The 72,089-nt window shown below is 46.4% G+C and overlaps 2 protein-coding genes across 2 annotated transcripts; both read right to left on the bottom strand.

Moving 5' to 3' along the window:
* Positions 1-15,554: 15,554 nt before the first annotated feature.
* Positions 15,555-20,665, bottom strand: LOC116967744 (potassium channel subfamily K member 13-like). Its single transcript, XM_033014351.1, has 2 exons — positions 20,299-20,665; positions 15,555-16,494 (listed from the first exon to the last, which is right to left on the bottom strand). The coding sequence occupies exons 1-2, from the start codon at positions 20,663-20,665 to the stop codon at positions 15,599-15,601; spliced, it is 1,263 nt and encodes a 420-aa protein (XP_032870242.1). The 3' UTR covers positions 15,555-15,598.
* A 17,023-nt stretch (positions 20,666-37,688) lies between these two features.
* clptm1 (CLPTM1 regulator of GABA type A receptor forward trafficking) lies at positions 37,689-66,592 on the bottom strand. The gene is made up of 14 exons (XM_033014465.1): positions 66,464-66,592; positions 60,730-60,860; positions 58,781-58,904; positions 54,298-54,456; positions 53,258-53,375; positions 52,359-52,444; positions 52,133-52,253; positions 50,366-50,610; positions 49,591-49,684; positions 44,089-44,279; positions 42,797-42,892; positions 40,782-40,917; positions 38,348-38,515; positions 37,689-38,248 (listed from the first exon to the last, which is right to left on the bottom strand). The coding sequence occupies exons 1-14, from the start codon at positions 66,521-66,523 to the stop codon at positions 38,082-38,084; spliced, it is 1,896 nt and encodes a 631-aa protein (XP_032870356.1). The 5' UTR covers positions 66,524-66,592; the 3' UTR covers positions 37,689-38,081.
* Between the last annotated feature and the right edge of the window lie 5,497 nt (positions 66,593-72,089).

Genomic DNA, 72,089 nt, shown 5'->3' with positions numbered 1-72,089 from the left:
ACACAAATACAGACTGTTACTGAAGTAAAGCAAGGGACAAAATGTGCATGCGGGCGCTGGGTCGAAACGGCAGCCTGTGTACAAAACGCATCGAGGTTTGGACTGGAAGCTAACAAAGTAGATATTAGTTGCAACCAGCAAAGCTACACTTGAAACCATGAGTGTTTAAGAAGGAACTGCGGATGCTGGAAAATCGAAGGTACCTTGAAACCATGATACGGTTGTAGTGTCAATTCGTGGCAAACAGCACCATCTATTGATCTACAGAGAGAATGTTTAAGAAGGAACTGCAGATGCTGGAAAATCGAAGGTAGACAAAAACGCTGGAGAAACTCAGCGGGTGAGGCAGCATCTATGGAGCGAAGGAAATAGGCAACGTTTCGGGTTGAGACCCTTCTTCAGACTGATGTGGGGGGGGGGGGGGGTGGGAAGAAGAAAGGAAGAGGCGGAGACAGTGGGCTGAGGGAGAGCTGGGAAGGGGAGGAGAAAGCAGGGACTACCTGAAATTAGAGAAGTCAATGTTCATACCGCTGGGGTGCAGACTGCCCAAGCGAAATATGAGGTGCTGCTCCTCCAATTTACAGTGGTCCTCACTCTGGCCATGGAGGAGGCCCAGGACATGCACCTCCTGAGGACCACCGTAAATTGGAGGAACAGCACCTCCTATTTCATTTGGGCAGTTTGCACCCCAGCAGTAGTCCCTGCTTTCTCCTCTCCTCCGCCTGAAACGTTGCCTATTTCCTTTGCTCCATAGATCTATGGAGAGAAGATCATTTGTGACTGAAGACTAAAGAAGGGTCTCGACATGAAACATCACCTATTCCATCTCGCCATAGATGCTGCCTCACCCGCTGAGTTTCTCCAGCATTTTTGTCTCCCTTCAAAACTATGCATGTTATATTGTACCATAATAGTGATTCATAAATTGGTTAAAAAGTGAATTAACAATTGTTTTGCTTTGTTCTGCATCCCATTACCTGAGTCCCAGTGTAACAGCCAATCAACGCATGTGTCTGAACCAGCACTGCCTCTCACATGAAGCATCTATTCCTTCGCTCCATAGATGCTGCCTGTCCCGCTGAGTTTCTCCAGCATTTTTGTCTACCTTCGATTTTCCAGCATCTGCAGTTCCTTCTTAAACATAAATAGCAAGAATGTCCTTCCTCAAATCAGAGTTCTACTGTTCCGTTCCATGTGGAGCCCATGAAGGAGCTCGGACATGGGGGAAATAGACACAAAATGGTGGAGCAACTCTGCGGGTCAAGCAGCAAATCCAGAGAACATGGATAGGTGATGCCACATATCGGGACCCTTCCCCACACTGCGAGTCCCGACCCAAAACATCACCTATCCATGTTCTCTAGAGATGCTGTCTGATCTCAGTTCAGTTCAGCTTAGTTCAGTTTAGTTTATTGCCACGTGTACCGAGGTACAGTGAAAAGCTTTCGTTGCGTGCTAACCAGCCAGCAGAAAGACAATACATGATTACAATCGAGCCATTCACAGTGTACAGATACATGGTAAGGGAATAACGTTTAGTGTCAGGTAAAGCCAGCAAAGTCCGATCAAGGATAGTAGTTCAGCACTGCTCTCTGGTTGTGGTAGGATGGTTCAGTTGCCTGATAACAGCTGGGAAGAAACTGTCTCTGAATCTGGAGGTGTGCGTTTTCACACTTCTGTACCTTTTCGCCCGATGGGAGAGAGGAGAAGAGGGAGTGGCCAGGGTGCGACTGGTCCTTGATGATGCTGCTGGCCTTGCCGAGGCAGCGTGCGGTGTAGATGGAGTCAATGGAAGGGAGGTTGGTTTTATTTTTGTTTGGTGTGGTCTATGAGGGCCCACGACCTGAAACGCCACCTTACCCATTTTCTCCAGATGCTGCCACCTGACCCGTTGAGTTACTCCAGCACTTTGTGTCTCCCTTTGGTATGAACCAGCATCTGCAGTTCCTTTTTCATTACATTCGGATCTTGTACCAAACAGGGTCTTCTGCCTCAGAGCTGAAATGCAATCAGAGATGCGAAAAGTCCAATTAGGGAATGCATGACTTTCAAGCAACAGTTAGCACAAGAGGCTCCTGACTCTAATAGAGGCAGGAAATGTAGCCCTAATGTAGCTGGATCTGATCAAAGACAATTATCAGACCTGGGCTGATGACTCTTGGAGGTCCTTGTACAGGTTCATACAACTGGTTTAATTCAGTCGGTGAGGATTCAGCTTTGATTTGGACGAGAAAGGATATAATTTATATAATCAGGCAAGATTAACCAATTGTGGATTCACAGGAATAAGACTTCCCAATCATCTCCGCATTCGACTTGATTAGAGGCCTGTTTTCCACAATAGTTCAAGGGTGCTGTGATTGCTTGTTTCCAGCTTACTGGCTTGGTCCTCAGACTTGGGTCCAAGGTTTCCAATCCAGCCTCAGGTGCAGGACTTGCCCAGAGACCAGTGTAGAGTCAACAGAAATGCAGACCTCTCAAACTGTCAGATAGGGTTGCCGACGTTCTCACTCCCAAATAAGGGACAAAAGGTCAAAATACGGGACAAGTTCCCGACGGCAATTCGTTGACTGACTGGGCCGTGGCTGGGTGAATGATGAGTTGGCCCGGGTGCTGGACTGCACACAAAGCCCAGCCGCCGGGCCAGCTGAGGAGTTTCTTTCAGAGTTTGTTTGAAGTTGTGTTTAATAGTCTGATGGCTGTGGGGAAGTAGCTGTTCCTGAACCTGGATGTTGCAGATTTCAGGCTCCTGTACCTTCTACCTGAATGTACAAACTCCATACAGACAGCAGCCGTAGTCGGGATCGAACCCGGGTCTCCGTGGCTGCAAGCGTTGTAAGGCAGCAACTCTACCGCTGTGCCACCGTGGCCGCCCTTGTTGTTCAACGTGAAATCTGTGACTAAGAGTTTGTGGGAAATAGCTATTGAGAAAATACAGGACTGGTCCCCGGCATTGAAATCCTAAATTAGCAAAAGGCTACTTTTGATGACATTGCACTTCTTGTGGAAGAGGCTGTTTTCAGATTACAAAAAAGATGTGTAGCAAGTGGGAGGCTTTTAAAAGTGAGATAGAGAGATTTCAGGCCCAGCGTGTTCCTGGTAGTGCGAAGGGCCAAGGTCAGTAGAGAAAGGAGACTCGGTTGATTTGAAATATTGAGAGTCTCATAGAGTCATAGAGTGATACAGCATGGAAGCAGGTAGAGCTGCTGCCTCCTAGTCCCCGGTTCAAACCCTGACCTGGGGTGCTGTCTCTGTGGAGTTTGCATGTTCACCCTGTGACCGCATGGGCTTAACTACACTTAGAGTCATCGAGTGATACAGTGTAGAAACAGGCCCTTCAGCCCAACTTGCCCATTCCGGCCCAGGTCGGGTAGACGCACAGAGTCTCTTGCCCAGAGTAGATGAATTAAGGACCAGACATAGGTTCAAGGTGAAGGGGAAAAGATTTAATAGGAATTTGAGGGGTAACTTTTTCACACAAAGGGTGGAGGGTGTATGGAACGAGCTGCCAGAGGAGGTAGTTGAGGTTGGGACTATCCCAACGTTTAAGAAACAGTTAGACAGGTACATGGATAGGATGGGTTTGGTGGGATATGGACCAAACGCATGCAGGTGGGACTAGTGTAGCTGGGACATGTTGGCCGGTATTGGCAAGTTGGGCTGAAGGGCCTGTTTCCACGCTGTATCACTCTATGACGCTAAGTGTAGTTAAACCTATGCTGCCCCAGGGAGAACAGGCAAACTCCACACAGACAGCACCCCAGGTCAGGTTTGAACCTGGGACTCTGGCACTATGAGGCAGTAGCTCTACCAGCTGCGCCACTGGGCCACCCATTAAATATTTCCAGCTTTGCCTTTTATTTCGGATTTTCAGCAACTGCGGGGTTTTGTGTCGCACTGTCCCAGAGTTATTTCTAATATTATTTCTCCTCTGTTCCTCTTCTCCCTCTGTTGCCATCTCCGACCTAACCTTCTCCTAACAGTAGCATCTCCAGAATAACTGCAGAATATTTCCACCAATCTCAGTTTCGCGTAGGCTTTCTCAGCTTTTCGCTAGTTCAGACATGTTCATAAGTTCTAGGGGCAGAATTAGGCCATTCGGCCCATCAAGTCTACTGCGTCATTCAAGTCAAGAATCAAGAGTCAAGGGGTAGGATGGGGACCCACAGTGGAAAGGGTCAAGAGCTTCAAATTCCTGGGCGTGCATATTTCCGAAGATCTCTCCTGGTCCCAGAACACTGATGCAATCATCAAGAAAGCTCGTCAGCGCCTCTACTTCCTGAGAAGATTACGGAGAGTCGGTTTGTCAAGGAGGACTCTCTCGAACTTCTACAGGTGCACAGTAGAGAGCATGCTGACCGGTTGCACCGTGGCTTGGTTCGGCAACTTGAGCGCCCAGGAGCAGAAAAGATTACAAAAAGTAGTAAACACTGCCCAGTCCATCATCGGCTCTGACCTCCTTACCATCGAGGGGATCTATCGCAGTCGCTGCCTCAAAAAGGCTGGCAGCATCATCAAGGACCCACACCATCCTGGCCACACACTCATCTCCCTGCTACCTTCAGGTAGAAGGTACAGGAGCCTGAAGACTGCAACGTCCAGGTTCAGGAATAGCTACTTCCCCACAGCCATCAGGCTATTAAACTCAACTCAAACAAAACTCTGAACATTCATAGCCCATTATCTGTTTATTTGCACTTTATCTGTTTATTTATTCATGTGTGTATATATTTATATAACGGTATATGGACACACTGATCTGTTCTGTATTCATGCCTACTATGTTCTGTTGTGCTGAATTTCATTGTCGTATCTGGGACACATGACAATAAACTCTCTTGAATCTCTTGAATCTTGAAGAGTCAAGAGATGTTATGGTCATGTGTCCCAGACAGGACAATGAGATTCTGACTTGCTGCAGCACAACAGAATTTGTAAACATAATGCAGAATGGAAGATAAACGTTTTGTGTCTGAACTAAAATCATGGCTGATCTATCTTTCTCTCACAACCCCATTTTCCTGCCTTCCCCCATACCCCCTGACACCCCGTACTAATCAAGAGTTTACATTTCCATTGACTTCCAAAATATCAACTGACTTGGCCTCCACAGATGTCTGTGGCAATGAATTCCACAGATTCACCACCACCGAACTAAATAAATTCCTCCTCATCTCATTTCTTAAGGGCCTGTCCCACTGTATGAGGTAATTCAAGAGCTCTCCCGAGTTTAAAGAAAATCAAACTCGTGGTAAGTACGTAGAATGTACGTCGCGGGTACGTCGGAGCTCGGGACGTCCCGTATTGAATTGAATTGAATTGAATTGAATCCTTTATTTGTCATTCAGACCTTTCGGTCTGAACGAAATGTCGTTGCCTGCAGCCATACATGTAATAATAACAAAACACAATAAACACAAATTAACATCCACCACAGTGAGTTCACCAAACACCTCCTCACTGTGATGGAGGCAAAAGTCTTAGAGTTACTGTCTCTTCCCTCCTCTTCTCCCTCTGCGCCGAGGCGATACCCCACCGGGGTAGTGGCTGGTAACGCTAACGGCAGGTACTCGGGAAATGCGGTAACTCGTGAAGTTTTTTCAGCACTGTGAAAAATGTCCACGTGAGCCCGGAGTACCTACGAGCGGCTATTTCCGTAATTCTCCGAGTTCGAATCAGGGGAAACTCGGGAGAATTACCTCGTACAGTGGGACAGCCCCTTAAGGGTACGTCCTTTTATTCTGAGGCTGTGGCCTCTGGTCCCAGTCCCAGACTCTCCCACTAGTGGAAACATCCTCTCCACATCCGCTCCACAATTGTCCCACACAATTGAACTGTGAAATGGCAGTGAAATGAATCCAGAGATTGGGAAAAGTTTCATCAGTGGGATACATGGAGGATGAGAAGTGTCGGAATGTCATTTCTGGTTAATTTCTGTATAATGGCCAGCATTTGGAGTGCCATGAATGATATAAATATTTATTCAACACCCTCTGCTGATGAGGTCGCGTGGGTTTTAGATTGCACGCTGATTTCACATTGGATCAGTGACTTTAAGTGTTTCCGAGCAATGGGTTTGTTAGTCTCAAATAGATTTTTTTTTTTTACCATTGCAGGTTTGAGAGTGGGAACAATAAGAGCCACTTATACTGATGACAAACTAACTGGACCGGCCCTCAACAGCCCGGCGCTCATCTGAATATAGTCTATAATCACAACAAGAAGCAAGGCTGGCCGGGCATTTTCATTCAGTGCCGCCAGTAAATTGGTTTCCTGATGAGATCTCTGTTTAAATAACCTCCGTGTATAATCTCCGCTGGGTAAGAATTAACCCCCACTCCCAAAGTATTTAATAGCCTGGAAACATAGTCCAATCACTTCATCCTTCAGCAACTTCTGCACTCTCGGTGGCATCAGCATGTAGTCAGTTTAAGGATAAGGGCCGAGATGAGAATTGTTTTTTTCACACAGAGTGGAATTCTCTGCCACAGAAAGTAGTTGAGGCCAGTTCATTGGCTATATTTAAGAGGGAGTTAGATGTGGCCCTTGTGGCTAAAGGGATCAGGGGGTATGGAGAGAAGGCAGGTACAGGATACTGAGTTGGATGATCAGCCATGATCGTATTGAATGGCGGTGCAGGCTCGAAGGGCCGAATGGCCTACTCCTGCACCTATTTTATATGTTTCTATGTTTCTATCCCAAGTCAGGTGTGGGTTACAAGATACAAGACACTAAAATGTAGTTTAGTTTAGGAAGGAACTACAGATGCTGGTTTAAACCCTGACCTCTCCCCTCACTCAGTCTGAAGAAGGGTCTTCTTCTTGTGTATGGCGTGCACAGCCTAAAGTTGGAGGACAACTTGTTCTATTTGATCTTATTTGATTGTGCACGCCGGGTTGACTGCATTCGTCGAAACAGGGCGGACCACGTGAAGGTTGCAATCTCCCACCTCTGACGAAGGGTCTCGATCCAAAACGTCACCTATTCCTTTTCTCCGGAGATGCTGTCTGGCCCACCGAGTCACTCCAGCTCTTTGTGTCTATCTTTAGTTCAGTTTAGGTTAGTTTAGTTTAGTTGAGATTAGTTTAGAGATACAACTTTGGAAACAGGCACTTCAGCCCACCGACCCCACACCAACTAACAATCACTCCGTACTCTAGTTGTAACCTACTCACAGGGAACAATTTACAGAAGCCAATTAACGCACAGACACACACGTCTCTAGAGTGAGCATGGGGCACCCGGAGAAAACCCATGCGGTCACAGGGAGAACATGCAAACTCCGTACAGACAGCACCCGTAGTCTCTGGCGCTGTAATGCCCCTGTCCCACTTAGGAAACCTGAACGGAAACCTCTGGAGACTTTGCGCCCCCTACCCAAGGTTTCCGTGCGGTTCCCGGAGGTTTTTGTCAGTCTCCCTACCTGCTTCCACTACCTGCAACCTCCGGCAACCACCTGCAACCTCCGGAAACCGCACGGAAACCTTGGGTGGGGCGCAAAGTCTCCAGAGGTTTCCGTTCAGGTTTCCTAGGTGGGACAGGGGCATAAGGCAGCAACCGCTGTGCCACCATGCTGCCCCATGCAGAGATCAATGCAGAGTTTACTTGTAATTCAGTTTTTATTAACGCTACATATTTTTTATTTTGATTGGCAGAGGTGTCTCGAGGTGGAATAAATAGAAATACCAAAGCAGCTGTTTAAATATTAATACAGTCCGCATCTGATAAAAAATAAGGATGCTTTTTAACAGCATCATTCAAAATCAACAGTGAATCTAAATGGCGATAATGTACCTAGTGAAACGTTGATTGCTGTTTGTGGAAACCAGACTACGAGAGTAACTCATCGGGTCAGGCAGCACCTGTGGAGGGAAATGGACAGATGACGTTTTGGATTGGGAGAAAATAGACACCAAATGCTGGAGTAACTCCACAGGCCAGTCAGCATCTCTGGAGAACATGGACAGGTGACGTTTCGGTTTGGGACCACTTCTTCAGCCTGCCATGATGTAGAACTGAAGAAGGGTCTCGACCCGAAACATCACCCAATCCTTCTCTCCAGAGATGCTGCCTGTCCCGTTGAGTTACTCCAGCATTTTGAGTCTATCTTTGGTGTAAACCAGCATCTGCAGTTCCTATCTAGGCCCTCTTCTGTCAACTCTGTCTCCGAGCTTATTTCTATGGTAAGGAGTCCTCACCATCCAGCGAGAACCCCATTCTACTATCTCCAACATTCCTTCTTAATTCCTTGCTTCTACATTTAAGGATCGGGACCCTTCTTCAGACTCTGCTTAGTTTAGTTTAAAGAGTTAGAGATACAGCGCAGAAACCAGACCTTCGGGCCCACCGAGTCCGAGCCCATCAGCGATCCCCCTGTACACTAGCACCATCCTACACACTAGAGACGATTTATAATCCTCACTGAAGCCAATTAACCTGCAAACCTGCACGTCTTTGGAATGTGGGACAAGGAGAAAACTCACGCAGGTCACGGGGAGAACGTGCAAACTCCGTACAGGCAGCACCCGTAGTTAGGATCGAACGCGGGTGTCAGGTGCTGTAAGGCAGCAACACTACCGCTGTGCCACTGATGTTATCTGACCTGATTTGATAGCGTGCAAGACTTAAGGGCCGGTCCCACCAGCAAGCGACTGCATGCGGCAAGCGCGACCTAACGTGGTCGCTTGAGCCGTACGGCCTCGCGGGGCCGGTCCCACTTCGATCGCCAGAGCCGTATGGTGTTGTGCGGAGCTGGTCCCGACACCGCGTGGGGCTCCGAAAAACTGACTGTTCGAAAATTCCACGCGGCAACAGCCTGCCGGCCCACAGCCGCATTGAGGCCGTACGCAGCGTCTTGACGGTGTACGCTTAGCGCATGGCGTTGCGCGATGATGTCACCGCCCGGCGTGCCGTTGCGTGATGACATAACCGCCCGACGCCGTGCGACGTCCAAATTCAGTCGGCCCGCCTCCTGCCCAGCTGATTGGTGAGTATGATGTCGGGACCAGCCCCGCACAACTCCAGACGCCTCCTGAGTTGGAAGTGGGACCGCCTCAAGCCTCAAGCCACCAAGTTTGGTCGCGCTAGACGCATGCAATCGCATGCAGGTGGGACAGGCCCTTAAGTTCTTCACTGCACCTCGGTACATGTGATAGTAATAAACCTCAAAATAACTGCGCCAACAATGGCATAAAACACTTCACCCTTCTAAGCATCTATTAATTTAATTTTCCTTCCTACCCCTCCTCTATCACAGCTCTTTAGACAATAGACAATAGACAATAGGTGCAGGAGTAGGCCATTCGGCCCTTCGAGCCAGCACCGCCATTCATTGTGATCATGGCTGATCATCCCCAATCAGTACCCCGTTCCTGCCTTCTCCTCATATCCCCTGACTCCGCTATCTTTAAGAGCCCTATCTAGCTCACCCGCCCTCTTTAGTGAGTGATGTATGTTGACCTCACCAGTGATACCTGTATCCAGAGAATTAACAAATGGGTCATGCAAGGAGCATCATACAAGGCTGAGGTTTATGCTGCTGGCCTTGCCGAGGCAGCGTGAAGTGTAGATGGAGTCAATGGAAGGGAGGTAGGATGATGTGAAAACAAGAAAACTCGGCAACCTATTTGAACAAGGAAGCTCTCATGAAAAGCAATGTGATAAATATCAAATATACCTCCTTTGTTCTGATTATGGTTGAGGGTTAGCAGTCAGGCACGACCTTGTCAGGAACAAGACGTTGCCATGGGATCTTTTATCTCCACAAGAACATTTAATGTCTGATCTGAAAGACATAAATGTCGAGTTGTCAACTTGTACTAATCTCCTTGTCCTTAAACAGTTGTATCTCTCAGGTACAGTCTATTCCAGCTGGTCTGTTATTGTCAAAGAAGTGTGGTCAATACTGCATCTATTCACTTCTATTTATCATAGGGTCGTAGAGAGTGGAGTCAGGCCCTTCAACTCAACTTGCCCCCACCGGCCAACATGCCACATCTACAGACAGACACAAAATGCTGGGGTAACTCAGCGGGACAGGCAGCATCTCTGGAGGGAAGGAATGGGTGACGTTTCGGGTCGAGACCCTTCTTCTGACAAGAAAACATCCTGACTCTTGACATTTTGTGTCACAGCTTCAGGCTGATTGTAGCTGAGGTTGGAGAGCTGGTAACGAGGTGGGAGGGTTGGACAAAGCCCTTATCTGACAGCATTTTGTCTCTTTGCTGCCTCTTTGTCTCCTTTGCATCTCGAACCTTTGTCCAGCCATCCAAAAACTATACCCCCCCTCCCGCTCATCTATCGATCACTTGGCATTATTTGTCCCACCCCACATCTCTTTTGTAGCTTTCTTCCCTCTAATGATCGGTCTGGTCCCAATCAGAAACATAGCCTATCTATATCCTCCAGAGGTGCTGCCTGACCTGCTGAGTTAAGGGCCTGTCCCACGAGCATGTGACTGCGTGCGGCAAGCGCGACCAAACCGGAGGTGGGGGCCGCGCGGAGGTCGAGTGATCCCGTACGAGTTTAATCATCTTCGAGCGAAGTCCGCGGGAAGTTTGCGCGGGGCGTACGCCATCAAGACGCTGTGTACGGTATTAAGACGCTGCGCACGCCCGTCGAAGCGCTGCGTACGGCCTCAATGCGGATGGGGGCCGGCAGGCCGTTGCCGCGCGGAATTTTAGCACACGGTCCGTTTTCCGGAGCCCCGCGCGATGTCGGGACCAGCTCCGCACAACTCCATACGGTTCTGGCGATCGAAGTGGGACCATACGAGGCCGTACGGCTCAAGCGACCACGTTAGGTCGCGCTTGCCACATGCAGTCGCATGCTCGTGGGACAGGTCCTTTACTCCAGCATTTTTTGATCACCCTAGACATATAGCACATCAAACCTCAGCATCACCTGTATGACACACGGTGGCTCAGCGGTAGAGTTGTTACCTCACAGTGCCAGCGACCCGGGTTCGATCCACTGTTTGCACAGAGTTTGTTCGTTCTCCCTGTGACCGTGTGGGTTTTCTCCGGATGCTCTGGTTTCCCCCCCACACTCCCAAGACATGCAGGTTTTTTAGGCAGAATAAAAGCACGTACCTTCACAAAGGAGATGAGGAGGAATTTCTTTACACCAGTGTGTGGCAAATCTGTGGAATTCCTTGCCACAGACTGCTGTGCAGGCCGGCATTGAGTATTTTTAAGGTGAAGATTGACAAAGTCTTGATTAGTCAATAGACAATAGACAATAGGTGCAGGAGTAGGCCATTCGGCCCTTCGAGCCAGCACCGCCATTCATTGTGATCATGGCTGATCATCCCCAATCAGTATTTAAGAAGGAACTGCAGATGCTGGAAAATTTGAAGGTACACAAAAAAGCTGGAGAAACTCAGCGGGTGCAGCACCATCTATTAAGCGAAGGAAATAGGCAACATTTCGGGCCGAAGATGGGTTTCGGCCCGAAACGTTGCCTATTTCCGTCGCTCCATAGATGCTGAGACGCTGAGTTTCTCCAGCGTTTTTGTGTACCATCCACAATCAGTACCCCGTTCCTGCCTTCTGCCCATATCCCTTGACTCTGCTATCTTTAAGAGCTCTATCTAACTCTCTCTTGAAAGAATCCAGAGAATTGGCTTCGTTAAAATTGTTAAAAAGTTGTCCCTAGCGAGTAGGATAATGCTGGTCTGCGCGGACTTGGTGGGCTGAAGGACCTGTTTCCGTGCTGTGTTCCAGAGTGTATCAGATTATTTCCTTCATATTGTGGGTGTTTGTTGCAGTGTGCTGTGCAATAATCTGCTGCCGTGTTTCCAAGTACCACAGCTGACTACACTTCAAAAGGACCTCACTGGTTGAAACATTCTTAGATAATAGAAAAACAGAAAATAATATATTCTTTCTTTTCGCTTCCAGTCACATCCGCAGAACGACAACTCTATGATTCTAAAATGCCCGGCAGATTTCACAAGAAGGTTCTCTGATATTAAAACATGATCACTCGTACAGCCCGGTGGCCCAGTGGTAGAGTTGCTGCCTTACAGCGCCAGAGACCCGGGTTCGATCCTGACTACGGGTGCTGTCTGTAAGGAGTTTGTACGTTCTCCCTGTGACCTGTGTGGGTTTTCTCCGGGTGCTCCAGTTTCCTCCCACACTCCAAAGACATACAGGTTTGGAGGCTATTTGGCTTGGTAAAACTTTAAATTGTCCCAAGTGTGTGTAGGAGAGTCGGGGATCGCTGGTTGGTGTAGACTCGGTGGGCCGAAGGGCCTGTTTCCACACTGTATCTCTAAACTAAACTATGCTAAACTAATGTGTAGGAAGGAACTGCAGATGCTGGTTTATAGACAATAGACAATAGGTAAATGAGTAGGCCATTCGGCCCTTCAAGCCAGCACTGCCATTCAATGTGATCATGGCTGATCATCCACAATCAGTATCCCGTTCCTGCCTTCTCCCCATATCCCCTGACTCCGCTATCTTTAAGAGTCCTATCTAGCTCGCTCTTGAAAGTATCTAGAGAACCGGCCTCCACTGCCTTCTGAGGCAGAGAATTCCACAGACTCACAACTCTCGTTGTGAAAAAGTGTTTCCTCATCTCCGTTCTCAATGGCTTACCGCTTATTCTTTAAATTGAAGATAGACACACAATGCTGGAGTAACTCAGCGGGACAGGCAGCATCTCTGGAGAGAAGGAATGGGCGACGTTTCGAGTCTAAGGAAGGGTCTCGACCCATTCCTTCTCTCCAGAGATGCTGCCTGTCCCGCTGAGTTACTCCAGCATTTTGTGTCTATCTAAACTAAGCAAAACTGAGCTAAAGGGACCTCACTGTGAAATCCTGAGATGATGGAAAAATAGAAAATAAGATTTTCCTTCTAATCATTTTGAAACATGATCCATATTGGCAGAACGAAAACTCTACGATTCTTAAATTCCCAGTTGATTTCACCAGAAAATGCCCTGATAATAAAAAAATGATATCACTAGAGTTGACGTGGATAAGCTTTTCCCATTGAGAGTAGGGAAGATTCAAACAAGAGGACATGACTTGAGAATGAAGGGACAGAAGTTTAGGGGTAACATGAGGGAGAACTTCTTTACTCAGAGAGTGGTAGCGGTGTGGAATGAGCTTCCAGTGGAAGTGGTGGAGGCAGGTTCGATTTTATCATTTAAAAATAAATTGGATAGTTATATGGACGGGAAAGGAATGGAGGGTTATGGTCTGAGTGCAGGTAGATGGGACTAGGTGAGAGTAATGCCCCTGTCCCACTTAGGAAACCTGAACGGAAACCTCTGGAGACTTTGCGCCCCACCCAAGGTTTCCGTGCGGTTCCCGGAGGTTTTTTGTCAGTCTCCCTACCTGCTTCCACTACCTGCAACCTCCTGCAACCTCCGGGAACCGCACGGAAACCTTGGGTGGGGCGCAGAGTCTCCAGAGGTTTCCGTTCAGGTTTCCTAAGTGGGACAGGGGCATCAGTGTTTGGCACGGACTAGAAGGGTGGAGAAGGCCTGTTTCCGTGCTGTAATTGTTATATGGTTATATGGTTATATAGAACCTTATTAATGCAATATTCTTAAAGAGATGTAATTTATTTACAGTATTACAAATATTTACAGGCACTTTCTACAACTCTGTAACAGATTTTCCAAGCCATCTTTGATGCAAGTCGTCTTCCCATTTAATTAACTGGTGTTCACAGTATATTGCAAGATCTAGAGCATTTGGCGTGACTGAGTCAGTTCACCTCAAGTTCAGTCTTCACTCTTCCAAATCCATCCTCATGATCATTCCCTCTGTCAATTTCTCCATTCTCCAGCTGCTGAGCCCAAAACGCTGGCATTCTCTCCCTCGTCCATACTCCTCCGTGTTAGTCTTTAAGGCCCCTCCCCCTGCACTTTGCTCATTGGGTCATAAGGGATAGGAGCAGGCCAGTCGGCCCATCAAGTCCCCCAATCAATTAGGAGCAGACGAGGGCATTCGATCCAATTTGTGATCCCAGCTACAAAGACAGATGTGTACAGCGATTCGTTCTTCCCCCGCACAATTAAAGCATGGAATAATCTCCACCCAACTATAGTTACCCAACCAGATGCAACTAAATTTAAAGTAGCTCTTTCTTCCCAATAACCCTTTCTGGCTTAAGCCCTCCCTTCACCCCCTCCACAGTTTAAATTCCATTTGGAATATTTTGGAGGACCAAGAAACCAAGAACCAAGAAGAATCTATCTCTCCCTCTTCACCGCATTCTCCTGCCTTCTCCCCAAACCTCCGACACTTTGACCAAGCTTTGGATCGCTTGTGCTTTGGTATCAGGTTCTCCGAGTCATGTTCTTGGTGAAGAGCCTCGGGTCATCTTACCACGTTGAAGTCCTCGCACAAGTGAACGTCAACATGAAGAGCGAACCCATTCACGGTAGCCCGAAACGTTACCCGTTCCTTCTCTCCAGAGATGCTGCCTTGTCCCGCTGAGTTACTCCGGCATTTTGTGTCCAACTCAGTGACCTCCCTTCCTCTCCTGAAGGTGGCAGCATCCTCTGCCGCTCCAACCAAGGCTTGACATCGAGCAAGGAGGGACTGAAGATGTTGCCTTTCATCGTCAGATGAAGGACTTGGACCTGTGGCTGAGCCTGGTCTAGACAATCCAACACTGAGGCCAACCAGATGAAGTTGGACCTGTTGCTGAGACATCACTAATGCCAACCATCTCAGATCCAAGTAGAAGATCACCATCCTGATAGGCATCCTCTTTTTGGTGAAAGAGTCTTTAACCTCCTTCATAAGTGATAGGAACAGAATGAGGCCATTCAGCCCATCAAGTCTACTCTGCCATTCAATCATGACTGATATATCTCTCCCTCCTAACCCCATTCTCCTGCCTTCTCCCCATAACCCCTGACACCCGCACTAATCACAAATCTATCTATATCCATCTTAAAAACATCCATTGCCTTGACCTCCACAGCCTTCTATGGCAACGAATTCCACAGATTCACCACCCTCTGACTAAAGAAATTCCTCCTCATCTCCTTCCTAAAGGAACGTCCTTTAATTCTGAGGCTGTGGCCTCTGGTCCTAGACTCTCCCACTGGTGGAAACATCCTCTCCACATCCAGGCCTAATGAGTTGAAGGATTCGGACCAGTTGCTGAGACTAGTCCAGACAGCCAAAGACTGATGCCAACCATCTCAGATCCTAGTAGGAGACCAACATCCTGATGGCCTTCTTCTTGTTGGTGAAAGAGTCTTGAAACTCCTTCCTCCCCGCTCTGGATTCGATCTGATGATGAGTCTCTTTCTACTGCAGGAGCTCCACCTGTGTTTCAATGGGCTGACAAGGCTTCTAGCCCTGGAGACTCGGGACAGGTAGATGAGTTGAGCGTTTGTTGAGGACGTGGATCTGGTGTTGAATGAAGTACAGTTGAGGTCCATTGCGGATGTGGGTGAGTGAGGCTCGGAGCTATGGGAGGAAGGGTCTCGACCCTGAAACATCACCCATTTCCTTCGCCCCAGAGATGCTGCGTAAACCTTCTCAACCCGTTTCCTTCGCCCCAGAGATGCTGCATGTCCCGCTGAGTTACTCCAGCATTAGTGTGTCCATTTCCAGCCCCGGAGGTTACCTGTCCACGCTGGTCTCCACCAGCCGGTTGTTCATGATGGCCAGGGCGCCAACCCCTCCGGGGAACCCGTTGCACCGGGCGTGGCTCTGCCTGGGGCCGCCGTTGGCCGTCTCGGAGAGCTGTTTCTGCATGATGGCCAGGGACACCTTGTTGGAGGCCAGGAAGTCCTTGACGGAGATCATCTCCCCCGACAGGCGCCGTTCCTCCGTCTCACTGTCACACACCGTCTCCACCGAGACGCGGCCCCCGCGCGACTTGCCGGCCAGCGGGTGCACGGCATTGCAGTGCGCCCTCGGCCTCCTCCTCCTCCTCCGCCCATGCCGGCACCCCCGGCACTCCATCCTCCTCAACATCCAGTTGAGGAACTGCTTGATGATGATGGAGGAGACGTTGAAGAGCGAGTAGAGGCAGCACACGCCCATGAGAATGAGGAGGAAATTGCCGGCCCGGTAGAGCGCCGGGTTGGAGTAGGCTTGCCGCTGGCTGCTCACCAGGTCGCCGAAGCCGATGGTGCTGAAGGCCACGAAGCAGAAGTAGAGAGACTCGCCGTAGGACCAGCCTTCCATGGGTGAGTAAATAGCCGAGGCACAGCAGGAGATCACCATGGAAGCCAAACCCAGGATCAACATCACATAGTAGACCGAAGGCTTCCAGTTGTCCAAGCTGTCCACCTCCCCCGACAGGTTGGACGGCCTGTGGGAGGAGGGTCCCCCCGCCCCCCCGCCCCGCTCCAGCCCCCGCTGGTGGAACCAGCGCAGCACGTAGGCCAGCAGGGTGATGGTCCTCTCCAGGAACAGGTTGAAGAAGAGGATGGTGGCAGCGCATCCCACCAGGCCGTAGAAGATCAGGAAGACTCTCCCGCCGAGGGTCACTGGCGTGGTCATCCCGAAACCTGCGAGGAAGATCAAGAGACACCCACGTCAGGGCCAGGTCGCCCCCTATCCGGTCACTCACCCCCCCCCCCCCCCCCACCACCACCACCCCCCACTCGAATGAATAAGTTTATTGGCCAATATTCACATACAAGGAATTTGCCTTGGTGCTCCGCCCGCAAGTGACAACATGACAAGTAACACTCTTGAGGCAGAGAAGGGCGGTGCAGGCCGGTTCTCTGGATGCTTTCAAGAGCGAGCTAGATAGGGCTCTCTCTTGGAAGCATCTTGTACACTCTCTTGTACACTCGGGAGTTTAGAAGGATGAGAGGGTGTCTCATTGAAACATATAAGATTGTTAAGGGCTTGAGGCAGGAAATATGGTCCCGATGTTGGGGGCGGCCAGAACCAGGGACCACACAGTTTAAGAATAAGGAGTAAGCCATTTAGAACGGAGACGAGGAAATCACCACAGAGTGGTGAATCTGTGGAATTCTCTGCCTCAGCGGGCGGTGGAGGTCGGTTCTCTGGATGCTTTCAAGAGAGAGCTAGATAGGGCTCTGAAAAATAGCAGAGTCAGGGGATATGGGGAGAAGGCAGGAACGGGGCACTGATTGGGGATGATCAGCCATGATCACATTGAATGGCGGTGCTGGCTCGAAGGGCCGAATGGCCTACTCCTGCACCTATTGCCTATTGTCTATTGACATACACGGATGTTGGCCGACCAGCTGAGTTTAGTTTAGTTTAGTTTACGTTTACGTTCAGGTGCATCTTCATTGTGGTTTAGGAGAGGAACACACATGGACATTGGAAATAGACCATCTACAAAGAGATTGTCTTGGGAGTGAGAATGAACCAACTTCCATTGATGTCGCATCTTGAGCCAAACACAAAGTGTTTAGTCTAAGGTAGACAAAATTGCTGGAGGAACTCAGCGGGTGAGGCAGCATCTATGGAGCGAAGGAAATAGGCAACGTTTCGGGTCGAGACCCTTCTTCAGACTGCATAAATGGGAGTTGATTCATTCTCACAGCCAATAATAATAATAATAATAAATTTTATTTATGGGCGCCTTTCAAGAGTCTCAAGGACACCTTACAAAAATTGAGCATGTAGAGGAAAAACATGTAAGGGGAATGAAATAAATAGTAGAGACATGACTAGTACACAAAGTAAAGACAGAATTCAATACAAAACACAGTATGAGGCAATTAATGCACAGATGAAAAGGGAGGGGGACATGGGGCTAAGGATAGGCAGAGGTGAAGAGATGGGTCTTGAGGCGGGACTGGAAGATGGTGAGGGACACGGAATTGCGGATCAGTTGGGGGAGGGAGTTCCAGAGCCTGGGAGCTGCCCTGGAGAAGGCTCTGTCAAGACAATCTCCTTGTAGACAAAAGTGTTGGAGAAACTCAGCGGGTGAGGCAGCATCTATGGAGCGAAGGAAATAGGCAACGTTTCGGGTCGAGACCCTTCTTCAGACTGCATAAATGGGAGTTGATTCATTCTCACAGCCAAGACAATCTCTTTGTAGACAAAAGTGCTGGAGAAACTCAGCGGGTGAGGCAGCATCTATGGAGCGAAGGAAATAGGCAACGTTTCGGGACGAAACGTTGCCTATTTCCTTCGCTGCATAGATGCTGCCTCACCCGCTGAGTTTCTCCAGCACTTTTGTCTACCTTCCATTTTCTAGCATCTGCAGTTCCTACTTAAACAATCCCTTTGTGGATGGTTTACTTCCAATGTTCAGCACGGGTCCTTGGCGCTGTGAGGCAGCAACCCTACCCGCCGCGCCACCCAGGAGATGAGCAGGAGGAATTCAGAAGGGGGTGAGCAGAGAGATCAGCACTCCAAGACATAGCTGGACGGTCATTGTCTGTACTCCTCAACCCCAGGCAAGAGCCGCCACATTCCTTAGACTGGATCCCCATCGACGACAACTGTAGCGTGGAAACAACTAATTAATTATGTTCATTCGGACCTTTAGGTTTATGGCACCAGCTGTTAGTATGTTTGAATTACTGGCATGGATATCGCTAATCTTTCATTCTTTAATCTTCACCTGCTGCGAAAGTATCATTTGATGATATCATGGAATATTGGTGCATTAAAGTTAATTATTCCCTTTTATAGACACAGTATTCCAATCGGAGGCAAATATAGATATTAATTAGTGTATTTCCCGCGTCCAGTATTGCAATACGTGTTTATCTTGGAGCAGTGGTGATAGGCTGCCCCTGTCCCACTTAGGAAACCTGAACGGAAACCTCTGGAGACTTTGCGCCCCACCCAAGGTTTCCGTGCGGTTCCCGGAGGTTTTTGTCAGTCTCCCTACCTGCTTCCACTACCTGCAACCTCCGGCAACCACCTGCAACCTCCGGGAACCGCACGGAAACCTTGGGTGGGGCGCAAAGTCTCCAGAGGTTTCCGTTCAGGTTTCCTAAGTGGGACAGGGGCATTAAGACTGTAAAATAGTTCATGAACTTGTTTAACAAAGATATTCCATTGTATATATTGGATAGATTTGTTTAACTTGGCATCATGCCCAGCACAGACATTGTGGGCCGAAGGGCCTGCTCCTGTGCTATATTGCTCTATGTGTAGGGAGGAACTGCAGATGCTGATTTACACCGAAGATAGACACAAAATGCGGGAGTAACTCAGCGGGTCAGGCAGCATCTCTGGAGAGAAGGAATGGGTGACGTTTCAAGTCGAGACCCTTCTTCAGACTTATGGAGTAGATAGAAAGAAGGAGAAGGCCAGAAATAAATACAGGGCCAGCCACCACGGTGGCTCAGCGGGTAGAGCCACTGCCTTATAGCGCAGGAGACCCGGGTTTGATCCTGACCTCGGGTGCTGTCTATGTGGAGTTTGCACCGTCTCCCTGTTTCCCATGGGTGCTCCGGTTTCTTCCCACGTCCCAAAGACGTGCGGGTTTACAAGTGAATTGCCCCCTCTGTAAATTGCCCCTAGTGTGTAGGGAGCGAGCGGGTCAGGCAGCATCACCGGAGAAAGGGGGATGGGTGACATTTCGGCTCGAGAACAATCTTAAATGTTGTAAATTGGACTGAGCAGAGATTGAGGAGCAGGGAACACAGATGTGTTCTTGCATCTGGTCTCTCCCTCTCACATGGACACACACACATAATAGTCACACAGGCACATACATAATAGACACATACATGGTTACACACATAGACACACGCACATAGACACACATACATAGATACACGCACACACACGCACACACACACAAATGGACACACACACACATGGACACACACACACATAATAGACACAGACACATACATAATCGACACAAACACGGATACACACATAGACACAAACACATAGACACAGATACATACAGACACACACACATAGATATATAGATACACACAGACACACACACATTGACACACACACATAGACACAAACACATAGATACACACATTCACACACACATATACATGCACACACATGATACACACACATGGGCACACACATAGACATGCACACACATAGACACACACACATACATGGACACATACATATAGACACATACATGGACACACACACACACATAGACACACACACACATAGGCACACACATACATATAGACACACACATGGACTCACACACACACATAGACACACACACACATAGGCACACACATACATATAGACACACACATGGACTCACACACACACAGAGACCTACAGACACACACATGGACACACACACACACACACAGACACACAGAGACCTACAGACACACACACTGACATACACCCACACACAGACACAGTGACCCACTGACCTATAGTGGACACCACGGTCCCGACAAAGTAGAAGGCTCCAGGGAAGTCCCAGCGGGGCCGGACGGGCTCCACCCTGACGCCGGCTCCATGGGCTTTCTCGTAGTCCCGGAGGAAGGCGGCGAGCAGCGGGCGGCTGATGTTGTGGCTGCGGCTGAAGTTGTCCAGACGGCGGCCCCACGCCCGCTCAGCCAGCACCTCCAGCGGCCGCTCCATGGCCGAGAAGACGGCGGCTCCCAGCGCCAGGTAGCCCAGGATGAAGAGGGCGAGCAGGGCGAAGCGGGCGTTGTCCTCGTTTAGCCTGGAAGCCGGACAGCAGCAGCTCAGGGTGCCCCCACCTCTCCCCACGCCCTCTCCCCTGCACCCCATGCCTCCCCCTCCCCTCACTCCTCTTGCCCACCCATATAATGGAGCAGGGGGGCTACCCTTGACGCCGGGAGCAGTTCCTGCACCGGACCGTGCGCTCTCCAGAGATCTACACCACTCACTCAGCGCCGCGCTGAGACAGACTCCAAACCTTCAGAAGTTCCACACAGTCGCCGGTAAAAGACAGGATCTACGGCAAAGATGGGCTTCAGCGCTGGGTATATTCCACACCCTGCATCTTCCCCTCTCCTCTAACCAATCCTCTAACTAATCCTTTAACTATTCCTCTAACTAATCCTTTAACTCTTCATCTAACTAATCATTTAAATAACCCTTTAACTATTCCTCTAACTAATCATTTAAGTAATCCTTTAACTATTCCTCTAACTAATCATTTAAGTAATCCTTTAACTCTTCCTCTAACTAATCATTTAACTAATCCTTTAACTCTTCATCTAACTAATCATTTAACTAATCCTTAACTCTTCCTCTAACTAATCATTTAACTAATCCTTTAACTATTCCTCTAACTAATCATTTAACTAATAATTTAACTAATCCTTTATTCCTCTAACTAATCATTTAACGAATCCTCTAACTAATCCTTCAACGAATCCTTTAACTAATCCTCTAACTATTTATATAACTATTTTAACTAATCCTCTAATCCTCCATCTAACTATTTCTCTAACTATTCCTCTTACTATTCCTCGAACTAATCTTCTAACCAATCCTTCAACTAATCATAACTATTCCTCTCACTATTCCTCGAACTAAACTTCTAACCAATCCTTCAACTAATCCTAACTAATCCTCTAACTATTCATACAATGGATCCTCTAACTATTCATCTAACTAACCCTCTAACTAATCCTTTAACTAATCCTATGACTAATCTAACTAACCCTCTGACTAATCTATCTAACCCTCTGACTAAACGAACTATTCCACTAACTAGTCTAACTATTCCTCTAACTAATTCTCTAATTGTTCCTATAATAAATCATCTAACTATTCTAACTATTCATCTAACTAACCCACTAACTAATCTAATTAACCCCCTAACTAATCTAACTATTTTAACTATTCTTCTAACTAGTCAAACTATTCCTCCAACTACCCCTCTAATGATGCTTGAGTTGATTGTATTATATATAGTGTTATCCAGTCTGTTTGGAGAGCATGCAAATCAAAGCTTTTCACTGTACCTCGGTACACATGACAATAATAAGGGGCACAGTGTGGGAAGGAACTGCAGATGCTGGTTTGTCCCGAAGATAGACACAAAATGCCGGAGTAACTCAGCAGGTCAGGCAGCATCTCTGGAGAAAAGGAATATGTGAAGTTTCGGGTCGGAATCCTTAGAGTCACAGAGTCTTACAGCGTGAAAACAGGTCCACATTGTCCCATCTACTCTAGTCCCACCACCTGCCTGCGTTTGGCCCACATCCCTCTAAACCCTGCCCTTTTTCATGTACCTGTCTAAATGTTTCTTAAACATCGTAACAGTACCGGCTGAAGACCCACCTTCTTCAGACTGAAAGATGGACAAAGCCAGAACGATATAGGGCAGATCTACCACAGTAGCTCAGCCGGTAGAGTCACTCCTGGGTAGACAAAAATGCTGGAGAAACTCAGCGGGTGCAGCAGCATCTATGGAGCGAAGGAAATAGGCAACGTTTCGGCCGAAACCCTTCTTCAGACTGATGGGGGGTGGGAGGGAGAAGGAAGGAAAAAGGGAGGAGGAGGAGCCCGAGGGCGGGGGGATGGGAGGAGACAGCTCGAGGGTTAAGGAAGGGGAGGAGACAGCAAGGGCTAGCAAAACTGGGAGAATTCAACGTTCATGCCATCCGGACGCAAGCAACCCAGGCGGAATATGAGGTGCTGTTCCTCCAATTTCCGGTGTTGCTCACTCTGGCAATGGAGGAGACTCAGGACAGAGAGGTCGGATTGGGAATGGGAGGGGGAGTTGAAGTGCTGAGCCACCGGGAGTTCAGGAAGGTTATTGCGGACTGCGATACAGAGTCACTCCTGGGCCTGGCTAAGATGGCCATTCGCGGGTCCAGGCAGTGCACCCATTCCTTCTCTCCACAGATGCTGCCTGTCCCGCTGAGTTACTCCAGCTTTTTGTGTCCATCTTCGGTTTAAGCCAGCATCTGCAGTTCCTTCCTACACATTTGTTGCCACAATTCTACCCGCCAAACATTCATATGTGTGGGTGCAGATGGCAATGTTTCAATAGACAATGGACAATAGACAATAGGTTCAGGAGTAGGCCATTCGGCCCTTCAAGCCAGCACCGCCATTCAATGTGATCATGGCTGATCATCCCCAATCAGTACCTCGTTCCTGCCTTCTCCCCATATCCCCTGACTCCGCTATTTTTAAGCCCTATCTAGCTCTCTCTTGAAAGCATCCAGAGAGGCAGGTTCTCTGAGGCAGAGAATTCCACAGACTCACCACTCTCTGTGAGAAAAAGTGTTTCCTTGTCTCTGTTCTAAATGGCTTATCCCTTATTCTTAAACTGTGTGTGGCCCCTGGTTCTGGACTCCCCCAACATCGGGAACATGTTTCCTGCCTCTAGTGTGTCCAAGCCCTTAACACTCTTCTATGTTTCAATGAGATACCCGCTCATCCTTCTAAACTCCAGAGTGTACAAGCCCAGCTGCTCCATTCTCTCAGCATATGACAGTCCCGCCAAACAATGAAAGGAAATTATATGAATCTTAACACACCCAGAATCACAGAATATGGAGTGAAATCTACCACTGAATTTGTCCTCCCACTGAATCTGTCTCTACGAGCCATAAACCACAGGAAAAGTAACAAGGTATCTTCCACAATTTTTCTCAGCACTAGTACTCCAGCAGAATGCCTTCTCAGCCCATTTACTGTACTCCCTGTACATTCTCAACTTTCTGACTCTAGCTTCATCGGCAAGCTTGCAGATAACGCCACTGTAGTGGGTCGGATCTTGAACAAACTTGTGAAGGAGTACAGGAAGGCGATAGGGAGATCAGAAACATTGTGTCAGGACAATCCCTCTCTTCCCTCTATGGCAGCAAGATGAAGGAGATAGTTATTGGCTCCAGGAAGCAGTGAAACATACAGAACAGTGAAAGGCCTGGATAGAGTGGATGTGGATATGTTTCCACTAGTGGGAGAGTCTAGGACCAGAGGGCACAGCCTTAGAATTAAAGGACATTCCTTTAGGAAGGAGATGAGGAGGAATTTCTTCAGTCAGAGGGTGGTGAATCTGTGGAATTCTTTGCCACAGAAAATAGGTGCAGGAGGAGGCCATTCGGCCCTTCGAGCCAGCACCGCCATTCATTGTGATCATGGCTGATCGTCCCCAATCAATAACCCGTGCCTGCCTTCTCCCCGTATCCCTTGATTCCACTAGCCCCTAGAGCTCTATGTAACTCTCTCTTAAATCCATCCAGTGACTTGGCCTCCACTGCCCTCTGTGGCAGGGAATTCCACAAATTCACAACTCTCTAGGTGAAAAAGTTTTTTCTCACCTCAGTCTTAAATGACCTCCCCTTTATTCTAAGACTGTGTGGCCCCTGGTTCTGGACACGCCCAACATTGGGAGCATTTTTCCTGCATCTAGCTCGTCCAGTCCTTTTATAATTTTATATGTTTCTATAAGATCTCCCCTCATCCTTCTAAACTCCAGTTAATACAAGCCTAGTCTTTTCAATATTTCCTCATAGGTTTATAGGTTAATTGGCTTGGGTAAAGATTTAAAATGTCCCTAGTGTGTGTAGGATAGTGGGAGGATACGAGAGGATCGCGGGTCGCCGCGGACTCGGTGGGCTGAAGGGCCTGTTTCTGCGCTGTTTCTCTAAATTAAATGGGAAAAAATCTGATTGAAGTTCAAGTTCAAGTGAGTTTATTGTCATGTGTCCCTGTATAGGACAATGAAATTCTTGCTTTGCTTCAGCACACAGAACATAGTAGGTAGACAAAAAAGCTGGAGAAACTCAGCGGGTGCAGCAGCATCTATGGAGCGAAGGAAATAGGCAACGTTTCGGGCTGAAACCCTTCTTCAGACATAGTAGGCATTTACTACAAAACAGATCAGTGTGTCCATATACCATAATATAAATATATACACACACATGAATAAATAAGATGATAAAGTGCAAATAACAGATAATGGGTTATTAATAATCAGAGTTTTGTCCGAGCCAGGTTTAATAGTCTGATGGCTGTGGGGAAGTAGCTATTCCTGAACCTGGTTGTTGCAGTCTTCAGGCTCCTGTACCTTCTACCTGAAGGTAGCAGGGAGATGAGTGTGTGGCCAGGATGGTGTGGGTCTTTGATGATACTGCCAGCCTTTTTGAGGCAGCGACTGCGATAAATCCCCTCGATGGAAGGAAGGATTGATATCAGATTGTTGAGTGAAAATAGGCTGTTTGAGTTCCCTACATTGCGAGAGTGGCTATGCTTTTTAAAGTGACTCATCGACTGCAGACTGCTCTATGAGATTGCCACTGTGAAAGATATTGAGGATATGCACATTATTATATTTATTTTTCAGGGTCGTGTTAAATGCAAATGTACTGCATATCATAAGGGGACATGATCCAGATTCAGGGACAGTTTCTTCCCAGCTGTTATCAGGCAGCTGAATCATCCTACCACAACCAGAGAGCAGTCCTGAACTACTATCTACCTCTTTGGTGACCCTTGGTCTATCCTTGACTGGACTTTGCTGGTTCTACCTTGCACAAAACATTATTCCCTTAATCATGTAACTATACTGATTCCTGGGATGTCAGGACTCATATGAAGAAAGACTGGATAGGCTCGACTTGCACTCGCTAGAATTTAGAAGATTGAGGGGGGATCTTATAGAAACTTACAAAATTCTTAAGGGGTTGGACAGGCTAGATTCAGGAAGATTGTTCCCGATGTTGGGGAAGTCCAGAACAAGGGGTCACAGTTTAAGAATAAGGGGGAAATCTTTTAGGACCGAGATGAGAAAAACATTTTTCACACAGAGAGTGGTGAATCTCTGGAATTATCTGCCACAGAAGGTAGTTGAGGCCACAGTTCATTGGCTATATTTAAGAGGGAGTTAGATGTGGCCCTTGTGGCTAAAGGGATCAGGGGGTATGGAGAGAAGGCAGGTACAGGATACTGAGTTGGATGATCAGCCATGATCATATTGAATGGCGGTGCAGGCTCGAAGGGCCGAATGGCCTACTCCTGCACCTATTTTCTGTGTTTCTATGTTTCTATACGCTGTAAATGGCTCGATTGTAATCATGTATTGTCTTTCTGCTGACTCGATAGCACGCAACAAAAGCTTTTCACTGTACCCACCACCCTTTGTGTGAAAATGGTACTTCTCAGATTCTTAATAAATCTTTTCCCCTTCACCTTAAACCTATATCTTCTGGTCCTCGATTCCCTTACTCTGGGCAAGAGTGTGCATCTACCCGATCTATTCCTCTCATGATTTTGTACACCTCTATAAGATCACCCCTCATCCTCCTGCGCTCCAGGGAATAGAGACCCAGCCTGCTCAACCCCTCCCTGTAGCTCAGACCTTCTAGGCCTGGCAACATCCTCGTAAATCCTCTCTGTACCCTTTCCAGCTTGACAACGTTGTGTTAGAACAAACGTCCTAATGGGAACAACCAAAGATGAATTTCTATATGCGTGGGAAGGAACTGCAGATGCTGGTTTAAACCGAAGATAGACACAAAAAGCTGGAGTAACTCAGCGGGACAGACAGCGTCGATGGAGAAAAGGAATGGGTGGTGTTTCGGGTCGAGACCCTTCTTCAGACTGAGAGTCGGGGGAGAGGGAAACGAGAGATATAGACGGTGATACAGAGAGGTGTAGAACAACTGAATGAAAGATATTCAAAGAAGTAACAATGATAAAGGAAACAGGCCATTGTTAGCTGTGGGCTAGGTGAAAACGAGTTACAGGCACTGAGACTCAACAAGACGTTTTGTTTAAGAAGGAACTGCAGATGCTGGAAAATCGAAGGTAGACAAAAATGCTGGAGAAACTCAGCGGGTGCAGCAGCATCTATGGAGCGAAGGAAATAGGCAAGAGGCAATAGGAAATAGGCAACGTTTCGGGCCGAACCCCTTCGGGATTCGGCCCGAAACGTTGCCTATTTCCTTCGCTCCATAGATGCTGCTGCACCCGCTGAGTTTCTCCAGCATTTCTGTGTACCTCTGACACAACAAGATGACAGACTTGTTCTACCAAGATGTAGCACAGAACACCACAGGAGATCCCTCATCCCTGTGGCTGTCAAACTGTACAACTCCTCCCCCTTCTGTCGTGGGGTAGACTGACCCTCCCTCCCCCTCCCTCCCCCCTCCACAATCTCTTCACATCCCTAAAACATTTCACTCGTCCCTTTAATTTCATGTATGTTGTGTTTCTATGACTGTTGGCAGATCAATTTCCCTCCTGGGGTAAATAACGTTCTATCGTATGGTATCATATATAGTCTACAATATGTCTTCATGTTATTATAATTGAATGCTGGATGTAGTGTCTTCACTACAGTGGATCCAAATCACTTCTGCTAATTATGGGTGATATTTCAATAATTAATTTTGATTTATTCCTCATTTGCAACACTTGATTCTTCCTTTCCTGCTCGACATTAAAGGGCAGAGCTTGAACGAGCAGGGAAGCAAATATTGATCGATTGTTTTGTGATCCTGTTCAATTTTACTCCTATTTCAGTATAGGTTCTTCTGCAGTTGTACAGGGCTCTGGTGAGACCACATCTGGAGTATTGTGTACAGTTTTGGTCTCCTAATTTGAGGAAGGACATCCTTGTGATTGAGGCAGTGCAGCGTAGGTTCACGAGATTGATCCCTGGGATGGCGGGACTGTCCTATGAGGAAAGATTGCAAAGACTAGGCCTGTATTCATTGGAGTTTGGAAGGATGAGGGGGAATCTTATAGAAATAGAAACATATAAAATTATAAAAGGACTGGACAAACTAGATGCAGGAAAAAATGTCCCAATGTTGGGCGAGTCCAGAACCAGGGGCCACAGTCTTAGAATAAAGGGGAGGCCATTTAAGACTGAGGTGAGAATAAACTTTTTCACCCAGAGAGTTGTGAATTTGTGGAATTCCCTGCCACAGAGGGCAGCGGAGGCCAAGTCACTGGATGGATTTAAGAGAGAGTTAGATAGAGCTCTAGGGGCTAGTGGAATCAAGGGATATGGGGAGAAGGCAGGCACAGGTTATTGATTGGGGACGATCAGCCATGATCACAATGAATGGCGGTGCTGGCTCGAAGGGCCGAATGGCCTCCTCCTGCACCTATTTTCTATGTTTCTATGGTTAGAGATACAGCGCAGAAACAGGTCCTTCGGCCCACCGAGTCCGTACCGACCAGCAATCACTGCGTACACTAGCACTATCTTACACACAGAGGGTGATGGTGAAAGGTTGCTTCTCAGATAGAGGCCTGTGACTAGTGGTGTGCCTCAGGGTTCGATGCTGGGCCCGTTACTGTTTGTCATCTACAACAATGATTTGGATGAGAACATACAGGGCAAGATTAGCAAGTTTGCTGATGATATAAAAGTGAGTGGTTTTGTACACCTCCAAAACACACCTCCAGATTCAGGAATAAATTTAGTTTCATTTAGAGATACAGCCTGGAAACAGGCCCTTCGGCCCTCCGAGTCCACAGGGACCGTCAATGACCCATCCCACTTTCTCATCCACTCTGTACACCAGAGGCTATTTACAGAGAGGCCAATTAAGCCACAACCCCACACACCTTTGGGATGAGGGAGGAAACCTTTGGGATGAGGGAGTCCAGAACCAGGAACAGTTGGGCTTGTACACTCTGGAGTTTAGAAGGATGAGAGGGTATCTCATTGAAACATATAAGATTTTTAAGGGCTTGGACACACTAGAGGCAGGAAACATGTTCCCGACGTTGGGGGAGTCCAGAACCAGGGGCCACACAGTTTAAGAATAAGGAGTAAGCCATTTAGAATGGAGACGAGGAAACACTTTTTCTCACAGAGAGTGGTGAATCTGTGGAATTCTCTGCCTCAGAGGGCGGTGGCGGCAGGTTCTCTGGATGCTTTCAAGAGAGAGCTAGATAGGGCTCTTAAAAATAGCGGAGTCAGGGGATATGGGGAGAATCAGGGGGTACTGATTGGGTATGATCAGCCATGATCACATTGAATGGCGGTGCTGGCTCGAAGGGCCTAATGGCCTACTCCTGCACCTATTGTCTATTGAAACCGGAGCACCCGGAGAAAACCCACACAAGTCACAGGGAGAACGTGCAAACTCCGCGCAGTCGGCACCCGTGGTCAGGATCGAACTGGGGTCTCTGGCACTGTGAGGCGGCTGGCAACTCTACCGCTGCTCTGCCCCAAAGTCTGGCAACACAATGCCTAGGCTTCCTGGTGAAGTACAGCCACTTATTCCCAGGAGCTAATATCACAATAACAAGAGAATAGAGTCAAGCCTGGGCACCTACCATAATGGCCACAGTGTGTTTTTTTAACAAATAAGAAATGAACCTGTGATTCTGAACTGAACATTGTTATTTCTCAGCACAATGACTAACATGACTCCGCCAACTGTGGATTGTTCTGTACTATCACGCTGAACAAGTGTCCCTGTGAAAGTAATCAGAGACCCTGATAGAAAAATGGATAGTATGTACTCATTGCTGGAACCTTGGAGAATATAATCCAATCTTATAGCAAGTCCAGGGGCACTGCGGAGAATTTCACAGACTCTGCATTCACACTCTGATAACAATAGGCATTTTTTTGTGTGTGTGGGAAGGAACTCCAGATGCTGGTTTAGACTGAAGACAGACGCAAAAAAGCTGGAGTAACTCAGCGGGTCAGACAGCATCTCTGGAGAAAAGGAATGGGTGATGTTTCGGGTCGAGACCCTTCTGCAGACTGAGAGTGAAACGAGGGATATAGACAGTCATGGCGCAATGGCGACAGATGGCACAATGGGCTAAGTGTTCGGCTGGCAACCGGAAGGTAGCCGGTTCGAATCCCGCTTGGAGTGCATACTGTCGTTGTGTCCTTGGGCAAGACACTTCACCCACCTTTGCCTGTGTGTGAATGTGTGTGAATGTGTGTGAGTGATTGGTGGTGGTCGGAGGGGGCCGTAGGCGCAGATTGGCAGCCACGCTTCCATCAGTCTGCCCCAGGGCAGCTGTGGCTACAGAAGTAGCTTACCACCACCGAGTGTGACTGAGGAGTGAATGAATAATGTGATGCAAAACGCCTTGAGTATTAGAAAGGCGCTATATAAATCCCATCCATTATTATTATTATTAGTGATGTGGAGAGATATGGAGCAAATGAATGAAAGATTTGGAAGAAAGGGAGTAGAATTAGGCCATTCGGCCCGTCGAGTCTACTCCGCCATTCAAGCATTGGCTATCAAGCATCTATCTCCCCATTTTCCTGCCTTCTCCCCATAATGTCAATTTCAATCAATTTCAATGAATTTTATTTATCCGTTAAGAGTTCCCAAGGTAGACTCATGAGACACTATGGCAAACGCACGGGCCACAACGTTCTTAAAACGAGTTTAAATGTTTCAATTTTTAACTTCAGCAGTACATTTTACTCGTGGAAAAGTTTAGACATGTTTGAATTTTTCCAAGAGTTACCAAGTTTCACGTGTACCTGCCATTAGCGCCACGAGTCGCTAAGTTGCGTCCACGAGTTCCGACGTTCCCGCTACGTTAATTGTACGTAGTTACCACGAGTTAAATTTGGTTTAAACCCGGGGTACCTCACGGGTCAACTCGCACCGTGAGACGGGGGTTTAATTAGGAAACATAATTTGTGTAGAACATCAGTGTGTGTACAGTTCATGTACACAACACAATATACCACACACATCACATACCAGCAGTCTGACAGAGGTCAGTAGGTAAAACTTGCAAAGCACAATACATGAAGAATAGGCAATAAAAACATTAAAGGAATGTTAAAAATGTATATATATTTTTTAACATATAACCCCTGACACCCGTTCTAATCAAGAATTTGTCTTTCTCTGCCTTAAAAATATCCAGAGCCTGACTTGGATCCCAGGCCCTCTGTGGCAATGAGTTCCGCAGATTAACTGCCCTCTGACTAAAGAGGTTCCTCCTCACCTTTTTAGAAGATCACCCTTTAATTCTGAGGCTGTGCCCTCTGGTCCTAGACTCTCCCACCAGTGGAAACATCCTCTCCACATCCACTCTATCTATGCCTTTCATTGACAACTTCATTGTCGAGACCCTTCAACCTTCAAGGGAAGAGATTGAACTGTTTTTCTGCCTTCCAAGACAGTGAGGAATGTGGAGGAGTCACTGTGGTGGATGTTTATGTTAAAATGTATTTTGTGTGTTTTGTTGATTTTTATTTGTAGTACTGACTTGGCAAATGGAATTCCTCATATGTTGCAAAACATACTTGGCTAATAAAGTATTATTGTATTGTCAGAAGGGCTACCCAGTATAGACAAGATGGGCTGAAGGGCCTGTTTGCACGCTGTATCAAGGGCCTGTCCCACTGTACGAGGTAATTCAAGAGTTTTCCCCTGAGTCGAACTCGGAGACAGTCCGTAGGAGTTTGTGGATGTATCGTAGCGGCGCGTAACGCTAACGGTAGGCACTCGGGAAATCCGGTAAACTTGTGACGCTTTTTCAACACTGTGAAAAATGTTGACGAGTAAAAAAATTCTCGTGATTAAAAAATGTTTTACTTTTTACTCGTACGAGCCGCTACGGGGCATCCACGAACTCCTACGGACATTCGGAGTTGTGGATTTATGGAATTCCCTGCCACAGAGGGCAGTGGAGGCCAAGTCACTGGATGGATTTAAGAGAGAGTTAGATAGAGCTCTAGGGACATTCTCCGATATGGGGAGAAGGCAGGCACGGGTTATTGATAGGGGATGATCAGCCATGATCACAATGAATGGCGGTGCTGGCTCGAAGGGCCGAATGGCCTCCTCCTGCACCTATTTACTATGTTTCTATGTATCTCCAAGTTCGAATCAGGGGGAAACTCGGGAGAACTCTTGAATTACCTCGTACAGTGGGACAGACCCTTAAGTCTCTACGAATCTATGATTCCCATGAATTGGAGCATCTAGGACAGCCAACAGAATTAAAACCAGTACAATGAAAAAGAGGTGTGGAAGTCGGGGAAAGTGGGAGCTGATTATAGGCCACAGATGTAGAGATTGCTTCAGGTACAAGTGGGTTTGATAATCACTGCGTCTTTTCATCAGGTCGGCATGGCAACGCTTGCAGAGTCCAGAAGCTGGCAGCAACTGTTGTCGGCTTTCACCCGAGTTTGCAGCCATATCGCCAAAAGGCGACACGTTTAAGGCGAAGGGGAGAAGATTGCATAAGAATCTGAGTGGCAACATTTTCACATAAAGGGTGTATGGAACATAGAAAGCTGCCGGAGGAGGTGGTTGAGGCAGGGACTATCCCGACGTTTAAGAAACAGTTAGACAGGTACATGGATAGGACAAGTTTGGAGGGATATGGGTCAAACGCGGGCAGGTGGGACTAGTGTAGCTGGGACAAGTTGGGCCGAAGGGCCTGTTTCCACACTGTGTGACTCTGTGACTTGCTTCTGAGAAGAGTGGCGGGTGTTTAGCGGGTCTGGTGTGAGGGTGAGGGTTTTGGGGACGACAGGGCAGTAAGCTCCAGCCTGCCCGGGCATCAGCAAAGATGGGCAGTCAGGAAACCTGTTGGATTGGGGGAGGGGGCAAGGGGGAGGGGAGGAAGGATAGAGGGTAGACAAAATTGCTGGAGAAACTCAGCAGGTGCAGCAGCATCTATGGAGCGAAGGAAATAGGCAACGTTTCGGGCCGAAACCCTTGTTTCAACTGAAAACAGACACACAAAGCTGGAGTGACTCAGCGGGACAGGCAGCATCTCTGGAGAGAAGGAATGGGTGACGTTTCGGGTCAAGGCTTGTTGGGGTCAAGGAAATAATGTTCACGTCGCGGCCCTGTTTCCACCAATCTTTCCACCACCACGCACAAGAAGCAACAAGACAGACACCACGTTTAAGAAAGAACTGCAGATGCTGGAAAAATCGACGGTAGACAAAAATGCTGGAGAAACTCAGTGGGTGAGGCAGCATCTATGGAGCGAAGGAATAGGTGGCGTTTTGGGTTGAGACCCTTCTTCAGACACCATTGTATGCAGATGCCGATTCTCTGGCTTGTGTGTGGACTCGATAAGAATTTTGTGTCTATCTTCGGTTTAAACCAGCATCTGCAGTTCCTTCCAACACAAACAAAGAGGATGTTGCTGAGGCACTTGACTGAAGAAGGATTCAAATGGTGCAAAGATTCAGTGTCTGATCCACTCGAGTGGCCTCTGCTGTAAATAGAACACTGATCAAAGTTCCCACCGCACCTGAGCCCGTCGGCACACACACAAACACAGCGGAAAGCTGCCTGACTGCCCACCGCCCCTTTGAAGTCTGCCAGAGAGCAAGGATCACACACATTCTCATTGCCCCCCAGCCAAGCCCCTCAGGCTCTGATCTCTGCAGCCAGGCATCTTCTAGCGGTGCTCCAAGCCCAGGCGACGGGCTTTCAAACCCCCAGCATTTCCACATCACACGCCTGAGGCCAAGGGGTGAACGCTTAATTATGCCCCTGTCCCACTTAGGAAACCTGAACGGAAACCTCTGGAGACTTTGCGCCCCACCCAAGGTTTCCGTGCGGTTCCCGGAGGTTTTTTGTCAGTCTCCCGACCTGCTTCCACTACCTGCAACCTCCGGCGACCACCTGCAACCTCCGGGAACCGCACGGAAACCTTGGGTGGGGCGCAAAGTCTCCAGAGGTTTCCGTTCAGGTTTCCTAAGTGGGACAGGGGCATAATAACTCTTCACCAAGGGCTCGGCCTTCACCCAACCCAGGCCAGGATGGGAGAGGAGGGGAATGGGGGAGAGGGGAGCTGGGAAGACAACAGACAATAGGTGCAGGAGGAGGCCATTCGGCCCTTCGAGCCAGCACCGCCATTCAATGTGATCATGGCTGATCATCCCCAATCAGTACCCCGTTCCTGCCTTCTCCCCATATCCCCTGACTCCGCTATTTTTAAGAGCCCTACCTAGCTCTCTCTTGAAAGTATCCAGAGAACCGGCCTCCACCGCCCTCTGAGGCAGAGAATTCCACAGACTCACCACTCTGTGAGAAAAAGTGTTTCCTCGTCTCCGTACCAGGTGAGGAGGTGGGGAGAGGAGGTTGAGGGGAAGGAGAGGTGATGGTGGGGTGTGGGGGGTGGGGGGGGCAGAGGGTAGGTCGTTGAGATTTAGTTTATTGTCACGTGTACTGAGGTACCGTGAAAAGGTTTTGTTGCCTGCTATCCTGTCAGCTGAAAGACCACACATGATCAATATCAAGTTGTCCACAGGGTGTAAACATGCATAGGGTGGGGGGAGTGGAGGAGGGTGGGGGGGGGGGGGGGGGGGGGGGGAGAGGAGAGGGGATATGGTGGGGTGGGGTGGGGCGGGGGGGGGGGGGGGGGGGATGGGGGAAGGGTTACAAACTGTCCCGTATTAGCTGGGACATCCCATATATTGGGCTAAATTGGTTTGTCCCGTACGGGACCGCCCTTGTCCCGTATTTGACCGCTACTCCTCGGGTCGAGGGGACTGTCGGGTCCGGCCCCACCTCACCCGTCCCGACGTAGTGCAGCCCATGGAGTGCAGCAGCAGCAGCGCCTCGCCCGTGGCCCCGTCGGTCGGTCGGCAGCCCGGCCAGCTGTCCGACCTTCGGACCTTCGCTTACCGCCGACACCGCCACCACCACCCCTCCTTCTCACGGCCGATCATCGGTTCATGAGTCGGATGGCCTGCTTGTTCCACACACCCACTGTGTGAAAAAGTTACCCCTCGGATTCCTATTAGATCTTTAAATTCCTAGCAACATTAAAGTTCATTAACTGGGAGGGTTTAGCTTGCCGCGAGTAAATAGTGGTGAAGTCCTCCACCTACTGTTGACAATGGTTCATGTCAGTGCAGCCAACCATATAACTATGGGTGCAGGAAGGAACTGCAGATGCTGGTTTACATCGAAGATAGACACAAAATGCTGGAGCAACTCATCAGGACAGGCAGCATCTCTGGAGAGAAAGGAATAGATGACGTTTCGGGTCGAGACCCTTCGGTCACCTATTCCTTCTCTCCAGAGATGCTGCCTGACCTGCTGAGTTACTCCAGCATTTTGTGATCATGTGTGGTTCACTGACTGGATAGCACGTAGCATGAAGCTTTTCACTGCACCTCGGTGCACGGAACAATAATATACTAAACTAAACTGTGAGGTTTGTGATGATAAGCTATTAGTATTTTGCACGCAAGTAAATTTGATGTTGAATTCAAACATAGCAAGTAGCCATCTATTTATAAATAATTATTATTCAGATGTCAATAGACAATAGACAATAGGTGCAGGAGTAGGCCACTTGGCCCTTCGAGCCAGCACCGCCATTCAATATGATCATGGCTGATCATCCACAATCAGTACCCCGTTCCTGCCTTCTCCCCATATCCCCTGACTCCGCTATTTTTAAGAGCCCTATCTAGCTCTCTCTTGAAAGCATCCAGAGAACCTGCCTCCACCGCCCTCTGAGGCAGAGAATTCCACAGACTCACAACTATCTGTGAGAAAAAGTGTTTTCTCGTCTCCGTTCTAAATGGCTTACCCCTTATTCTTAAACTGTGTGGCCCCTGGTTCTGGACTCCCCCAACATCTGGAACATGTTTCCTGCCTCTAGCGTGTCCAAGCCCTTAATAATCTTATATGTTTCAATGAGATATCCTCTCATCCTTCTAAACTCCAGAGTGTACAAGCCCAGCTGCTCCATTCTCTCAGCATATGACAGTCTTGCCATCCCGGGAATTAACCTTGTAAACCTACGCTGCACTCCCTCAATAGCAAGAAGGGTCAGACTGAAGAAGGGTCTCGATCCGAAATATCACCTATTCCTTTTCTCAAGAGATGCTGCCTGATTCTATAGATCCTGTGCACAGGGGTGGTCCCAGGGCTGGAGGGAACATTCCTGAGATGCAGAATTGTGTGATTTGTGCCATGGGGTCCTATTGAATTACATAAAAAGTAACTAGTAGGAGATATACAACCAGAAAATGCTGGACTAAATAGTTTCCCCTTAGTGGATAAGGCTTTAAATATTGGGATGGGACAATTCTAGTGAGGAGAATGGAAACGATACGACAGAACTTAATTTATCCCAGGAGGGAAATTGATCTGCTAACAGTCATAAAAACACAAGGTACATGAAATTAAAATGAGGAGTGGGAAAGGATTGGGGATGTGCAAAGATTGGAGGAGGGGGTGGGGGGAGTCAGTCCACCCCACAGCAGAAGGGGGAAGAGTTGTATAGTTTGATAGCCACGGGGAAAAGGGTACTCCTATGGCGTTCTGCACTGCATCTTAGAATGGTTGCTGCCTCAATATAAGAACTTGGCCATTTATGAGCGACCAGGAGAAATGTATTTACACAAGAGGAGGGAATCCCAGGACTACATACATCCACTCACCAAGAATACTTAAGAGTTCTCTGGGGATTTGTGTTTATATATATATTAGGCTAGCGCACACAATGACACTGTGGTGTACTTACCAAAATCTTACATAATGGAAAGACAGATGAGAGGGTCAAAATGATCTCATTTGTTGTTCGTTCTCATGCGCTACAAGGTTCTACATCGAGCCAACAACTTAAATCAGGCTCAGTCATGAATCTCAGTCTGAAGAAGGGTCTCGACGCGAAACGTCACCCATTCCTTCTATCCAGAGATGCTGCCTGTCCGTTACTGCTCCATAGATGCTGCCTCACCCGCTGAGTTTCTCCAGCACTTTTGTCTACCTTCGATTTTCCAGCATCTGCAGTTCCTTCCTAAACATGCTGCCTGTCCCGCTGAGTTACACCAATTTTATATGTTTCTATAAGATTCCCTCTCACCCACCTGAATTCCAGTGAATATAAGCCCAGTCGATCCATTCTTTAATTAAAAGGTGGCGCAGCGGTAGAGTTGCTGCCTTACAGCACCAGGGACTCGAGTTCGATCCTGACTATGGGTGCTGTCTGTGCACATTCTCTGTGCTTTCTCCGGTTGCTCTGGTTTCCCCCCCACACTGCAATGACGTACAGGTTTGTAGTCGTTGTTGTTGCTTAGTAAAATTGTAAATTGTGTGTGTGTGCGTGCATGTGAGTGTGAGTGTGTGCGCGCGTGGGATAGAGTTAAGGGCCTGTCTCACTTGGGCGTCATTTGCGCTTCACGCAGATGGCGCGTGAAGATTTTGTACATCCCATAATCCTGGGGCGCCGCGCGCGACTGCCTACATCACCACGCACCATGCGCGCATCACGAGCACGTCGTGACGCGTAAATGATGTCGCGTAAATGACGCCCATGTGGGACAGGCCCTTTAGTGTGCGGCGATTGCTGGTTGGAGCAGACTCGGTTGGCCAAAGGGACTGTTTCCGCGCTGCAGCTCGAAACTAAACAGCCAAGGATAAGCAGGAACCAAACTTCGGCACGGCCAAAAGGAAGCGTGCGGTGGTAACATCACCTCAGCCCAAGAGACCAGTGTTTCTCTCCGCTCTTCAGATAAACCATGGAGATGGGGGAAATAAAACAAGCACCAGAGGCAGGAACTGATTTTAAATCAACTAACCTCTACTTTTATTTCGGTGCTGCAATTTAGACACAAGTAAATATTAATTTTGAGCACCGCTTGAGTAATTTGCACAAACATTTTTTTTAATGGATTCTATTATTGGAAATAAACACCATATTCACAATAGGGTATTCTGCACAGATGTACCCATCTACGTCAGCATCAGCAGCCACTATATGGCCTTGGAATCAACACTTTGTGGGAACCGTCTTAAATGCAATTGTACTAAAACCCATTAACAAGTATTCACTGGCGAGGCTAACAAGTTCACACAAATCCTGCTTCAATTAGTTCCATAGCTAATAAGTTAACATTGGTTTGTTTATTGAAACAGGAATCAGAATTTCAGATGATGGAATTGAATCTTTATTACTAAAATCTGTTATCATCCCCCCTCTAAATAAACAGAGGCCGCCCTTTCAACAAATAGCCGCAATATAAACGTTATTATTATTATTAGCAATTTAATGTTCCAAATATTCCACAGTGGAATACAATGATTACAAAGTTATCAGACTTAAATACAGATATGTTTCAGAACAAATACAGTACAGCACATTAACCTGGACTTCAAATTCACTTGTCTTCAACAGGATTATATTAATACAAAAATTGGGAGTTTGATTATTACAGTCCGTGGTCTCACTTTTGCCTTTACAGTGAAACATGAAGGTTTGACAATGCAAAGATTTATATTTAATCATTTTTCTTCTCCTCCTCTCCTTTCTCCATCAATGCCTTTGGGGAACCATCTTCTGGTTGTGACTTCACGATATCTTCCCCACTCGTCCCAAATTCGTTCATCCGGGTAAGATCTACTCGATAGATCCAGCGTTGGTACAGGTAGATAAAAAACACCACGTCTAGATTGGAAAACAAAACAATGTACATTAATTCGGACTGCCGTGAATTTGAAAAGCCATTAGTTTTCGAGTTGCGTTTTATTGAGGCTTTAGACTCACCGTCTCTCAAGCATCCTATTCTGTACATCATTGGCATTTTGATTACGAATGCAAAGAGATCATCGATAAAAGTATTTAGTGCTTTATAGGTTAGCATCCTCCATGGGAGATGGGCTACTGACTTCAGCTTATAATTAATGAATAGCTGCGGTGTCATAGTTATAAACCCTGAGTGGAGGAAACAAAGCAAATATTTATCACCTTCAAAAATAACAACACACAGAAATGGCTAACATACTCCTTCGCTCCATAGATGCTGCCTCACCCGCTGAGATTCTCCAGCATTTTTGTCCACCTTTGAAATGGTTAACAATGGCCTGTTTCCTTTATCATTGTCACTCCTTTGCATATCTTTCATTCATTTGTTCTACATCAGAGAGTGGTGAGTCTGTGGAATTCTCTGCCTCAGAGGGCGGTGGAGGCCGGTTCTCTGGATGCTTTCAAGAGAGAGCTAGATAGGGCTCTTAAAAATAGCGGAGTCAGGGGATATGGGGAGAAGGCAGGAACAGGGTACTGATTGGGGATGATCAGCCATGATCACATTGAATGGCAGTGCTGGCTCAAAGGGCCGAATGGCCTACTCCTGCACCTATTGTCTATTGTCTACCCCTCTCTCTACATCATCGTCTGTCTCTCGTTTCCCTTTCCTATGACTTTCAGTCTGAAGAAGGGTCTTGAACTGAAACGACACCCATTTCTCACACCTCCTAAGAAATGTATTTAGTTGCAAATTGCACTCTCTCTCTCGCTCTCAGGTCAAAGATACTGACCCAAAATATTAAAATCAATTCTCTCCCAACTTTTCTCCCCCTCCACCCTACAATCAGTTTGCAGAAGAGACCCGACCCAAACCATCCATGTTTTCCAGAGATATTGAAAGAAAGAACTGCAGAATCTGGTAAACACACGATGGGACACAAGGTGCTGGAGTAACTGGGGAACATGGATAGATGACGTTTCGGGTCAAGCCCTTTCTTCAGTCTCAAGAAGGGCCACCTATCTAGTGTTCTCCAGAAATGCTGCCTGACCCACTGAATTACTCCAGCACTGTGTGTGTTAAAAAAAATTATAATGCCAGACCACCCTGGTGAATGATTCCTCCCTCCATGTCTGGGGTCAATGTACCCCTTTTTACTTAACTCAATATCTACTGATTCAGCGATGAGCATTGCTGCTATCATTTCAGGACATAACCTGTCACTTTGACAGCACAAAGACACAAAATGCTGCAGTAACGGCGGGTCAGGCAGCATCTCTGAAGAAAAGGGTTTCTGGAGAAAACCTTAAGGGAGGTTCATCCCCAAATATCACCTATTCCTTTTCTCCAGAGATGCTGCCTGGATAACTCCAATGCCACCAAAGGCAAAACAATTTCACACAATTTTAAACATTTGGTCTACCTTCCCTTTGATGGAGTTAGTTCACCTCCCCTTCTCGACACGAGATTAAACACCAGACAGTGGTTAATAGGTGAGGATTCAGCCCACGATGTCAGAGATGATGCCGAGCTAAAATGCTGGAGAAACTCAGAGGGACAGGCAACATCTCTGGTGAACATAGATATCCACGTTCTCCTGAGACGCTGCCTGACTCGCTGAGTTACTCCAGCATTTTGTGTCTTTCTTCAGTATGAACCAGCATCTGCAGTTCCATCTTATTACATTTGGATGGCGATAGAGCTGCTGCCTCACGGTGCCAGAGACCCAGGTTCAGTCTGACAATGGTTGCTGTCTGTACGGAGTTTGCATGTTCTCCATGTGGGTTTACTCCGGGTGCTCCGATTTCCTCCCACATCCCAAAGACGTGCAGCTTGGCTATTTGATTGGCCTCTATAAACTGCCCCGAGTGTGTAGGATAGAACGAATGTACAGGTGATCGTTGGTCAGCGTGGACTTGGTGGGCCGAAGGGCCTGTTTCCACAACACCTCTAAATTAAACTATGCTGCCCAGGTGATGTATAGCAATTTGACGATAAAATGGACTTAAATCGATAATTTGCTTTAAATGGCAAATCTACAGCTTTGCTGGAAGTGAGCGGGCAAGATCATCTCTGACCCCTCTCACCCTGGTCACAAACTCTTTGAATCACTTCCCTCTGGAAGGCGACTCCGGACTGTCAAAGCTGCCACAGCCAGACGTAAAAACTGTTTTTATCCACGAATAGTTGCTCTACTCAACAGCCAAAAATCTGTAGCCTCCCTTTAATTCTGGTATTTTGTTGGTTCACATGCTTGATCAATGGTGTTTTATCATTAATGTTTTATTATTATTAATGTTTAGTGTTTTCTAAGTCATTCGTAACTGTCACTGTATGTCATGTTGTTAATTGTGGCCGGAGCACCAAGGCAAATCCCTTGTATGTGAATACTTGGCCAATAAGCGCACTCACTTCTAGAGTCTGGACCAGAAATGTTCACAATTTGTGAATACTTACCAAATGTCAATAAGAATCCGTAGAGCATACTCAGTACCCAGGAATACCAGCTTTTGTGCTCCAAGTACAACAAGCTGTACACAGCATAGCAGCCCAGCAACGGGAAGAGAATCCAGGACAGATATTTAAACGCCATCTGAAAACATTAACATATCAACGATTAACATCTTCAAACAACTGGTGCATATTAACTATGGCACCTGCATTGAATCCCAAATGACAGCGTCGACAATAACTTTTTTGGAAAATCTCAACTTCCAAACTCCGGAATTGACCAGTTAATGGAAATCTTAACAGAATACTGCATGACCAAAAGTTAAATAGTACGAGTGAGAAAATCGTACATCGTGCTTTTCATGAATGTAATGAGGGCAGGAGTTGTATGTTTTATCACAGAGCGAGCTCTCATATTGTGGTATTGTGTGTGGAAACTGGCCCTTCGGCCAAACTTGTCCACACCGGCCAACATGTCCCATCTACATTTCTCTAACCTGCCTGTGTTTGGCCCATACTCCTGTGTTGGGTGAGTCCAGAACCAGGGGCCACAGTTTATGAATAAGGAGGAAGCCATTTAGAACGGAGATGAGGAAACATTTTTTCTCACAGAGAGTTGTGAGTCTGTGGAATTCTCTGCCTCAGAGCGCGTTGGAGGCAGGTTCTCTGGATGCTTTCCAGAGAGAGCTAGATAGGGCTCTTAAAAATAGAGTTAAGGGGGTATGGGGAGAAGGCAGGAACGGGGTACTGATTGTGGGTGATCAGCCATGATCACATTGAATGGCGGTGCTGGCTCGAAGGGCTGAATGACCTACTCCGGCACCTATTGTCTATTGTCATATTCCTCCAAATCCATGTACTTGTCTAAATGCTTCCTAAAAGTTGCGATAGTATCTGCCTCAACTACCTCCTCCGGCAGCTTGTTCCATACGCCCACCACCCTTTGAGTGGAAAAAGTCACCGCTCGGGTTTCCTATTAAATCTTTCCCCGTCACCTTAAACCTATGTCCTCTGGTTCTTGATTCACCTACTTTTGCCAAGAGACCGTGCATCTACCCGATATATTCCTCTCATGATTTTGTACACCTCTACAGCCACGCCTCATCTTCCTACGCTCTGAGGAATAGTGTCCTCGCCCGTGGGCTCTTTGCTTGAACCACTCCAACTGGAAAGGCAACATGTTTCAACCACTAAGAAAGATATCCTCCTGAATTCCTTATTAATGATTTTAAAAAACAGATTCCGGAAATCTGAAGTAAAAAGAGGACAGGCTGGAAGTACTGAATGGGTCAAGTAGCATATGTGGACAGAGAAACATAGTCAAGGTTTGTGGTTCATGACCCTCCATCGGAACGGAGAAAGTTGCAGAAAGGAGGATGGAGAGATCAAAGGGAATGTGTCCATCTCCTGAATTCTGTCTTCCACCCCAGCATTAAGTTCCTTGGAATAAAGAAAGACTAAACACTGTCCTACACACATTAGGGACAATTTAATGTGCGGGGATGGCTGGTCGGCACAGACCTGGTGGGCCGAAGGGCCTGTTTTCGTGCTGTATCTTTGTTGTATCTCCAAAGTAATAGAATGAATTGAATGACACCATCTCCAGGTCCCTCAGATCGGCCGACTTGGGGTTGCTGAACATCCCGCGGTCTAGGCATAAGCTCAGGGGCGACCGTGCCTTTGCGGTTGCAGCTCCTAGACTGTGGAACAGCATCCCCCTTCCCATCAGAACTGCCCCCTCCATCGACTCCTTTAAGTCGAGACTAAAAACTCATCTCTACTCCCAAGCCTTTCTCGACGTCCTCTGAGCAAGGGCTATATGTATGTAGTGATGTTTGTATTTAATCTATGAACCTCAGTTGTTTGTTATACTATTCTTATACCAATGTAAAGCACTTTGGCCAACGAGAGTTGTTTTTTTAAATGTGCTATATAAATAAAAGTGACTTGCCTTGGACTTTCACCTATTGTTAAAGTGACAGTCTCACACACACATACAGGCACAATGCTTGTGTACTCACATCATCGTAGATCTTAGTTGAGGACTGTACATATGTTGATTTATCGTTGAACGTCAAGCGAGGGATGATTCCTGCCACTTTATTTTCACGGTCAAGCTGCAACAAAACAAAACGTCGATCAATATTATGTACAATAACTTTAAAAGTACACACAATAATTGAAGAATTACGTGTTCACTGAGCACTTCAATTTGTGGGCCACACCGTGGCGCAGTAGTCAGCGACTGCCAATGGACCACGGTTGAGAACGAAGATAGACACAAAGTGATGGAGTAACTCAGCGGGTCAGGCAGCATCTCTGGAGAAAAAGGATGGATGACGTATTTAAGGTAGACAAAAATGCTGGAGAAACTCAGTGGGCGAGTCAGCATCTATGGAGCGAAGGAATTCGGGTTGAGTCCCTTCTCCAGACAGTATTTAGGGGAGAACCCTGGCCACACACACTCATTTCACCCCTGCCATCGGGAAGAAGGTACAGGAGCCTGAAAACTAACGTCCAGGTTCAGGAGCAGCTTCTACTCCTCAGCCATTTGGCTAATAAACACTACTACAACTTGAAATAAGCTCTGAAGGTTTGGCTGATGTCTCTAACATTTTTATTCTTGTTTCTCAGTCTCATAATGGCTTACTCGACTTTCATTGGCACTACTTTGGTCCTCATGTTGACAAACAGAATAAAAGTTTCCAAAGGTGTTGGAAAGACTGGAGGAAAGACCAGGTGCTGAGAGCTCACTTGTACCTGCATTAAGGAGGCAATTAAACACACCTGAGCAATTACAAACACCTGTGAAGCCATGTGTCCCAAACATTATGGTGCCCTGAAAATGGGGGGACTATGTATAAACACAGCTGTAACTTCTACATGGTGAAACCAAAATGTATAGAAATGGCCCGTTATAAAATCTGACAATGTGCTCTTAAACCACATGTGATTTTTTTCTATTACAAATCTCAAATTGTGGAATACAGAAATTAGATTTAAACTGAGTTAGATAGAGCTCTAGGGGCTAGTGGAATCAAGGGATATGGGGAGAAGGCAGGCACGGGTTATTGATTGGGGACGATCAGCCATGATCGCAATGAATGGCGGTGCTGGCTCAAAGGGCCGAATGGCCCCCTCCTGCACCTATTTTCTATGTTTCTATGAAATCTAATTTCAGTTTAAATCAGAATTATCTGCTCCTATAATTCAAATTGGAAGCCAGGATCATAGACTGACACTTGGGGCATCAAAATACTGCTGAAATATTGAAGAAACATCAAAGGTGTTTTGTGGAAGAGAACATTCTTACCTTCACATCCATGACTTTGGTGATTTTCCAAAGATCAATCAAGAGGCCAATGAATACGCTGACCTGTACCACGAAATTGGTCTCATTGTCTAAGATGTACAGCAGGACAACGGCAGACTGGAAGACACCAAATATCACCGAACGTACAGACAGGCCCTCCAGAGACTGGCGACTGTTCCAAAATTGAATGTCTGAAAAATAATGCCAGTCAGTGTGATGAATGTATGGCACAACAGGCCAAACTAGTCTATGCCTGAGTTTATCCATGTCACCATATCTATTCTCACCTTCGTGCATGTTAACTTCATTGTAAATACATTTATCCTATTCAATAATAATATAACTGCTCTGGCAGCAGCCATGTCAGCAGCGCGTTAGTTTTTTCAACTTTTTTCATTTTTTTAGTATGTTTTAAAGTATGTGTTTGATGTTTCTCGGTGTGTTTTGTGTGGGGGGTGGTGTGGGGGGGTAAGGGGGAAACCGCTTCGGTCGCCTCCTCCATGGAGAGGCGACTTTTTCCAGGTCACCTCCCCCGTGGCCTAATATCAAGGATCGGCGCGGCCTTTCCCGGAGACGCGCTCGGGGCTTCAGCGGCGGGCGCAGCGTGGACTCTCGTCGTGGAGCGGGTGAGCCCTCGCTGGGGCTCGTTGGAGGGGAGCGCTCCGTTTCGCTGGCCCGGGGCAGCCGGCAGCCTGAAGTCGCGGTCTGCAGAGCTCCAGCTGGTGTGGCGTCTACAGCCCAGGATCCCTCGTGGGGGACCCGGGGGAAGAAGCCACCACTGCCGGCCCGCGGCCAACTTCTACCGCGGGCCCGGCGTGAACTTAACATCACCCCTGGAGGGGAGCTTCGACCGCCGGCCCTGCAGTCTACGGTGCTTCTGGCTGCGGCGGAGACTTTAAATCTCGTTGCCTACACCAACTTAAAGCCGCGGTCTCCGGTGAGGAAGAGCCGATCATGGACTGACTCTGGACTCTGATCCTGTCCACGGGGGGGAAATGGAGGAGGACTGGCCAAATTTTGTGCCTTCCACCACAGTGTGGTGGATGTTTGTGTTACATTTTTATTGTGGTTGTGTGTTCTTTATTATTGTACCGCTGCAGACAACCCAAATTCCACCGACCCTGGTTGTGTGGCAAATAAATTCTATCAATATTTTATTGCAACGAGATTTGGTGTGCAGCTTCCATCCAATGTCATAACTTAAATAACTAATACAATTTAGATTTAGATTTAGATACCCCGAGAAACATGGTTTGTAAAAAGAACATTACAACAGTAAAACAGTTCAAACAGACTAAAGTGCAGATGTGTCTGTGCGACGTGACCATCCGAGGGAGACAGTCCATGGGGGGTGGGGGGGGGACTCAATCACAACCTCTGAGGGGGTGGGAGATTGCAACCTTCACGTGGTCCGCCCTGTTTCGATGAATGCAATCGACCCGGCGTGCACAATCAAATAAGATCAAATAGAACAAGTTGTCCTACAACTTTAGGCTGTGCACACCATATGCAAGAAGACGACAACCTCTGAGGTAGTCCTTGCTTTCTCCTCCCCTTCCCAGCTCTCCCACAGCCCCGTCTCCGCCTCTTCCTTTCTTTCTCCCGCCCCCCCACCCCAAATCAATCTGAAGAAGGGTCTCGACCCAAAACGTCATCTATTCCCTCGCTCCATAGATGCTGCCTCACCCGCTGAGTTTCTCCAGCATTTTTGTCTACTTTCAATTTTCCAACATCTGCAGTTCCTTCTTAAACAACCTGAGGCAGTTTCTCCCAAATTCTAGACTGAACTGACTGGTTCTATTTCATTATACATTTGTTTTTCATACTTGCAAATGAAATTAGAGGTAATTTAAGCCCATCGTCTAAATCAGCTCGCAAAACAATTCCATTTGCACAGTTTTCCCTAATACCTCTTTGCCCCACATCCCCATCAACTTCCCCCAAGATTCTAACACTCGCCTGCGGACTAGGAAGCATTTTCAGCAACTGATTATTAACCCACCATCCTGCAAGTCTTTGGGATACGGCAGGAAAGCCGAGCACTTGGGGGGGGGGGGAAGCCATGCGGTCGTAATAATAATAATAATGGATGGGATTTATATAGCGCCTTTCTAATACTCAAGGCGCTTTACATCGCATTATTCATTCACTCCTCAGTCACACTCGGTGGTGGTTAGCTACTTCTGTAGCCACAGCTGCCCTGGGGCAGACTGACGGAAGCGTGGCTGCCAATCTGCGCCTACGGCCCCTCCGACCACCACCAATCACTCACACACATTCACGCACAGGCAAAAGTGGGTGAAGTGTCTTGCCCAAGGACACAACGACAGTATGCACTCCAAGCGGGATTCGAACCGGCTACCTTCCGGTTGCCAGCCGAACACTTAGCCCATTGTGCCATCTGTCGTCCCAATAGGGAAAACGTGCAATCTCCACCTAGGGAGCACAGGGTGGCATAATAGACAATAGGTGCAGGAGTAGGCCATTCGGCCCTTCGAGCCAGCACTGCCATTCAATGTGATCATGTCTGATCATCCACAATCAGTACCCCGTTCCTGCCTTCTCCCCATATCCCGACTCTAGCTTTAAGAGCCCTATCTAGCTCTCTCTTGAAAGTATCCAGAGAACCAGCCCCCACAGCCCTCTGAGGCAGAGAATTCCAGACTCACAACTCTCTGTGAGAAAAATTGTTTCCTTGTCTCCGTTCTAAATGGCTTACCCCTTATTCTTAAACTGTGGCCCCTGGTTCTCGACTCCCCCAACATCAGGAACATGTTTCCTGCCTCTAGTGTGTCTAAACCCTTAACAATCTTATATGTTTCAATAAGATCCCCTCTCATCCTTCTAAACTCCAGAGTGTACAAGCTCAGCCGCTCCATTCTCTCGGCATACGACACTCCGACCATCCCGGGAATTAACCTTGTAAACCTACGCTGCACACCCTCAATAGCAAGAATGTCCTTCCTCAAATATTGGACCAAATTAGGGGACTCAACTGCGGCACGGTGGCACAGCAGTTGAGCTAATGCATCACAGCACCAGAGACCCGGGTTCGATCCCGACTACGGCTGCTTGCCTGTTCGTTCTCCCCGTGACCTGCGTGGGGTTTCTCCGAGATCTTCGGTTTCCTCCCACACTCCAAAGACGTACAGGTTTGGAGGTTAATTGGTTTGGTATAAATGTAAAATTGTCCCTAGTGTGTGTAGGATAGTGTGAGGGTGTGGGGATCGCCAGCAGTGTGGACTCGGTGGGCCGAAGGGCCTGTTTCTGCACTGTATCTCTAAACTAACCAGGATGGCAGGATGAAAGCGGGGTTGCTGGGGCTGTGAGGCTGCAGCACTACTCGCTGTGCCACTTGTGACCCGTTCATTTTGGAACCCATGGGTAGAAATGTCTTCACTCACTAGTACTATCTCATTTACCTCTCTGTCTAGGGAGAAGATTTTTTGATAATTATAGCCTTTTCTTTTATTTATAACATTTTAGTATAATGGCATAAAAGGCTAGAGGCAGAAAACTGTTTCATTAGTTTTCAAATGAAGTTTTCTGATCTACAATAATGCTGACAAATCCCTTTATTCGCTGCTCTTAGCTTTCATTTTGGGTGCGAGTTAACTGGGCTCAGGTGGTGGTCTTCCCTTCCCCACATGCAGGAATGCCCACTGGCCCTCCCCAGCTAATCCCATGGGAATGGTTGACTTGCTCCCACTCCATTTCTGTGGATTTGCAACACGACCTGCAAGATCCATGGGGCTGGAGGATGGAGAAGTTGCATAGTCAAATGGCCTGATTCTGCTCCTCGCCCTAGGATAGCAGAATTAGACCATTTGTCCCATCAAGTCTACTCCACCATTCAATCATGGCTGATCTATCTCTCCCTCCTAACTCCATAACCCCTGACACCCGTACTAATCAAGAATCTATCTATCTCTGCCTTAAAAAATGTCCATCGACTTGGCCTCCACTGCCTTCTGTGGCAAAGATTTCCACCGATTATGGGAGATTCTGTACCCTAACTGCAATTTCCACTTGACGCTCGAACCCTCCAGTTGAAGAGACTTGTAGAGCTTACCCAGATGTGTTGCCTTTCCTCACCAATGGCCATACAGTCCGGAAACAGGGCGGAAGCCCACCCTCTCCACACCCACCCAGATGCCCCATTTACGGTAGTCCCACCTGCCTGTTTAGGCCCACGCTCCCTCTAAACCTTTCCTCTCCATGCACCTGTCTTCCAAAGGGCCTGTCCCACTTACGCGACTTTTTCGGCGACTTGCCGGCACCCGTCACGGTCGCAGCAGGTGGCCAAAAATTCTCAACGTGTTGAAAATCCAGCGGCGACCAGAAAAAGGTGCGGCTCTTTGGGCGACTACTCACGACCATACAGGCGTCGTGACGCCTGTATGGTCGTGAGTACTCGCTCAAAGAGTCGTACCTTTTGAACATGTTGAAAATTTTCGGCGACCTGCTCAGACTATGACGGGTGCCGGCTGTCTCCGAAAAAAAAATTGGGTAAGTGGGACAGGCTCTTAAGTGTTATTGAACCTGCCTCAACTACCTCCTCTGGCAGCTCGTTCCATACACCCACCACCCGCTGTGCGAACAGTCGTCCCTCAGGTTCCTATTACATCTTTCCCCTCTCACATTGAACCAAATTCCTTGGAATGGAATACTTCATTGTCATACGTGACAAGGCACGGGGAAATTCTTTACTTGCATAAACAAAGTATGCAAATAGTGGCCAGCTATGCCGCTGCCAAAGTTACAAAGCCCGCCGGCTCCCCCTTCGTTCTTGATTCCTCTACTCTGGGTAAACAAGGATGTTAACTTTTATCATGCTTGAGAACATTCTCAGAGGCGGAGACGTGGGCACTATCTACAATAACAGGGGAATGCCAAGTAAATGAACAGATAACTGTAGAGCTGCCTACAAAATTAAGTGCATAACAGTGTTCCGTAAAGCACAGTATAATACCTGAAAAGGTATTAGACCAGAGCTTGAAGTTAAGGGCCTGTCCCACGAGCATGCGACCTGCATGCGGCAAGCGCGACCTAAAGGGCCTGTCCCACGAGCATGCGACTGCATGCAGCAAGCGCGACCAAACCAGAAGCGGGGGCCGCGAGGAGGTCGATTGAGTGACATGAAGTTCGAGCGAAGTTCGCGCGTGACGTATGGCGTTGAGGCAGCTGTGGGCCGGCAGGCCGTTGCCGCGCAGAATTTTTGAACACGGTCAGTTTTTCGGAGCCCCGCGTGATGTCGGGACCAGCTCCGCACAACTCCATACGATTCCGGCGGTCAAAGTGGGACCGGCCCCGCGAGGCCGTACGGCTCAAGCGACCACGTTATTCACGCTTGCCGCATGGAGTCGCAGGCTCGTGGAACAGGCCCTTTAGTGTTTTGTTGAACGGTCTGATAAGGAGATTGTTAACGCGATTTCATTTTTGACACAAACTGACAAACGGATCGCAAAATAAGAGCAAAATGGATTTCCAATTGAGGCTCACCATTTTTGAAGGCCAGGAATTCAAACACGCTGTGTACAATTGACACGACAATCGTCACTGCCAGGAGATAGGGATTGGTTTCCAATAGCGCAACCTGCCATGAAGAAATAGATTGTTTGCTCGGGGGTGAAACGGCATGGTAAAGAAAAATTAAGCAATTAGAAATTCAATACAAACCGCCTTAGAAATTCAATGTTACTTGGTAATTACGTGTTTGCTATAATTGTGGTCTAAAGCTAGAAATAAATTTGCACCTCAATTATAATTGCTAATTCCTCAATCAATTTGGCTCGGAGCAATTTGCAGGCCAACCTCCCAGTGACTATATTAGATTTCTGAGTGGTAATTTTAGTCTCCTACACTTGACAACATTTTAACAGCGACTTTACCAAACTGCTTTATAAAAGTAAAAGATGTTCATTAGGCGAGCATTCGGCTATTTTTTTAGCTGAGAGAAACATGGCTCCACTCCAATATCAGTTGGATATTAAGGAGCACCACCATCACCAGGCGAGAACGGCCTGGAACATCGGGCCTCCGTAAAGGCAACTGTGGAGGCCTCAATAGGCCCGACTATGGGTGGACATTGGATGGGGACTGGACATTGTGCCTTCCCTCATAATGGGAACCATTGTGGGGGGATGTTTTTATGTTTAAATTTCTTTATTACTGTTATGTTTGTATTCTTTCTTTATGTGCTGCATTGGCAAGAAGCATTTCACTACACCTAGGTGTATGTGACTAATAAAATAACCTTTGAACCTTTGAAACTAACCTTCACGGAATCCTGCTCCTCATCAGGTTGTTCGTATAAATCATCTCCCAGGAAGTTCCAGGGAGACTTGGTACTTTGCGCAGCGTACAGCTGCCATTTCCACAGTGTCAACGGGCAGAAGGTCATTCGCAAGGGGAGCTTATCCAACGTCTCGTTGATGGGAAAGTAGTCCTTCTGCAGGTTCCAATAATCATTGAAGTAAATGATTGGATAATAGTCAGCACTCACAGGGTCAAACTTCACATCTGTATGGGGGGGGGGGGGGGAAGGAAAAAAGGGAAAACAAGATCCAAATGAAATCGCAAGCCTTTGGGAATTGTAATGCCATTGGAGACATTGCCTTCCTAAGGAAAGTTAGTACATGTCATTCAATGTATCAAAGACCTTGTCATTCAAAAATACACCAACAAATGCAAGTCTGAACGAAATTCCGTTGTATCTGGCTCACCGTGCAACATAAAATAACAAAAGGATAAAATAGATAAAAAGATAAAATAGATAATAGGTGAGGCACATTACATGGAATTCAAGACTCTGATGGCTCGGGGGAAGAAGCTGTTGCAAAACCTGGCCGTTCTGCTCCTTATACTGCGATACCTTTTGCCCGAGGGCAGCAGAGTGAACAGTCCATGATGGACAGTCCATGTGTCTGGCTATTCAAAGGAATACATTGAACTTGGTGAAATTGAGGACGGAGAGAGGCTTTAGTCAATATAGACGGCAGGAAGATATAGACTGGAGTAACTCAGCGGGACAGGCAGCATCTCTGGATAGAAGATGCTGCCTGCCCCACTGATTTACTCCAGCATTTTGTGTCCGTCTTCGGTGTAAACCAACATCTGCAGTTCCTTCCTACACCGAAGGCAGGAAGGCTCAGCGTTAGTGAGCAAGTGAGATGGGTGTCTCGGGAAACTCTTGGGACATTTTTCACAGTGTTGAAAAAACTTCACGAGTTACCACATTTCTCGAGTACCTGCCGTTAGCATTATGAGCCGCTACGGGACATCCACGAGGTCCTACGCACATACCAGGTGCTTGATTTTTTTTTTACCCGGGAGAGCTCTTGGGTGAACTCGCTTCGTGGGACAGAGCCTTTAGTGTGCTCCCCTCTGCCCTCTGGCACAAGGCATAGAAATGTGAAAACACACACCACCAGATTCAGGAACAGTTTCTCCCCAGCTGTTATCAGGCAACTGAACCATCCTACCACAACCAGAGAGCAGTGCTGAACTACTGTCTACCTCTTTGGTGACCCTTGGACTATCCTTGATCGGACTTTGCTGGCTTTACCTTGCACTAAACTTTATTCCCTTATCTTTTTCACCCAGAGAGTTGTGAATTTGTGGAATTCCCTGCACAGAGGGCAGTGGAGGCCAAATCACTGCATGGATTTAAGAGAGTTAGATAAAGCTCTAGGGGCTAGTGGAATCAAGGGATATGGTGAGAAGGCAGGCACGGGTTATTGATTGGGGACGATCAGCCATGATCGCAATGAATGGTGGTGCTGGCTCGAAAGGCCGAATGGCCTCCTCCTGCACCTATTTTCTATGTTTTATGTATCTGTACACTGCAAATGGATTGATTGTCTTTCTGCCGACTGATTAGCATGCAACATAAAGCTTTTCACTGTTCCCCGGTACACGTAACAATAAACTAAACTGCGCTGCAAACATAGTGTCAGCTGGAAACATATTACTACCATATCTATCATGACTATAATGACTGAGCATACTACACAAAGTTACGGGCCGAGGATTATTCACTTACACTGATCAAGAGGAGGTGGCACCGCGCCCATTGCCCAGGACGTGTGATCATCCACGATATGAACCGTGAGATTTGGGTGCCAATGGGAAATGATCTCAACCGGCCCATAATCTTCAGCTCGCTGCAAGGAAAGTGTGCAAACAATATTATCGAACAGCATTGAAACCTCATCACATGTAAAAAGAACATTCAAAATAGCAAAATAATAACATGTTTCAAAAAGTACCTTAATTATTTCAGGATCAACATCTGTCTGTCCAGTCAAAAGATTTTTTGTCTTTTGAAACTTTCTCCTCTTGAATTTGTTTAACACTATAGTAAAATGTACACAGTAATTAATTCACGACTGCTATTATATATATTTTTTATTCATTGCGAAAACTTGGGCTTTGCTGGCTAAGCCAGTGAATTATAGCCCGTCTCGAATTGTCCAACAGAACACAGTACAGGCACCTGCTGTCTTAAAATGGGGTTACGCTTGAAAAATACCATGCAAGTCATATACAGGACTACACTGTCAGCAGTAAATTTGAGTGAGTTATTCTGAAAATACCAGCACCTCGTAAAGAAACAAGTATGTTATTTTTTAAATGTATAGATCAAACAGGCAGATAATGAAAGGCTTAGATAGAGTGGATATGGAAAGGATGCTTTCAGTAATGGGAGAATCGAGAACAGAGGGCACATCCTCAGAATAAATGGATGTACTTTCACTAGGAATTATTTTAGCTAGAGGGTGGTGAATAGGTGGAATTAATTGCCACAGACGGCTGTGAAGGACATGAACAAACGGTACTAGCTGAGATGGGGCATGTTGGTCAAGTTGGGCCGAAGGGCCCGTTTTGTGCTTATGATTATTTCACAGGTACAAAAGGTAGTGCAAAGATAAATATTCAGCATCAGAAAGCACAATATAGTATTGCAACATTTTACAGTTACAGAGAAAGTACTTGTCAATGTAGAACAGCACCACACGAACAATAATCATGCTAGCTCCAACATTGACGTCCCACTCAAGTAACGATGACCAATGCAGCAAAACCAATGATGGGAATACACATTCAGTGAGATGATCCAGGACATCATGGCAACAGCAATGTTTATAAAAGCTATCATTCTGCTTACTTTTTGTTGTGGAGACTGTGGCGAGTCGCCTGTATTGAGTTTTCCTCATCGGATCTGGATGAAACCCACTCTTGGTGAAATATATGTGAATGAACACAGAACCATTGGATCTTATATGCTGTAAAAAGAACAATATATATATATTTTAAAATCTACAATCTCTCCAGTTCTGAATGTATTAGGATTCCAGGCAATTTGCAGATGTTCATGCCTCATTTATAGCAACCGTAGACAAGGAATACCTTAACACTGATTTGTTCATTTCTTATGGAAGCAACAAGATCAAATAATTTATCAAAAACAAACACAAAGTGCTGGTGCATTTCGTTTGGTCAAGTGACACTCTCCCGAGAGAACTTGGGTTCGTTTAGAGAAACAATGTGGAAACTGGTCCTACATCCTACCAAGTCCAACAATCACTCGTACACTAGTTCTATCCTACACACTAGCAACTAGTTACAGAAGCCAATTCACCTACAATGGCTCAAAAGCCTGCACGTCTTTGGAATTTGAAAAGAATTCTCCCACATTCCAAGGTCTGTAGGTTAATTGGCTTCTGCAGTAAATTGGCCTTAATGTCAATCAATCAATCAACCTTTACTGTCATCTTGCAAAGCAACAGTTGTACAGTGCAAAATGAGAAGACGTTTCCCAGGGAATACCGGAGCATCGCACATGAAACTTAAAACATTTCACACATAATAACAATAAAAACAATCCAGTCCCTGATGAAACAGTATAAATAGTTAAAACCAGGTAAAACAGCATCATTAAAATACAGTAAAGCCAATCATTAAAATGTCCAGGGCAGCTGATTTGAGTGGCCAGTGCCAGAGTTATTAAAATGTCAGTGCAAAGCCGCAGAATCAGGTGACTAAGATAGAACTGGTGTACAGGTGAATGCTGATCGGTGCAGACTCAGTGGGCTGAAGGACCTGTTCAACTCTGTATCTCTGAATTAAAACAAAGCAACAAAGCAATTAAGCCAATTTTATTTAGCTTTCTATTACCACGAAATATCCCAAACAGAATTGTCATACCTCAGTGGTCTCTATTTCTCCATCGTGTTCATAACATCCCGTCCCCAACTCCCCACTTGTCCAGTCGCCGTACACCAAGTCCAGAAGTTCCCAGAAAAGTGGAGCACTACTATTAAATTCTGTGAAGTGGTCATTCTCTGAGATATAAACTCGCAGGTCCTGCAAGGGTCAAGCACAATTTAGATTACTATGAAGTACAATTAATTTTAAAAAATCAGTTTACTCAGATTTGCTGAAGAAAAAACTGTACATTTCAGACAATACATTTGGTTGCAGGTCACCAATTAACTGTTGATCACACAAAACTAATATGAAACATGGCAAGTAGGGAAAAAACACTAGCTATCCGAAAAATGTGCCCAGAATGGGTTGAAAGAGGTTGTATGATGGCTATTGAGGGACCAGTGGCAACTGAATGAATACATAAGCTATCTAACTTTTCCCAGGTAGACAAAAGTGCTGGAGAAACTCAGCGGGTGAAGCAGCATCTATGGAGCGAAGGAAATAGGCAATGTTTCGGGCCGAAACCCATCTTCAGACTGAAGAAGAAGGGTTTCGAAGGGTTTCAGCCCGAAACGTTGCCTATTTCCTTCGCTCCATAGATGCTGCTGCACCCGCTGAGTTTCTCTAGCACTTTTGTCTACCTTCGATTTTCCAGCATCTTAAATAATTTTTCCCAGTGCGAGCTCATGTCTAATATTTGCAAGATGTAAGGTCGAAGATTATTGGTAAATCGTTTCACCATTCTATTGTCAATTTTATAATTAACAGCTCAATTTCTTCTTATCAGTGGGATTAAAGAAGTGAGCAACTGTTTAGTTTAACCATACAGCCCACCGGGTCTGCGCCGACCCCCACACATTAACACTATCCTACACACTAGGGACAATTTACAATTGTATGAAGCTAATTAACCTACAAACCTGTACGTCTTTGGAGTGTGGGAGAAAACTAGAGATCCCGGAGAAAACCTACACAGGTCACGGGGAGAACGTACAAACTACGTACAGACAATCATCCGTGGTCAGGATCAAACCTGGGTCCCTCCATAGAGCCTAGCAGGCCTTAAAATTCCAGCATTCCGATTCCACATGAATGGTTTTAATTCCCATAGTTATATCCGCATGAATTATATAACTTTTTGGCAGTGGTGTCAGTTTAAGCAAACTAGGAGCATTCTTTATTTGTAACCTGTGCATCAATTAGATTTTTTTTTAAAGTACGCGGAAAAGATTTTCAAGGATGTTGCCAGGACTCGAGGGCCTGAGCTATTGGGAGAAGATGAGCAGGCTAAGACTCTATTCCTTGGAGCGCAGGAGGATGAAGGCTGATCTTATAGAGGTGTACAAAATCGCCAGAGAAATAGATCGGGTAGACACACAGAGTCTCTTGCTCAGAGTAGGGGAATCTCGAACCAGAGGACATCGGTTTAAGGTGAGGGGGGGGGGGGATTTAATAGGAACCCGAGTGGTAACTTTTTCCACATAAAGGTTGGTGGGTGTATGGAACGAAATGCCAGAGGAGGGAGTTTAGGGAGGTACAGTGCCCTCCATAATGTTTGGGACAAAGACCCATCATTTATTTATTTGACTCTGTATTCCACAATTTGAGACTTGTAATAGAAAAAAAAAATCATATGTGGTTATAGTGCACATTGTCAGATTTTAATAAAGGCCATTTTTATACATTTTGGTTTCACCATTTAGAAATTACAGGTGTGTTTATATTGCAACGTTTAAGAAACATTTAGACACATACATGGTTAAGACAGGCCTAGCGGGATATGGGCCAAATGCAGACAGGTAGGACTACTGTAGATGGGACATGTTGTTCGGTATGGGCAAGTTGGACCGAAGGACCCGTTTCCACGCTATATGACCAGATTTCATCCATGAAATTTTACAACAACTCTCTCCTTCCTAACCCCCAATCACTCTCTACATTTAGTGTATCTTTGTTGTACCCTTGTCACAACTGTAAAATGTATCCAGAACAGCACTCTTCCAACCAAAGTCCAACCCATGCTTTGTAGAAATTCAACGTCACATCTGTTATGGGTAAAAGATCAGAAGGTGCTGAAAGAAATGGCATGAAATCCTAGGTAGACACAGCATGACAAACAAGAGGAAGCATTCAAGAGAAAGCTAGTGAGACTCTACATTGGGTTCTGGTATCTGGGGCATTTATCACAAGTACCTCAGAATTAACAGGTCCAAATCCTGTCCCCTGCAGAACACCCATACATCAACTTCTACAAAACACAATGGAAAACAGCAAGCCACACTGTTAGTTCAGGTTGTGCCATTTTCACCATATCAGAAGGCAGTGGGTTCCATCTTCCGGCACAAAAATCCAGGTTGATTCTGCAATGAAACGTCATGGGAATGGAACTAGCAAAGTGGATGGCTGATGGTCAGCATGGATTCAGTGAGCCAAGGCACCTGTTTCCATGCTGTATAAGTCAAGTCAAGTCAAGTTTATTCGTCATATACACATACGAGATGTGCAGTGAAATGAAAAGTGACAATGCTCGCGGACTTTGTGCAAAAAGACAAACAAACAAACAACCAAACAAACTACAAACACAATAATAAACACACACATATTCTTTTACATATTAAATATTGGAAGGAAAAACGTTCAGTAAAGTTAGTCCCTGGTGAGATAGGAGTTTACAGTCCGAATGGCCTCTGGGAAGAAACTCCTTCTCAACCTCTCCGTTCTCACAGCATGGCAACGAGGCGTTTGCCTGTCTGTAGCAGCTGGAACAGTCCGTTGCATGGGTGGAAGGGGTCTCCCATGATTTTATTGGCTCTGGAGTTGCACCTCCTGATGTATAGTTCCTGCGGGGGGGGGGGGGGGGGGGGGGCGAGTGAAGTTCCCATAGTGAGTTCGGCCGAACGCACTACTCTCTGCAGAGCCTTCTTGTCCTGGGCAGAGCAATTCCCAAACCAGATGGTAATATTTCCGGACAAGATGCTTTCCACAGCCTATAACTAGAACCACCTGTGTTACACTGCTGGGAATGGCATCTTTTGAACTGGGCTCCTATGTTAATGTTACAACACCATCTTTAACGTGTGAAATTTGTAGTGGCATGCATCCAACTCGGGTTAATGCAATGACACCAGCTGAGAGCAGTGGAGGCCTCCTCCCATGGAGTGGTCAATGTGTAAGCCTGTGGCACACAAGACCCATCAGCTGGTCATTACCACACTGCTCTGAGGGAGCTTGTTGTACACAAACTGCTGCCGTTTTGCTTCCAGACAGGTGCCATTCAGCTGCGAACAGTATCCCACATCAGAACATTGTTGGCTCATGTACCCTCTCCAGAGTTACAGATACCTCAAGTGTTATTGAGTACAGTCCTGTGGAAGTCCTGAACTATTACGAGCAACATCTGTAATGCAAAATGCTAATTCAAGACTTTGAATGCTTTACAATATTCCATGGTATTAATTAAAACCACCGGTGCTGTCCTCAATATTATGGCCCACATTTATCCCTCATTCAATATTTCTATCGAGAATCTGTAGGAAGGAACTGCAGATGCTGTTTACACTGAAGATAGACACAAAATGCTGGAGTAACTCAGCAGAACAGGCAGCATCTCTGGAGAAAAGGAATAGGTGAAGTTTCGGGTCAAGACCGTTCTTCAGGCCGAGAGTCTGGGGAGAGGGAAACTAGAGGCATGAAAAGGTTCAGAAAGGTTCGAATCAGAGCCGGCACCGATGAACCAAGGAAAGGTGGAGCCCACAATGGCCCAATGATTAATATGCAACTTCCAGTGAGTAATGTGGTTGTCACTGTTTGAGGAAGGTTGGCTGCCATTTTTCTATATACCACAGTTTGCTTGTTAAAGTTCTTGGAATACTCAGAAAACCCCTTACATGAAAGGCCCTTTATAAATGCAAGGCTTCTACTTCAAGAGTTGTCCATTGGTTGCAAAAGTCTGGAACAATTGAGATTGCAATACTATACAAATGAAATTTTCTCTTTACCTCGAGACCTTAAGTAAAAGTAGATATGGTAAATGGACGCACAAAACATTGCTCATAGTGATACCCAACATCAAAACCACTAACCCGTGACTTTGCAAAGACACTAGCAATTTCTATTGAAGGTAGACAAAAATGCTGGAGAAACTCAGCGGGTGAGGCAGCATCTATGGAGTGTTTCGGGTCCAGCATTTTTGTCTACCGTCGATTTTTCCAGTTCTTTCGTAAGCAATTTCTATTGAGTTTGCGTGGGAGAGTGGTGAACAATAGACAACATGAAAACAAAAATCAGTGAATGCTATTGATTGATGAATAACTTGAAATCTAATTTGCTCTGGCGCACATCTAACTTGATGGTTAAATGATTAACATTCAAATAAATTATCAACGACTTTTATACTCAAGGCTGAATGAAAGGTTGATGGAAAATAGTCACTTTGATAATCTTTGAGAATTTATTGTTAATATTGAAAACAACAGTTTACCATAAGTGTGTCTTTGGGGAAAAGATTACGACTTGGCTGCCTCACTGCCCCGGTTGGATCGCTCTGTTCTGGAGGACTGCTTCCTCGACGGAACCAACTGCTTATCAGCCAAATGATAAAAATCCTGCAATACAACAACAATAAATCACTGCTCTGTAAGAAATTAAACCTCACACCAGTCCCACAAAAGCTTGCACTTTTATAACACATTCTCCTCAGAATGAGCACAGGACCATTAAACGAGCAGCTGCATTACTAGAGATAGGGATAGACACAACATGCTGGAGTAACTCAGCAGGACAGGCGGCATCTCTGGAGAGAAGGAATGGGTGATGTTTCGGGTCGAGACCTTTCATCAGACGGAGGATTATGGATCACTAAATGGAGGGTCAAATTGGGAGTTTAATTAATGTGTACAAGTTGCCATTGAAAGGAACTTTGGTCAGAAGCTGAACCAGAAACTGTCAGAGGCAGCACAATGATGCAGCTATAGCTCCAGTGTCCCAGGCTCAATCTTGATCTCTGGTGCTGTCTGTGTACAGCTTGCATATATTCTCCCCATGACTGCTTGAGTTTCTCCAATTTCCTCTCACATCCCAAACACATTGGGTTGGTTGGTTAACTAGCCATTTCAAATTGCTTCTAACGAGTAGGATTGCTGGTAGAATTTGGTGGAGTTGTTAATCTGAGAAAATGAAAATAGAACTACTGTAGAATATTGTAAACAGGTACTTGATGGTCAGTGTGGACTCAGCGGACCAAACTGCCTGCTTCCATTCTGTATCACTGTGACAGTGAACATATTTTGAATTAAACATTTACAGGGCAGGTAACTGTTCAACACATCAAATCCAAAATTAAAACTTTCCACTTGGAATTATATCCCACTACATTGTTCATGTTTCAATTTCAAATTGTAACTACATCTTGCAATGTTTTAGGCTGAGCTTTGTTGACTTTCCTATTCATTATAATTTAATGATTGCAAGCCACCATTGAATTTATGCAGCGATGTGTAGTTAAAGGATTCCAACACACTCTTGGAAAATTAATTCCTGCTTTGTTCTTCTGATGTACCGCTGCTGGCAAGTTCATTTCACTGCACTTCATTGTGTATGTGACGAATAAATCTGACTATTGACTATTGATGATGAGTTTAAGCCATCATGGAGTTACCCACTATCTACTCTCTCAAACCCTGTTTTAATATTACACAGGAGGTTCACAAATCAGTCCTTTAAATCAAAGGTAGACACAAAATGCTGGAGTAACTCAGCGGGCGAGGCAGCATCTCGGGAGAGAAGAAATGGGCGACGTTTCGGGTCGAGGACCTTCTTCAGTTTTACCAACTCAACTGAATTGTGGTTGATCTCAACTGAGCCATCTACAAAAACCATGACAAAAACCTAGAAATGTCAACTTTAAAATATTCTTTAGCATCCAGAACTTGAGTAGAATGGTAAACATTTGCACTAGACTTGTGAATTAGAGCTTTGACATGAATTACAGATTAAATGATATACAGCGCCCTCCATAATGTTTGGGACAAAGACCCATCATTTATTTATTTGCCTCTGTACTCCACAATTTGAGATATGTAATATAAAAAAAGATCAGAAACAATTTTCAGGAGTCAGGTGTGGATTTGTCAATGATCACTGTACGCATAAGACTTCATGAACAGAAATACAGAGGTGCAAGGTGCAAACCTTGGTTAGCGGCAAAAATAGGATTAGGATGGCCAGGTTACAGTTTGCCAAGAAGTACTTAAAAGAGCTACCACAGTCCTGGAAAAAGGTCTTGTGGACAGATGAGACGAAGATGATGGCAAGAGCAAAGTATGGAGGAGAGAAGGAACAGTCTGTCTATTTTCTGCACGCTTATTTTCAGAATACTGTTCTTGTAAATACTTAATTTTTATTGTACAAATTTGAACGTGTTACACTCACCGGAATAAAACACCTTTTATCACCTGCCAGGCATTGGGAGGCGGCTGCTGCTGCTGTTGCGGTGGTTGCGTCTCAACCTGGTTACCTTCCAGTACCTGAACCTGGCCATCAGCTACCACCTCACTGCTGACCTGTCGGATGCAAAGTTGAACGAGTTACAGAAGCACGTTCACTGGAGGAAAGAGAAACACACAACCCGTGCAAAACAATTGAAAGCAGGTAATGGATACTGTGAGGAAATATTTTCATCAATGCACAGCACTTGAGCCCAAGCTGTAGACCACAGATTCAAGTTGTAATCTGCAGATTGGAGTACAAAGCCTCGGCTAATACAAGGATATAATGAAAATAGGATACAGACTTCCCAAAAATCTTGCCATCTTCAAAGGGTGGCACGAGGCGCAGCAGCAGAGTTGCTGCCTTACAGTGCCAGAGACGGCGGTTCGATCCTGACTACGAGTACTATTTATACGTTCTCCCTGTGACCTGCGAGGGTTTTCTCCAGGAGCTCCAGTTTCCTCTCACACTCCAAAGATGTACAGGTTCGTAGGGTAATTGGCTTAATAAAATTGTAAATAGTCACTAGTGCGTGTAGGGTACTGTTCGTGTGCAAGTCAGTGGTAGAACACCAGAGCACCCAATATTAATCAGTGTAATGGATGAGATAGAGACTGAAGGAAACGTTGAAGTGAGAAATTGTCTATTGCAAGAACCGGAGAGAAACAGGAAATGGAACCATATGTACAAACCAATTATTTGGAAAGAATGGGGAACTATTTCATGGGTCTATGTTCAAGGGGAAAGACTGAGAACATAATACAGTTATTAAGGTTGGAAGAAAGAAAGCCTAAACAAAAATAGAGGATGGTTTAGAATCATTTGGAGAGATAGCAGTATTTGGGACAAAAGCAGCAACTGCTTGAGATGGTCTTTGGTCATTCTTGAGTCAATGGCTCACCCCAGAGTAAACTCCATATTCCTACAACTGCCTGAACTACATTCGTACCACCTTATGTGTAACAGGTGCAATGGTCAGCATTCAACCCTTAAACAAACATTCCTAACTGCATTAAAAAATATTATTACCAAGAAGTGAATCCATTCAGAAATATTGATTGAAATATATAATAGCTGAATAAAAGGATAGTAGAGCACTGGCTTTTTCCTACGTCGAGTTCCCGCCCACTTTTACTTTTCAGTCTGCAGGATTCCAACCCGAAATATCACCCATCCTTTTTCTGACCTGCTGAGTTACTGCAGCACTTGGTGTCTATCTTTGGTACAAACCAGCATCTGCAGTTCTTTCCTACACAGGATGGTAGAGCAGGTGGGTTTGGTCTTTTTAAAACAAGACCAAGGATGACTTGCTTCCGTCCCAGTTCTGCAGTGCCACTTGAGACCAATGCAGGATCTGCTGTCTCTATCACAGCTGGGACAGGCGATGCTGGTCAAGATGCGTTGGAGCTAGTGTTCTACTGCTACTTTTGTCAAGAAGCCACCGCAGAGACTAGGTTCACTCAGATGGCCCATCTCCATTTTGATGCATCTTAAGCCAGGGATTTCCACAAGTCAGTAAATGGTATGCCATTTCCTCAGAGGCTTTGGTAATATTGCTAGCATATTGTGCTAGCAAGACTGAAAATGATTGCTAGCATTTATGACGACCAGGATTTGAGCAAAGGGCCTATTTCATAAGTGGCGTGTGGTTAAAGGCCCCTCCACCCCACCATCAGTGAGTTGCCCGAGGAATTTACATCCACTATGCTAGGGATGTTGACCAAATAAAGGACGTTGATCCTGCCTAGTGAATTGAAATAATTTTGCAGACACGGCATTGCTGGTACCTCTGTAGTGCTTTGAGGTGGCTGGTATACAATCCACGTTACTGAATCTGGCAGGGATCACTGCTGTCCAGTAGACCATAAGCCTTGACCTTTGAACACTTTTCCTCAATGGCCAGAGGCTGTGACGGTGAACTGGAGGCAGGAGCGAGTTTTATTATTAATGTCTCCCTTCATTGAGAGATGCTTCCCAAGGTAGAGAGTAGTCCACATTTCATGATTTTGTTGCGAACCTTTATGAAAAAGCAGGTACAACGTGCAAAAGAGAATCTTATTTTTGTAAATGTGCAAAAGGCCCCTTCTCTTATACATTTCAGTAAATGAGACCTCGGTCCTTGAATCTCGGTCCATAAAAGCCAGCATTTCTCTCGACCACGACTGGATGAGCGAGCTTGGGGTGATCTAAGTTTTGGAAGTGGAGATTGAACAGTATCTCATTCATCCTGTGGATCTGCTTCATTCCAGTGGGAAATTGGTTGGATTCCCCGATCAACAAGAAAGATTATGAAGAGGATTGAAAAGATGACAAAGCCTTGCTTTACCTCCATCCGTTGGCTAGAATCACATCTTACATACCATGAACTATAGACGTAGTATGGAGAATTTCTGAAGACAACTAAATTCAAGTATTTTCACCAGAGTTCGTCTTAGTTAACAGGGGCTGCCGTAAAGGTCAGAAAATGTGGAGATCACACTCATGGGGTCTTAGGGAATAGTTACTTAGCGATGATACATGGAATTTTAATTAGAATCGGCCGTTCGTTTTCCTTGTCGTAGAGGGGGCATTAGATAAAAGTGCATAAATTATGAGGAGCATATATAGAGCTGACAAGAGTAAGTTTTAACCATAGCAGACGCCAGAGGCCATAAGTTTTAAGGTAAGAAATATGAGGTTTAGATGAGGAAGAATCAGGATGAATTGTCGCCCTGACGGTGGCTCAAGTTTTTAATGTACTGGCTGAGAGGGTGATGGTGGCAAAGATTCTCACAGTATTTCACTATCTAAGCAAGCACTTGAAATGCCACGCTATAGAAGACTACAGCCCAAGTAATGGTAAATGGGATCAGTGTAGATTGTGCCTGATGGTCAAAGGACTTTTTTCTGTGCTACAAACTATAAATCATAAATAATCAATTTTACCAGTATTGATCCATGTTGTGTTCCAATTTATCACCTTCTACTTCCATTAATTACTCTTGCATCTTTTCTTTATCAGTTATAGATATTATGAGTTCTTCAAGATTGGACTTTCAGTTCTCCATTAATATGGTTACATTGAAGCCTTTTATATTTAAAATATGTCATGTTTTTAGTACTTTAAGGAGCTTAACAGGGGCATAAACCGACAAAATCCATAACTACGTGGCTTTGTGCTGTGAACAACATCTAACAATGAGAACAAAGATAGACACAAAATGCTGGAGTAACTCAGCGGGCCACGCAGCATCGCTGGAGAGAAGGAAATGGTGACATTTCGGGTCGAGACAATTATATCAGTTATTCAGTTCTGCTTTAAATGAACAGATAACTGATTACATAATGCCACTCCCATGTTTTACAAGATACTTCCAAATATATATAATTCCCTTTCAAATGTTAATACTGAATCTGTCTCCATTGTTTTACAGCTGGTACATTCCAGATAAACTATGGTATTAAGAATTCTCATCCCTCATTCTTCTCTTCTGGTTACCAATAATCCTGTTAGGGGCAACAGTTTCTTAATCAAAACCATAACCTCAAATCTTCCCTTCATCTCTATTCCAAAGGCAATTTCTGGTTCTGTGGATGCTCCATATAATGGAATCCCTCATCCATTTTTATCTTTTAGCTGAATCTTTACTGCACCCTTTCCAAGCCTTGCCATCTTTCCCCAGGGTCCCCAGAACTCGCACTTTAACTTAAAACAAAGGATGGCACTCAACAGGAACTGGCCCTTTGGCCCACAATGTCTGGGCTGATTGTGTCAAGTTAAACTCATCTCCTCTGCCTGCATGTGATCCATATCCTTCCATTCCCTGCTCCTATCTAAAAGCCCCTATAATCCCACTTTTGTATTTGATTCCATCACCAACCCTGGCAGCGCATTCCAGGCACCCACCACTCTTATTGTGCAAAAACCTGTTCTACGCATCTCCTTTAAACCTTCCCTCTCTGACCTCAAAGCTATGCCCATAATGAGTGATCTATCTAACATGACTTTTTAAATTTAGCACTCTATGTGTCCATTTAAAGTTCAAAATACCAATTTCTCCCCCCAAAAACTGCTTTATCAAGGTGTCTTTCAAACTTCCAAAGATATGTCAGGCGATCAAAAAAGACAGTATTTCCCCATTCAAATGTCTTAATATCCACCATCTCTTGACACACATTGAGTAGTCTGGACTTTTGAGTTCAAGTAACACACCATAACCTTACCATTATTCTCAACTTCAAGTGATTTATTAAATCATTTCCGACCAGATTTTCAGCATCTCTTGAACATCCGTGATTTCTAGCTTGAATATCGTTCCAGTAGTTTTGGGCATGTGTAAAAACTAGCCTTCAAATGGAAGATTTAACCCTTGCAGAATTTATGTTGAGTCATATTCTGCTAGCAGCGAATATTTGAGTTGCAGGCTAATACAACAGAAATTTTACCAGCAATAACCACTATAATAGGTAACCATCATTTCCTTTATTAGATCACAATTAAGATGATTTTTTTCCTCTGGTTTCCATTTACTCTTAATACCATTGACATCACAATTTTATGGCCCAGTTAAATTATTGAGAGTATAAACCCCACCGCAGATTTAAAAACATAATCCAGGTTGACAAACTGATACAGAATCGAGGGAACACTAGGGTGGACTCACTGTGGTGGATGTTAATATGTGTTTATTGTTGTTTTATTGTATTATATGTAGGACTGCTGCAATTTCGTTCAGACTTCGGTCTGAATGACAATAAAGGCATATCTATACATCTATCTATCTATCTATCTATCTATCTATCTATCTATCTATCTATCTATCTATCTATTGGCATTGATAGCGGGTTAAACAAATCTTCTCCGCCTTTCTCGTGGATGGAAAGATTATGCAGTGTCCCCACCGCTGGTTATCCAACAGCGAACAAAACTAAAACGTATTTACCATTGCCTTTGGGAGCTCAGTTTTGCTGCCCTTGTTCATTTACAACGAGAATGACAGCAAACTGAAACGGCTTCGTTGGCCAGAAGGGGTTTGGGGTAGGATTTTAAAGCTGTGGAAATAGAGATTCTCTCTTCCCTTTAAATGGGAATCCGGATGAAGCGACGGCGGGGTCTAATTTTGCCCGGAGACACGGCGATGAGATGCCATTTCTGCGGCCACAGTGTGTGTGTGTGTGTGTGTGTGTGAGCCCCTGGGGGCTTGAGCGACCATGGAGCAACCTTGGGGCCACGCCGAGGGTCCCAGGGGGGGGGTAGATGGAGGGAAGGTACACTAAATTGCTGGAGAAACTCAGCGGGTGCAGCAGCAGCATCTATGGAGCGAAGGAAATAGGCGACGTTTCGGGCCGAAACCCTTCTTCAGACCTAGATGGGAGGGAAGAGTTGGCACTGACATTGCCCAAGACCAGTGGCAGTGGCAGCAAACGAGAGGCCGAGGCCCGTGATTTCCAGACGCAGAGGCCCGGGAGCAGCGGAGTACCGGGGGGGATGAGGCCCAGAGCCGGCGCGGGGTCCCGGTTACCGGAGACCGCGGCTTGCTGAAGGCCCCCCCGGGGGATGAGGCCCAGAGCCGGCGGGGGTCCCGGTTACCGGAGACCGCGGCTTGCTGAAGGCCCCCCCCCCTCCCCGGGGCCGCTCGGCATCTCCGTGTCCGGGATGCGGGAGAGACTCCAGGGGGAGTGGTTGTGTGTCCCTCACCTCGCCGTTTGCCGTCGCCTCACCGGCCGCCTCCACCACCTCGCTCTCCCGCGCCGCCATCTTCCTCCTTCACTGACGAGCCGCGGGGTCAGACGCGATCTCGCGCCCCACGTGACCCCTCTGACCCACCCCCCCCTGTGCCGACTGGAGTTCCGCCATCATTGATACTGGCGGATGGAAGCGCCCAATACCCACACATACACACACACTCTGCCAGTACCTGTGCATAATAATAATAATAATATAATAATAATAATAATATATCTTTTATTGTCATTGCACGTCAGTGCAACGAGATTTATTGTGCAGCTCCACTGATGTACAAGAAAGGTACATGTGTCCAAGGAACTGCAGATGCTGGAAAATCGAAGGTGGACAAAAATGCTGGAGAAACTCAGCGGGTGCAGCAGCATCTAAGGAGCGAAGGAAATGCTGGAGAAACTCAGCGGGTGCAGCAGCAGCATCTATGGAGCGAAGGAGATAGACAACGTTTCGGGACGAAACCCAAAGGAAATAGGCAACGTTTCGGGACGAAACCCAAAGGAAATAGGCAACGTTTCGGGTCGAAACCCGAAGGGTTTCGGGACGAAACGTTGCCTATTTCCTTCGCTCCTTAGATGCTACTGCACCCGCTGAGTTTCTCCAGCATTTCCTTCGCTCCTTAGATGCTGCTGCACCCGCTGAGTTTCTCCAGCATTTTTGTCTACCTGTGCATGTTTTCAATAGAGAGTTAGATATAGCTCTAAGGGTGCAGCAGCAGCAAGGAGATAGGCAACGTTTCGGGACGAAACCCAAAGGAAATAGGCAACGTTTCGGGTCGAAACCCGAAGGGTTTCGGGACGAAACGTTGCCTATTTCCTTCGCTCCTTAGATGCTGCTGCACCCGCTGAGTTTCTCCAGCATTTTTGTCTACCTGTGCATGTTTTCAATAGAGAGTTAGACATAGCTCTAAGGCAATGGTTCCCAACCTGCGGGAAATTTGGTGATTCTAGATTTGTACATATTTTTTCCTCCATTGACTGACTGTGTTTGTTTCTGGTATCTGTCCATCATTAGTTGTTCACAAATAAGTGAGATAACATTGTTATGTGCTGTTAAAGTTGCCAGGGGTAAACGGGACGAAAAAGGTTGGGAACCTATGCTCTTAGGGCTAAGGGAATCAAGGGATAGGGGGGGAAAGCTGGAACGGGGTACTGATTTTCAATGATCAGCCATGATCAGTGGCAGACTGGGTCTAAAAATATTGGTTGCCAGGAGACAAAGGGAGCCCACTTCATCAGGGGCCCACTTGATATAGGGAGCCCACTTCATCAGGGGCCCACTTGATATAGGGAGCCCACTTCATCAGGGGCCCACTTGCCATCAGGCAAGCTGACACCCTGGCCAGTCCGCCACTGGCCATGATCATATTGAATGGCGGTGCTGGTTCGAAGGGCCAAATGGCCTACTCCTACTTTCTATATTTTTAAAACGCTGGAGTAACTCAACGGGTCAGGCAGCATCTCTGGAGAAAAGGATTAGGTGAGGTCACCTATTCCTTCTCTCCAGAGATGCTGTCCAACCCGCTGAGATACTCCTGCTTTTTGCGTCTGCCTTCATGTTCATTTTAACGTGTGGGAAGGAACTGCTGATACTGATTTACACCGAAGATGGACATAAAATGCTGGAGCTACTCAGCACGTCAAGCAGCATTTCTGGAGATGCTTTTGTCTTATCAAAAGGTTGTGAACACTCCCCATTCCATCACGTTCTGTCATTATGGCATCTTCCTCATTACTTTCCCATCTCACCTTCTCTGCCACTTGGAAGGTCAACAACAGCACAGTTGGAGACAGACATCAATGCTACTGGATGACCATCAACCTAGTGAAAGACAACTCTTTGGTTTGCCCAAAAGTTGTTGATCTTCCAGTACAACGAGATGTCCATCAGAGAACATTGCCGACTGGTCCATTCCAGACTGCAGGAGTATGTGATGAGAGACTTGCTGAAGCTTGGTGCAGCCAACGCCAAGTCTGTCGGAGACTTGAGGATCCTTCCGCTGCTGGACATTGCAGTGTTGAGTCTCGTGGAAGGAACATCTCCCCGTGTCTGGCAAGGGTGTTTTGTGTAAAGAGAGGTACTAACGCTACTAAGTATGACACTATTGAATATATAGACACTGAAAATGTAAGAAGAGTTTTTGTTTTATATTTTTTCTGAATAAAGCTAGAATTTTTTTAACAGCAGCTACATGGGATGCCTCCAATTGCAAGCGCCCATCTTTGCTTGGAAATATGACTCATCCTTGATTGAGAAATCATCAAGTCTGTTGTTGTGCAAAAGCTCATAATATGTGGCATGCTAACACAACCCTGGCAGGACCACAAAATCTGTGCGTTGGGTTTGGTGGGTTGTTGTAGCCATGAACCATTTGGGTTCAGGTTGAGTCCCACTGTGCAGGCAGAGAATAAGAGACAGGCAGAGAGTAGCAAACAGTGGTATGGGTTTAATTATACCTCCAGCTGGGGAGAGTGGAGCAGGGTAACCATGCAGAGACTATGGTGGGGTCAGATCAGGAAAATACCTTAGATTCAGATTGGGAATGTTCAATTTTTCTTTCCACAGATGCTGACTGTCTAGCTGAATGTTTTTTTAGATTTTCTCTTATTTTATTTCAGGCTTTCAGCATCATAGAAACATAGGAAATAAGTGCAGGAGGAGGCAATTCGGCCCTTCAAGCCAGCACCGCCATTCATTGTGATCATGGCTGATCGTCCCCAATCAATAACCCGTGCCTGCCTTCTCCCCATATCCCTCGATTCCACTAGCCCCTAGAGCTCTATCTAACTCTAATATCCTTAGCTATTTGATTTTTTAAAGTTGTGGCCCTATCTAAGAGTCTGACACTAATCTAAGAGCCTGGCACTATCTAAGAGTCTGACATAAGTGTGGCACAGTTGGCAGAGCTGCTGCCTCAGTGCCAGAGACCCAGGTTCAATCTTGACCTCGGGTGGAGTCTGCACATTCTCTCTGTGACTGCGCGGGTTTCCTCCAGGTGCCCTGGATTCCTCCCACATCCCAAAAAGGTGTTAGTACGTAGGTTAATTGGCCTCTGTAAATTGGTCCCTCGCATGGAGGAAGAGTGCAGAACTGATGTGTGAACAGGTCGATGGCTGGCGAGGACTTGGTGGGTTGAAGGGCCTGTCTTCATGCCGTATCTCTAAACTAAACATGGGCGTATCGACTTTCCAAATTTCTTGATCACTGTGCCTCTGAAGGCCGAGGGTTTTACATCATCAGCACAGACCAAGAAGGTCCTCATCCTCTTTCCCATTCTATGATGACTAGGTCTGTCCAAATGTGCTGTCCTGGGGAGATAGGATGGTCTGGTATTCCACACATCCAAGGCACCTGTGGATTTCTAGAGAGGTCACCTCACGTAAGGGAACTTTGGCCTACACAGCATATGAAAAATAGAAGGTAGACACAAAATGCTGGAGTAACTCAGCGGGTGAGGCAGTATCTCTGGAGAGAAGGAGTGGGTGACGTTTTGGGTCAAGACCCTTCTACAGACTGATGTCGGGGGAGGGGTCGGGACAAAGATAGAATGTAGGCGGAGACAGTAAGTCTAGTGACAATAGACAATAGGTGCAGGAGTAGACCATTTGGCCCTTCAAGCCAGCACCGCCATTCAATGTGATCATGGCTGATCATCCCCAATCTGTACCCCGTTCCTGCCTTCTCCCCATATCCCCTGACTCCGCTATTTTTAAGAGCCCCATCTAGCTCTCTCTTGAAAGAATCCAGAGAACTGGCCTCCACCACCCTCTGAGGCAGAGAATTCCACACTCACCTCTCTCTCTCTGAGAAAAAGTGTTTCCTCGTCTCTGTTCCAAATGGCTTACTCCTTATTCTTAAACTGTGGCCCCTGGTTCTGGACTCCCCCAACAACAGGAACATGTTTCCTGCCTCTAGTGTGTCCAAGCCCTTAACAATCTTATAGTGGGAGAACAGGAAGGGGATGGAGAGAGAAAGCAGGGGCGATCTGAAGTTACACACTGAGCATTTAATTGCTTTTGCTATCGATTTCCACCTATTGTCTACCGTGTCTACCGGCCTAATGATGTTTCAGGTTGGGGCCCGACTTCAGATTAGAGAGGAAACTAGTTCTGCCATTCATAGGAACAAATGTATGTACACAAGTCTGTCAGGGTTAAAGTCTTTACAGCCAAGATTGAAATGTCCGCTAACAGCTCCTATGTTGAGCAAGCAGGCTCACTTAGAAACACAATTAGGTGTTTGGGAAAATAAATGGGCTCAACTGGAAGAACTAGTAAATAATGAGGTCCCTGATCATGTAGCCTCAAGAACATAGTAAGTGGCAAGACAAGCTCGAAAATGTAGACACAAAGAACTGCAGATGGTAGAATCGTGAGCAAAACACTGTGGAGTCACTCAGCAGGTCAAGCAGCATCTCTGGAGAACATAGATAGGTGACTTTTCCGGTTGGGGCCTTTCTGAAGGAGAACCATCCATGTTCTCCAGAGATGCTGCTTGACTCGCTGAGTTACTCCAGCAGTCTGTATCCTTTAGCATAAACAAACATGGAAGGATCCCGACCCGAAAAGTTACTTGTCCTTTTTCTCCAGAGATGCTGCCTTACCTGCTGAGTTCTTTGTTTCTACGGATGACTTTCCGTGTTGAAACTCTTCTTCAGAGGGGTTCTTCAGAGAGGATAGCTCAATCCTGATATCAAAAATATCCCCTGCTCCCGTCTCCAAGGAGGTGACCCCTACTTTTAAAAACATAGTTGATTGCATATTAGGGAAGAAGGGCGGGCTTATTGACTGTGCATGTGTACGTTGTGAATGAGCTTACTGGACTTCACTTCTGACCAGGACTTGGAATTAGTGCCAGGACCTTAGAGTTCTCTAGGCCAGGCTGTTAAAGAGCCCCCAGTTTGCAGAAGGTTTGAGATGCAATGTTACCAGCCACCACTTGCATCAGTAAAGACCTGACTCTCTCACATCATCTTCTGTTTAGTTTAGTTTCGAGATACAGCGTGGAAACAGGCCCTTTGGCCCACCAAGTCCGCGCCGGCCAGTGATGCGCCGCACACTAGCGCTATCCTATGAACCAGGGGCAATTTACTATTTTACCAAAGCCAATCAACCTACAAAATCTGTACGTCTTTGGAGTGTGGGAGGAAACCGGAGCACCCGGAGAAAACCCACGCAGGTCACGGGGAGAACGTACAAACTCCAAACACACAGCACCCGTGGTAAGGATCGAACCCGGGTCCCTGGCGCTGTAAGGCAGCATCTCTACTGCTACAGATAGACACAAAAGCTGGAGTAACTCAGCGGGTCAGGCAGCATCTCTGGAGAAAAGGAATTGGTGACGTTTCGGGTCGACACCTTCAAGGAGGGTCTGAAGAAGGCTCTCGACCTAAAACGTTACCTATTCCTTTTCTCCAGAGATGCTGTGTGACCCGCTGTTTACTCCAGCTTGTTGAGTCTATCTTCAGTTTAAACCAGGATCTGCAGTTCCTTCCTACACAGCTTTATGGCTAAGCCACTCTCTGTACATTCTATACTAACCAGAGATTTGTGATTATATATGGTGATAATATTGCTGATCTGCA

The sequence above is a fragment of the Amblyraja radiata genome, chromosome 41 (genome assembly GCF_010909765.2).
Source record: "Amblyraja radiata isolate CabotCenter1 chromosome 41, sAmbRad1.1.pri, whole genome shotgun sequence".
Classification (NCBI taxonomy): Eukaryota; Metazoa; Chordata; class Chondrichthyes; order Rajiformes; family Rajidae; genus Amblyraja; species Amblyraja radiata.
This window is presented reverse-complemented; position numbering and strand designations above follow the sequence as displayed.

Bases quoted from the DNA above. Each gene is read 5' to 3' on its own strand.
- LOC116967744 (XM_033014351.1), bottom strand. From the start codon at position 20,665: ATGGGGTGCAGGGGAGAGGGCGTGGGGAGAGGTGGGGGCACCCTGAGC. The intron at 16,495-20,298 runs GTCAGTGGGTCA...TCTTCCTCGCAG, and splicing joins GACCGTGGTGTCCACTATAG to GTTTCGGGATGACCACGCCA.
- clptm1 (XM_033014465.1), bottom strand. From the start codon at position 66,523: ATGGCGGCGCGGGAGAGCGAGGTGGTGGAGGCGGCCGGTGAGGCGACG. The intron at 60,861-66,463 runs GTGAGGGACACA...TGCATCCGACAG, and splicing joins AGGCGACGGCAAACGGCGAG to GTCAGCAGTGAGGTGGTAGC. The intron at 44,280-49,590 runs GTGAGCCTCAAT...ATTATTTTTCAG, and splicing joins ATTCCTGGCCTTCAAAAATG to ACATTCAATTTTGGAACAGT.